The following is a 72,089-nucleotide window of genomic DNA, read 5'->3' as shown; positions in this document are numbered from 1 at the left end:
ACAGACAGACAGACTGAGTAATAGATAAATAAATATGTATTTATGTTTAAATTGGCCACACAATTTTCTAATGGCCCACATTTCCCAAAGCTGGGTCAGTGTCATGTCCTTTATGTAACAAAGCTGTGATAGCAGACAGAAATCTCTCTCTCTCAGGACTACAGCAGGTCTGCTTTAGGCTCAGCATTCGGTTACCAACACAGCAGGTGATTGCTATGAACCCCATTAGCAGGGAACCATTACATTCATCAGTCAAGTGCATTAAATGTTCATTTGAGCCACACTGCTCCTGCTCCCAGAGACACATATCTAATTTGCCCAAGAGAAGGGCTTGGATCATGTGTTTGAGTGATTATCCAGGCAATAAATTACAAGATTACTTTTGCACATCTAGGGTGATACATGACTAAAATATAACATAGTGACAGCTACATTTATGAATTATGATTTGAATTGACAAAATTAATTTACATTTATATCACCCCACACACACACACACACACACACACACACACACTCTTATCCAGAGTCACTTCACATTACAATTCCTGTCTGAGCTGGGAATCAAACCCAGGTAATCCAACATCTGCTATTAAAACTGGCTAAATCATAGGAGGACTAGTCAAAAAACTGATCATAAATTAATAAAATTGCTATTCAATCATCTGCTTGTTGCTAAGCAGTTTCACTGCAGTGAAAGTTTTTGTTAAGGTCTCCGAATATAATAAATCTCTTTTGTGGTCAATGGTGTTGTCCTGTGCTCTAGAAATACCAGCCATACCTGAGATATGCTCATAAAAGTGTATCGAGATGTAATATTTCACAATAGTAATACTGTCTTATTGTCCGCCCCTACAGTCCAAACATGATGAAAGAACTGTAGAACAAGAAGACACTGTCACCACGTTCAACGCGCTGAGCTACATTGTTTTTGTTTTTTAATGAGGAACTAACTATCCCAAACTGTAGTGGCCACTAGGCCTTTGTCGGTATTTCAGACCCCTGTGGAGACTTCCTGTCCCTTCTACTTGAACCGGTGTCATTCCCCAGCCCCCAGTCTACCTCCATTATTCTGAATGTGCAAATCCATTTCCCTCCATTTTCATTCCTCCTCCTCTTCCTCCTCCACTCCTCCTCCTCCTCATCAGCCAGCTCAACTGACCAGACCTTACATGACCCTTCTGCACTGTAGGACACAACAGAGGAAATTCTCTTAAATTAAAAATATGCCTTAAAGGGAAATTCCACACATGTTTCAGAATTTCTGCATGAGTAAACCACTGAAATGTAAAGATATTCAGAGCAGTTTGAGGTGAAGCATTAAACACTTTGGATGTTTTATTCTGAACAAATATTATGTACAAAACTTGTCAATATATTGTTATGATCAAAAATAATAAAGAGTTGATCCCTCATTTGCTGCAGTAGCAGATTGTACACCTGAGGATTTTCACTAGATGTTGGAACATTGTTGTGAGGATCTGACAGCATTCTGATATGAAAGCATTACTGAGTTTGAGAGATGGTGCTCAATCACTCCAAATAATAGAAATCCACTGTACCACATCCCAAAGCTGGGTGTCTTTATACCAACAGCTGGTATTGGGCACTGTGGCTGCTGCAGAGCATTCCATTCCATTAGTAATGCTACCTGTGTAGACTGTACAAGCCTACAACATCAGTGTTAGAACTTGGTGCACCATTATGTAACTCACACTCGCACAGTGGTACAAGAAAATGTGAACACAAAAACATGTTTGGGGCAGTGAACATACACACGCCCCAAGCCGCAGGGGGTTAGGTGTCTTGCTGAAGGGCACATGAGCTGTGGATTTTGAGGGAGTGCTGTTCCACTCCCTCCACTCTCTGTTTTTCCTGTCTGTCCACTGGATCAGTCCAGCAACCATTCAGTTCCAAACCCACTTCTTAAACCTTTAGGGCATTGTTGCCCCCAGTAAGAAGCAGGACTGTCTGGATACATCCAGCTGTATGAATATATCTGGAGTAATGTAAAAGAGGTAAATAGGTAAAGGAGTTGAACTGAAATTGGTGTGTGAGAGATGGAGCAATACACGTCTCAATAAAACAGAGCATTAAAATCTGTGATTAATTTTCACTGTTTTTATGGCGCACCACTAATCTTTTCCTTTTTAACAAGAATTATTTGGCCACGGCAGAGCTTCATCATTTTTATTATGAGGAGCTATCATGAACAATGTTGGTACTGTAAGATGGGTTTATTTGTTCATTAATGCTCCTATAGGGCCTCTCCAGTCTGTCATAGCAAAGAAGCTAACAGTCAGTGACTAGCAGAGACTGCACTCGGACACAAACACTGGATCTGTTCCATGTGGTTCAGATCAAATGCACCATTGTGGCTGTAGATATGACCTCGAGTTGATTAACAAACCAAGGCAAGTTTACTCAGTGTCCTCCTTTAAGAAGCTGGGGGCTGTGTTTTGCCCCTAATGCTAAATGCTAAACATTAGCATTCAGATATTTTGGCATTTCTCAAGCTGTAATTTAAACGTCCCCTCGCACTGACCATGCGGAAAGATTGTCAGATGAAAGGTTTCTGTTGAACTCCGTATCTCCCCACTGCAGGTCACTACATTTGAATAGTGAATGTCAAAACGTTCTGCAAACATTGGATGCATAATGCATGGGATAAAGCAGAGTCGGAAAATGATACAGAGCGAGACACATAAACACACTTGCTTACTCTCTTTAATTCTCTTTCTCCCATTCTCACGTGCTCTGTTTTCTCACTACTGTTGTTACACATTGTCAGGACTACAGAGCTGCTGTGTTCAAATGATGTATTAAACTAAATATGGACAAAAATGGAGATACATGTTTGTTCTGGCACAGCGATGATATACAAGCACACACACAAACCAGTGACCAATTTTCATTTTAATTGTAACCATTTACTGGTTCTGATGGGATTGGTTCCATTTTTGAAAAACTGTCTCTCTTTCTGTTAAATAGATAGACATAGACACACACGTCTACCCAGACAGACCCAGGTCACAACACAAGACCAAATGTCTTTCTCACTAGCTCATGACGAGAGTCTTTCCTATCTGTTTAAATATTAATTAGATCTTTACTTAGTTAGGAGCAAGGCACAAGCCTCTCAAAAAACAACAGTTCACCACCCGGACAAGCACTCTCACTCTTATCACACAACTCACACTTTCTGTTCAAATGAAGCCCATGTGAATATCATACCAGGTCATCAATCCGGGTCTATATTTCTACCTCAGATGTCAGCTCTCACTGGTAATCAGCAGTTAACAAAAAGAAGACCATGGCTGCAACACATGGGACATCTTTAAAACAAGTCAACAAAACAAGCTTGTTCTACAAGACTTTAAAAGACCAAGTCAATGACTGACTTTGATGAATAAATAATGAGAGACCATCAAACGTGTGTCAGGAACAGGAACAGTTCATTAAAGAGGAAAAATACAAACTTTCGTTTCTTGTCACTTTTGCTCTAGTGGTGTTTCACCAGGTCAGGCAGATTTTGGAAGGCATTCAAAAGAGCTGTTCGGACTTTGAGCTCAGTTGTTTATTCATAGACTCATTAGAGTCACAGGTAACTTACCGCTTTTGGTTCTAGTTGAGAATCTAGGCCTTCTGAAATCCTGAGATATATTCATATATACGAAATGAAAAAAACAAAAAAAAAAACAAAAACAAAAAACAAAAACGAAACAAAAAAAATCTATGAATAAATCCTTGTAAATATTTATATATTTTCATGTCCACCGATGTTTAAAAATATTCTGCATAAATCAGTCCCCAAGACCAGGAGTCACTATATACACAACACAAATGCCACCAGTTTATTTACTATCCACCCCATAGTAAACCTGAACATTTCTTATGAGCTTTTAATGACATAGTGGCTGTTTCTTTTCTTTTTTTTTAATATCTTAAGCTAATATATTTAATTCAAAACATCACAAACCAAGATTGTTGTTATTTTCCACAGCACTCTCAAATCTTTGGTTACATTTTCACCATTTAGTAATGCAGAAGTTTTGAAATCAGTAGAATTCCCCTTAAAACCATATTTAGTAACGGCTATAAAACTAATGTAAAGTTATGGATCACACAAATGAATCCTGTTCTTGGTCACAGCATATCTTTCTGTTGATGTTTCACTGTCATCTGAGATTTCCAAACAGTTTCTGAAACAATCGTATTGAATTGTGAAGTTTACATAAAGTTATATAAGGCACCTATTTAAGTGTCAATGTAAAGAGACATGAGAGCGAAACCATTCATTCTCTGCACTCTAGCACCCTCCTGTGGTAAGACAAGGTAAGGAATATTTAGTATGATTTGGCTTTCACTATTTTCTTAATTGTCTGGAGGGGGGGGGGGGACAAAAGCTACACATTAAAATAAAACAGATCAGATCCTATGTCTAAAGTAATATTCATATTATCACAGTAAGGTTAAAAAAATTCACCACAATAAATGTGACATTTCATAACAGGTGTTCATAAATTCATAGTTTTCAAGGCTGTTTTCATTAACTCCTTTAACACTTTTAATCTATGGAGTTATATGATTTCTGTAACACATGTCAAGAGCAATTAAATATTTACTTTACTTTATTCTTTCATTATTAAAACATTATGCAGCTTGGATAAAAGCTTAACCATTAGATGCACAAAACTTCCCTTCATCTGAGTGCATTAGTTTGCCCTAATGTATCATCTAATATACTGTATTCTAATTCAGTGCAGGGTGGAGGAAGGAGAACTCCAACAAATTCCACCAAAATACAAGCTTAATCAAACTGGTGGGATCTGAGTGAATCGTTACGAAATCGTTCTAGAATAAAAGTCTCCTGACAGTTACTACCTTCTTGAAACTATATAAACATAATTTTAACATAAAATCAGATTTGGTCTAAATTCCCTGTAGTTTTGTGTTGTGAATAGTAAATTAACTGCAAAATGTGTTGTAGATATTGTGAGTTGTCTCCTGTAACCACCAAGTTTTTCTATAATTAAATGTTACACATCAGTGAGGTTAAATATGAATGACTGAATTATGCAGACGTTCCCTTTACCGCACTTTATTTTTAAGATTCTAAAATACTAGACTCACAGTTTCTATTAATGTAAAGAATTAGGAAAATGTATGTAAAACACTGTTCCTGTGCACTTTTCCATTTTTTTTTTATTTTAGTTGCTGTCTTATGTTTGTGTAAAAATAACAACAGTTAAATCTTTTTAACCTCCCGCCTGCCATAAGCATTCAGTGTTAGGAAAAGCTATTTATTTACTACCATCTAGCGTCGTTTTAATGATATTACATGTAGTAACTGACAGAAACTGACTTGTTAGAATTCTCAGCACTGTGGCCATAATAGATAATTGTGCTGTGTAAACAACCTTACACTGGGTTATATCGCTTTAATCAAACTGTATGTTCCTTAAAGTAGAAACTCACTGTTCAGGTCATGCTAATGTAGGCTTTTCTCCAAAAGTTTGTAAACCCCATTTTTAGTGAATCAGTCCACTTCAAAGTGGTATCAATTGGTGACCATAACATTCAATTGTTCATACGACGTTTGTATAAACTCCAGAGAAGCTCTGTGTGGCTGCTGCAAATTAGGCTAAGATTATTGTGGAGTGGGGTCCTCACATCTAGTTTAAAGTCTTATCAGAAGAGCAAAGGTTGTTTTTACAGCAAGAAGGGACCAACACTTAATTCCAGAAACAAAAATATTGTTGGATGAGGTATATAGTGTAGTAGCTTTCATTTCCAACAACAGTCTCTATCTCTGAATTTGCAACATGGCCAAGTGGTGTGTGTAGGGAGTAGATGGGCACAAACAACTACAAGCCCATTGTGCTCTCTTGAATATTCAATCTATGCTAGCTTAACAAAGCTAAGATCACTACAGCAATTAGCCTGGCATGTGGTCCCAGAGTGGCTGTTTCCATTTAAATGCACTTTTGTGAAAAGCCAGAGAAGCAAAAGAAGGTTCTCTTCCCTGCTATTGTAATGTATGATGTGAGGCAAATCAGAAACAAAGAAGACAGCTATGTGACTGGCCCCTATGAGGCTACATTGATCAAAAGGTTTGTTTGACAATGTTTGGCTTACTTAAGCCCAGGCTATATTCAGCTGTACATGATACTTATTGCTTCATTTAAGTAAGCTGACTATGTTAGTGAGCTAATATTAACAGTCATGTGTCTCATTTCACTAAGCACACCCAAGTGCCTGACCAAGGACAAGTCCAAGGCCAGCTAAAGGCCAGGCACTGCACTGCTGAGGCTACATACAGAGCAAATATAATACTCTTGTTCCTTGTTAGTTTTTAAAGCTTTGGTGTATGAAGCAGTCCATACAGCCAAACGTACCAGACCCAATTTGTCATTATGAAGAGAAATAAATATTTAGTGATATTCTATATTTAAAACAGTAAAATATAAAACATAATAATTGCAAGATTTCCCTGGTGCTCATTTAACTAAAAACAATAATCATGCTATAACACATTTGCATATTGACACCATCCTATCAAAAATCTGTATCTCAATTTCTGTGGATTTTTAGTTTACTACTACTTTTGAACACAGCAGCTGTCATTCAGGTTGCATGCAAATTTCATGATGAATAGAGCATTTCTATTGGTCCATTCATCATGAATTTAGCACACAACCTAAAGGACAGCTGCTTCAACTTGTAATAGAAGTCAATGGAAAAAGGACTCCCACTGCAAGTTTTTCCTACTCCTGTAAAGTTATTATTTTGGGAGATAAATATGTTCACTTGGACAGCAGCAAAATAAATACAGGAAATCAAGACCAAGAAGCTTAAATGGCCATTGTGTTCACTGTAGATATATATGACAAAACTAACTTCTTGACAAAGACCAAACTGGTTTCAGAATTAATGTATATTTTATTATTACCACTTTGGTGTTTATGAGTAAACACAGCCTCTAAGTTGCCAGGCTTTGTTCACTCACATGTAGTCATCTTTTTGTGGGAACTAAACATCCAAAATAACAAAAAACAAACCTCATGGGGGAGTGGGGACACTTGGTTGCTGAGGTTGCAGTTTAAGATTAAAGTTTGGTGGAGCATAGCATCCTTACAGTGAAAGAACTGGAGGGAACATTCAATTTTCCACAAAGGCCTGCTTGAAATCAACTTTCTGAGAAACCAATTAGATTATCTTTCTTTGATAAAAAAAATACTGTCACACAGATAGTTCATTTTTGTCTTACTTATCTCTCCAGTCTTATCAGAATAATGAAGTTTTATTTGGGGGAGTGGAGTTTTTTTCTGGACAACGCAAAATGAAACAAAGTTCCAACATGTATCATAGAAAACAAGGACAAAGATGAATTTTTGATTCCTTTAGTCAACAGTCATTCAAACGAACACAAACAAGAAGACACGTTTATTGCAGCCATAATATAGTTCATCATCAAATATGAAATATATTAAAGAAGCCCATTATTGGTACCTGATGTTAAGGTTAGTATATAAACAAAACAAGCTTTTCTGCCCATACATATATAAACATTTAAAACCGGGACTATAAACCCTCCAGAATGACGGCATGTTGACATTGTTAAGACTTTAGCTTACAGAACCAGTGGTTAATATTCAAGTAAAAGGACAGTTATTAGCTTATTTAAGATTAATGTAGAAATGGCCAACTGCAGTGGCAGACTGAGAACAATGTATTATGTATTTGTGGGGAAATAAAGGAGTTTAGACTTACAGATAGCATAACAATTTGACTTTGTGGGATCGTTTAGTTCTGGTGGAGCTCTCCATGAATAAAACATTTAGCTAAAGTAGAACTCGCCAGACTGTTATCTTTTGGTTGCTGATTTAAAAACTGTTAAATGTAGTAAATGCAGCAGCTTTTAAACACCGAAGCGCATAAATATCCCCATAAAAAACACAAGGGAATTGGCTATGAACATCTTGCGTGGTGGGGATGAGTAGTTATCTACAATCCATAAGGACAATGTCACCGAACTGCAGTATATTTTAAAGTCAAATAGTCCAGTAATTAGAAATTGGTCCCTGTTGTTCAGCTTAGTGATAAATGTAGCAAACTGTAGCCATATTTGGCTATAATCACACAGAAAGGACGTTAGCGTCCCTACAAAACCAGGAATACCTACTCGAATGTATGTGTGTGTGTGTCTCTGTGTGTTATTGTTCTGCCATGACGCGACTTGTCTGTGTCGCGAAATGGCGGCCGGCCTCACGGATCCGGGAGAGAAGAGAAAAACCCGGAGCGGATCATCATCTGGATCCGGATTATGGACTTTATCAAACCAGTAGCCTACGTGACTCAGGACACATATTGGCGGGAAAATGTTACAAAACATTTCACAACACATAAGAATTTGCCAAATGCAAAGTTATTTAGTAGCCTGTTAAAATATAAACTACATTATCAGGCATATTGTCCAGGTTATCTTCTAAAACAGCAGTATGCTTAAAAGCCTTACTACACTGCAGATGTGCTATGTTTCTCTCCTTAGCTTGAAATGTGAGACCATGACAAAATAATTTTTTAAGCTAATAAATAAATAAATTGGTGTCAGATTTGTATAATCTCTGTATGAGTAACCATCTTCCAATGTATTTATATACAAAAGTAGAATATTTTATGTTTAATGATGTCTGTGATGGACTCGCTGTAGTCCTGGGTTTGTTCCTGTGCTGTACCCAATGATTCCAGACAGGCTCTTGACCAGTTACAGATTATGTTTAGATGCATATAGAGGACTTGAATTAAAATGGTGTGTATCAATTTGTAACAGTTTATGATTTGATTGAGTTAAATGCATATTTAGAGAGGAAAAAGTATTTAAATGTGTATTGCACAAACTTTTTCCTTGCATAAGGATGTATACCTGAGTAAAATCTGCATTAAATACTGAAGGAAGTCACAAATCATTAAAAGTTTTAGCTGCTTTAGAAACGTATTTGGCATTTCCAAGTATCCTAAATGGTTCAACAGATGAAACAATATATAACTGTAATTCTTTTGGAAAAGGATGTAAAAGTATCCTTCAAGAAACTAGTAATGTTTAATGGTAAACATTAAACTAACTCATACTAGCCAGGAAAACCAGTTTATAAACCTAATTGAATGGTCTTTTTTTCAGTTACAATGAACAGTACTTGTTACTCATGTGGTTAATGTAAAAATGAAAAATAAGTAAGCAGAGAAACAAGTAGTTCACCTGTCTGAATAAGAGAAGGAATGCTACAGGTGCAGCCATTCACGTCTCTGCATGCTCAGCTATGTGAGAACCATGTGACTGTATGTCCTCCTACTACCTGAATGTATGTTTGTAAGTGGATTTTGAGATATGTTACACAGAAGACTTAAACCTTCAATGGATTTTGACAGATATAGACAAGAAAAACACATAAAAATGAAACTGTTTCCACAACTCTCTTAAATGTTCAACATTGTAACAAACTACAATAATTGCAGTTCTAAAAAAAGGCTGTATATGTTTTTCTATTCAGTACTATTTAACAAATCAAATAATATTTATGTGCAGAATATTTGGTAGAATCTGTTTATACTTAGAGGGAGTGATTTTATAGGGACAATTATATTCCAAAAATATGTGGCAGAAATTTGTCTCTACAGTGCTAACCTACAACACATTACTGCATTTATGTTTTTTCTATAGGTGAACTTTAGATAAAAATAGCTGCATTCAAGACTCAGGACAATAGGACAAAGTGTGTGTTACCTTTTGTAGCGTCATCTATCAACTACAAAGCCTCAGCTCGTAACCTGACATTCGTAACCTGATCAGTAAATTAGCTTTATTCTATAATGAGTGTGGTAATCGTCTCCTCTCTCCCATCCCCCAAGTGTGTATACATCCTAGACTCACCATAAACGACTGCTACAGGAGGAGGGACGACCAAAGCATAAGCATGAAGATAATGGGAGAGAGTTGGTCTTCCATGGCTGTGGGAGGGCCAAGACTCTAGAAGTTTGCCAGCTGAAGTGCTTTTTTTTTTACATATACATTTATATACATTATATTAAGTTGAATGCATAACTTGGATATATATATATATATATATATATATATATATATATATATATATATATATATATATATATATATATATATACATACAAAGATGATTCCTGGATTCCAGGGTGTAACTGCAGTGACAGTAGTTGTTAATGATGAGGCAGTGAAATTGTAGAGCATTACACAACCTTCCCAAGAAACAATATGTTTCAGATAGATAATGAAGGACCATTCTCTAAAATGTCCTGTATCTTTAGAAACTTTTTTTTTTTTTACTATTCTACAATTATAATTATAATAAAAACGTTAATCTATAAATGTAAGAAAACTCATTAGGGGGCCTACTAATAGTATTACATATATCTAATCATGTATAAGGTATAAAAACACCTTAGTCAAGTGATTCGTAAATTTTACTTTTACTTGTTTTCTCTGGCTTATTCTTATATCATGTGAATTTTTAGAAAGATAATTTTTGTACAAAAGACAGGACATTAAATGTAGCTCAGAAATACTGCAATAAAGAATATCTTACAAAGAACTCAGAGTTTCACTGCAGAAAGGGCTAAAATTACTTGTGGACATTATAATTCACGTTAATTACTCATGTCATCTGTTCAACTCAAGCCTTTAGCTCTCTAGCGTTTATGTAATATACTGTATGTAAGTTTAAGGTGCAGTTAGTTTATTACCATTTTCAGTTTTAAAAAGGGAGGGAAAAGACCTGGCTTGCATTGGGCTACCTAAACAACAGCCCTTCCCCCTCACAGTGGTAACTCAAAGCCCCTGGGAGGGCACAGCCTGAGAGTAGGAGGACCCTGCTGATCTGCTCATTAAATATTCATCATAATTAAGGGGCATGGAGACAGCGTAAAGGCCCCGGAGTTCATTACCACAGCGTGATTAAAATAATGCCATTGTGCAGAGGCTGAGATGGGTGTCTTGCTTATGTTTACGACCCATAACAATGATTATTAAAGTTCGTGATTAAACAGAGCTGGTGGTTAAGAGTGCTTATCCTCCAACGTGAACATTAACGCAGAGGAAACTGAGCCATTTATGAGCCCCCAGGGTTGATCCAGGGTCCCATGGCAGAAATTAGCATATTTGCAGACGAATTTAATACGATAGGCTGGAGCTGCTGAGTCAAACATCCACGGAGGCACAAGGAAGTGTTTACAGAGTTGACTGACTGACCAGAAAACAAGCCACTGCAAGGAAACTCCTCCATTCCGGCACTGGGGAAGAGGGATTGGCTAATCAGGTCTGAATGTGTCAGGGGCCTGGAGACCATCTGTGCCAGATGCAGTCATTAAACGTGATCAACACTCAGCAGACCAGGGACGCAAAGCAGGAGTATATAAGACACTAGAGGCTTTACATATATAGCCAGTACCACAGCAGTAATAGAAAATTCAGCAACACACAACAGTGATCTCTAGTTTTATGTCATAGTGTTGATAAGAAATTAGTGTAAATGTTTGTGTTAAACAATGACAAAACACAGTTTCTGTTACATTTAATTGGAAAAATAAGTTATAATAAACTCCCAGAGTAGCGAAGGCGTATATGACAAAATAAGACTTGAAGGTATATTAACAATGCACAACATGAATCACTAAGGTTTCATTAGTTGGAACAGGCAAATATGCATCACTATACTACATTAAATAAACTAAAATAAACCATTCAGTGTATACTGTGCAACACCAAAACCAGTTAGTCAGGACCTATGGACAATTATGCTATAATTGTCATATGTTCCATTCTCATATGACATTTTGTTTTGAGAAGAAACATATTTCTTTCTAATGTTGAGCTTTCTGAGCACAATGCTTGGTCTCTTGGGACCTCTATAGTGACTGGTTCCCTGAGGGCTTGGCCCTTTGCCCTCTTTTGGGCAAACCTGAGAGTAAGCTATCCCCAACAGTGGCCTATGCAGTCTTATTGTATCATCTCCTTCCAAATATATGATTTTCTCCCTTTATTAGGCCAATTGAAGTGTAATAAATATGCTTAGCTGTTGTGTTTGTATTAGCATTTAGCTACTGTCTTTATGTCTTAATAGTCCATCAGCATAAGCTTCCATTTCACCAAGATAAGCTATGTACATGACATCAGGAGTAATATTTATGAAATTCATACCAGAAAAAATTGTTCTTAGCAAATATTTGTAACATGAAATCCAAACTGCCAACAAAACATTTGCCCCAAAACACTTTGAACAGAGGCTTTTCGTAAGTACTCTTGCATCTGCTTCACAATAGCTGGGCTACTCTATTCCGCAAACCCTGGGAAGACATAATTGGAGCCCACCCTGAGAGACAAACACTAGCAGATGCTAGCAGACTGGTACTAGCAAAGGTGTTCAAGCGTAATCGTTGTTATTGGAAGCGACTACAGGCTTCCATTGGCCACGTGCCCATGGGGGCGAGAGAGAGTGAGCGAGAGAGAGAGGAGGACGACAAACCTGGGGCCTGCTTCCTGACATACAATAAAACAGGAAACGTGCTGCTTCTCTGCATAAACATGATAAAAAACCCACAGCTACATACAGTAATCAGGCTTTTGAAATCCAAACTAAAGGTGACTGCTTTGAGAGGGTTTTTTTTTTAGGGCAGAAATAGTCCTCAATAGAGTCAGTACACGGAAATACTCTTCAATAGTCTGGAGCACAAATAATCTATTATTTAAGAATGACTCCTAAATAGGTTTGTTCTTGTTCTACCTTGAGCTTTCTTCAGTTCACAATTCTTGATGAGGTCATATCTGGAGCAAACGAGAAAAGATTAAAGAAGAATTGTTGAAGGCTACACTAACAAACCTCCGGATCCAAAGCTCACCCACTGCTTCTGAAACGGTAAACATTTGGATTCGCCCATTTCTCATCTCATGAAGTCAATCCAAAAAAAGCAGGTTTCAGATTTCGTACCTACAAGTGAAGCCACTGGCTAAAGTTTACCCACTGCCAGCATTCCGGTTAACATTCCTGTTCTTCCAGCTGGACACAAAGGCACAAGTGTGCCTGAGGTAGCAGGAAGCAGTAAGAGAAAGCACAAGGCCTAAAGAGGAAAGTAAAACAAAAAAACTTCCCCTTCCCATGAACTTATGCCTTAGTATTTTACTTTATTTAATTATACCAGATTTCCAGAAAGCTAACTATGGCACAGCATGAACCATTCTTGTTTATCAAGACGTATGGACTTTGTACAACGAAATACAAACACTGAAATAGTTTGTTTAAAAAAAAAAAACAGATACTTTGTGATATATTTAACTCAAAACTGGAAAAGAATATTGCTTCTTCAAACAAGTTTTGAGTTCTTAAAGACCTTAAAGAATTTCAGCAATTTTTAAAACTTCCTGCATGTTTTTCAATGCAAAATCAGTTCTGATTTATTTACAGTAGATTTCATAGGAACCAGGGAACATGAGGATTACATCATAAGATATACTTTATCTCTCTAAATCCACCAGTGAATTTAACATGAAGTAAAAATACGTCTAAATTAATAAATTGTAGTAAGGGACTACATTTGCTTTACAACACCCCACCTGTGCCCCAGGGCCATAAATAACTTTTAGGTAAAATGTCTTGGGTCTTATAACAATGCCTCATGCATAAGGCAACGTTTTAAAAAAAATTTGTGGAAAATACTCAGGATGTCTGGTTCCTATCCCCATCACTGTGAACATTTCTGCTTCACTATTTTTCTCTTTAATGAGACATTTGAAGAGTACTGTTCTGGACGACCCACTGTTTTCATCATAATGTCTGAAATGTAAAATTGTGTACTTTAAACATATAAATAAATAAATAAAAGCCAAATATGAGCCCAGTATCTGACTTTGTGTTTGTAATTATTTAGCCCCCCCCCCAAAAAAAACATTCATTCATTTATTCATTGTCTGTAACCACTCATCCAGGTCATGGTGGGTCCGGAGCCTACCCAGAATCATTGAGCGCAAGGCAGGAAGGGGCACTAGTCAGTCACAGGGCGACACACACTCACACCTATGGGCACTTTCGAGTAGCCAATCAACGTGTTTTTTTGGACCGTGGGAGGAAACCCACGCAGACACAGGGAGAACACACCAAACTCCTCATAGACATTCACCCGAAGCAGGATTGGAACCCAAAACCCCAGGATCCTGGAGCCATGTGACTGTGACACTACCTGCTGCGCAATAAAACAGACTTAATAATATTTAATGAACACTTAATTATTTTTATTATGAATATTTAAAATGTCATTCTCAAGTATTGGAAGTAACTACTGCTTCCGTTTAGATCGACTCATCCCTCCTCTGGGCCCACTCTGCCTGTAGTATACAAAATGAGACAGTTTTGAGTAAAAAAGGGGAGGAAATAAAGGGAGCGACACTAACCAAACTAGGGCAGGCGATTCAAATCCCCTTTGAGTATGTAATGAGAGTGCCATAAAAAAGAAACAGGTTAATTAAATCCTTTCTGACTGCGGGTCATTCCGATTTATCAGTTTATCTCCGGGGAAGAACCTCAACCTGGAAAAAAGCAAGGAAGGTACCTAGTTTTCGCTGCAAACAAAGTCATGGCAAGCTATCACTAAACAACAAACAATGCTAACTTAAGTGATTTTCAAAGACTGATCATTTGTGTGCTTCACAGACACTGTTTTTGAGCAAAAGGTTGTCTACTTAGGAAAAGGAGCTGATTAAACAAGCAGCAAAAAACAGCAGTAGGCACTATCACAGAATGTGCTGAAGGGTCAGAGGCAGTAATGAACTGGTGTTGACTGAAGGAATACAGGATAATGTCCTGGCCAGCCTCTGCACTAACCCAAATGGCATTTTGGTCTAAAACCTGAGATCACTATGTTAGTTTTTAGGTTATGTAATGTTCTGTATTATGAAATCACACCCTCATCCATTTTGAATTATTATAAATCTATTGTGAATCTCAGTGGTGTCAAGCCATTGAAATAAGAGCATTTGCCTATAATGTCATGTTTGTGTAGTGCCGTATAATAGACCACATCATAAGAAACATGCATGTTTCAAGCATAAGGCCTCATGACTAAGCTAATGTCCCCAGAAGTGAACTTTCTGTACATCACACAGCATTTCAGAGAGGAATACTGCAGTCATGCATGAGCTGCAGAGCATCCTGACTTTGAAGTGGGATGTAGGTCACGCTTTCAGTGCACTGTTAACACATATTTATTCTCCTCTCTCTCTCTCACACACACACACACACACACACACACTACAGGCATGACACAGGCATATATAAATGTAAGAAAAAAAATCCAGACAGGTCTCTGCAAGACTGAACAGAGCAATGGGACAGAACTGGTCCCACACGGCCTGGTCACTAGTGTCCAGATAGAACCACAGCTCAGACCTCAGTGCTTCTAGAGCCAGAGATACAGGCTCAGTCTCATATGGCTCCCTATTCCCTACATAGTGCACAGTCAAGGTCAAGAAACTCTGGCTTCTACCCCAAAATACTGGTAGTAAAATGCTGGTGACTGGGTTTCACAGCTTACAGCTGAACATAAAAGCTTTCTATTCAGTACAGCTATTGCAGTATTTTGGTTAAGAAGCCATTAATTAATGGCCTAGATAGTGCACTATACAGGGAGTAGGGAGCCATTTGAGACTCTGCCCCAGTCTTAATGCCCCCTGGCCCATCGCCATGGCGACTGGCCCAGATCCCCGTCCCACTGTGAGGTCAGCGTTACCATGGAGACGGACCAGCTGAGTGGTAATCTGCTCTTGTTTATGCACAGCCGGGAAGATGGAGGGAGGGAGAGAGAAAGAGAGAGGGAGGGAGGTAAGGTCGGGAGAAGAAAATATAGAAGGGAGAGGAATAGAGGGAGAGCGGTAGAGAACAAGGTAGAGAGAGAGAGAGAGAAGCATATATAGAAAATACAAGGAAAATTGGAAAAGATAACAAGACAGCAGGAAGAAAGAAATGAGAAAATATAAGGTAAAGAGTGGAAAAAGCCATGGTGGAGAACGTGGGGAATGATGGCGGGAAGAGAAGAAAAAGAGGAAATGAAAAGAGGGGAAAATGGAAAAGGAGGGAGTGAAATAGTAAAGGATAGAATAGACAATATGGGGTGAGAAAAAGGAATGAGGACAGCCAAGGAAGTGAAAGAAGGATAAGAGAGAGAGAGAGAGAGAGAGAGAGAGAGAGAGGGAGTGAAGTGAAAAAAGGGGAGATGACAAATTAGAAATGAGGTAAGAAAAAGAGAGGAGGAAAGAAGTGAGAGAAATGATAAAAGGCAGAGGAAAAGAGAAGAGGACAAGGGTGGGGAAACAAGAGGAAGTGATAAAGAAAAAGAAGAAAATCAAGAAAGAGAAGGATAGTTGAAGGTGTGGCTTATCGGCATGTAAGTGTGTGTTAGCTGGTTTAGGATTAACCCTGGTTTGGGAGTGAAAAGAGGTCAGAATGGCGCCTTCCATGTTCAACAGCCACACGGCCCACTGCTGCCATAAAAGGCCTGGCTCACATTCAAAAGATACAGCTCAATCCTATAGGCTGTGGCATATGGAAGGGGCGGGCCCTGTCTGCCAGTCATTGGTCCCACCCCCTTCATGAATAATAACGCATGGCACAACAATCCTTCCCCTTCCATAGCTCAGTGTAGTGCAGAGATTTTTCTTAAAGCCACAAGAGGCTGTTTCTGTGAAACAAGCACTGGCGCTTTAAAACAGAGTAGATTAACACCCTGCGCGTATCACAAAAACACATCTAGTCAAACAGCTCGTCTCACTCCCTTCCTCTCTACCGCACTGCTCTTTCATCTCACTGCTACAAAGTGCCGCTCTGGAGGACGTTAGAGAAGCACAACTACAAGAACCTGTTTGGCGCCATCTATTGATCACAGAGAGTGGTTAGATGCAAAATGTTCCAAACCAGACGTCTGAAGGGGGTTTAACGTTTGTAAAAGCTCGTCATTCTGTTACAGCTGGTAGTTATATAAACCCAGAACACGTGCCTATTTACTGGTGGGTATGGTTTTTAAATAAAAACCACGGAGACGCCTGGTTCCTTGTTACCACTGCAGAGAAAGGAGGAGGAGTTAGTCGGTTCCTCAGTGAGGCCTCTTGGTTACAATGCTATAAGCTAATAAAGTAGAAAAGATCATATCAATTAAATACAAATGGCCTTTTAGCCCCAGCTTCCCTTCTCCGTACTCAGTCAAGGTACAGATACATCCAATGAGTTCAAGACGAAGGCAGGGCTTGTGTTATTTTTAGGATTGGTTCTGGCTGCGTAATGTTAAATGACACAAAGAAAAGAAACAAGAAAATTAAAAATGCAAATTGAACTAACACAAAATAAAGAAGATCAACCCATCTGCTACTTATTAGTATTCGAAAGGCAACACGCTCTCTCGTGGTTATTGCCATTTAGTCATTATATGTTACGTGATGCAAAAGAAGGAAATAAGAGCCATGTCTAGTCTCAAAAATCGAACACATTTAATGAAACCTCCTCACAGTGCTTAAATCTCATCAGTATTCACATCGCAAAGAGACACCTGGTGGGAACAAACACAAACTAAAAATAAAGCAGGCACTGTAAACACTAGCTAACAGTCGAGTGGCCTACGTATGCATCTTTAGATTCGTTCATAGCTGTGGATTCATGATGTAATTCCTTGAACTAGGCTTACTGACGTTTTGAGCTCACTCAGTATCCTGATGCCTTCATTTGTAAAACAGATGCTGTATGGATTCTCCTAAAATTAATATGAAACCATGATTGATCTCAAATTGCTTATGCAAGCTCCAGTGGTGGCATGCCCTTTGTGAGCTGATTGCCAAAATGTTGCTATCGATCATGACTTACGAAAGGCTATTTTCAGTCTGAACTCTGTGTAATAAATCTCTGTGTGTGTGCATATGTATTAGTGTATTTTAAGGCCACACAACCATGTTGTGGACTGTGCCCCAAATCACTGAGAGACAGGCACTGCTTATGGAGGTACACTCAGACACAGGACGTTAAATACAGATGAAATGCACATGATCCGCAGAGACCACTCATTTCCCCAACCACAGCCTGAAACAGACAATAAATATTACTTGCAAAACATATAAACAAAAATAATACTTTCACATAATAGACACCAGGTTCATTTGACTTAAATATATTAGTGTATCATTACGAATGAGTACTGTAAATGTTACAAAATAGAGTTATCTGTCTGAGTAGTAAGCATTTCAGAAAATAAGAGTAAATACAAACAACATTACTAAAAGTAATATTAGAACTACACTCCTCTGAGGCATGTAAAGATCACCGTACAGGTCCACATCCCTTAATAAATCTGAATTATTTCACTGCATCATGATTTTCTACATCCATTCCTGTCAGTGTTCCATCATTATCAGTTATTCCTTCCTCACCGAAGTACAGAACACATGGCAGCCTCCAGATCCTTTTCAGGATAGCGAAAATAACTATATATGTGCAGGGTTTTAGGTGTAAATTAACTGCCGTGCTGCAGAGTCTGTTCATGATTATGAAGCGAAGCTGTGAATGGCAGTTTGGATAAGTGGGTATTGAATGGAGGAGGCTCAAGAGTGTCAAATTTAGCTGATCAGGTCAAGCTGATCCACTGAAACAACTAGAGCATGACGCACACATCAATGATGCAGTTACCTTCCTGCTTACATAATCAGCAGATCCAAGAGCCTCTTAGACATTACAACCTTCCTCACAAGGATAGTGCTGTAGACACCTCCCTTACTCCAGATGCCACTTAGCTAAGGCATGCTAATGCCTTAGGTTTGCTTCTTTCAATTTGCAAGTAACAGAAGCCTAACAGGACCCCACCAATTATGACAACAATAAGACCATTGGGAAAAGCTTGACATGACAAAGCTCTTTTTGAAGTAAATAATGTTGTTGCTACACTGCAGCTGTGTTATTCCAAGTGGTTGCCAAGGTTTCCATTGCTAAGTTGTTACAAGGCTGTTGCCATGGTATCCCAGGTGATTGTTAAGGTCCATTTTACATTACATAGCACAGCTATACTGCATAGAACGGGCTTCTGTGATAGCACTGAACTATATCAAGCTCGAGGTTGTTTTTCACCTCTAACTGAACAGATTTTACAGACCCCATCATATTTTTTAAAGAGGGATTTGAATTTATATGAGGTCTTACTTGTTAAAGTTGCTGTCCTGTAGATTCAACACCAGGCTGTCTGCATTGAGATACACCTTGTTCTGAGAGCTCGCCACCTACAGGACATAGGACCAACATTGAAGTGTGTTTACAGAATCCCTCGAGAGTCTAACAGACAATTACTGCCACGGAGCACTACAAAAGCATTTCACATTTATACATAACATTTCTAGAGGAGTATTATACAACGTGCACTTATGGGTTTATTATGGGTTCTAAGTGTGTTACTGAAATCTTTTATTTTTATACTGAGCTAGATGTCTTATAAGGTATAAAATAAATGTATATGAATTTGGTGTGGCTAGTCTGAAGCTTTCTTCTCACCGTCTTGGCGATGTTTTGGGCGGCTCTGATGCGTCGGAGTTTAAGATAGCCAGGATTCTTTGTAACAGCCTCACCCAGCTGGGTTATTCAACATACAAAAAAGAAACAATTACTGCTCACCCTTAAGCCAGGATTAATATAACAGGTATTTCAACATGCAAGATAAGGCATTGGCCACCAGGGGGCTCCACTTTATTGAGAGATGTATGCCAACATCAAACTGCCTTGTATATGTCCCCTGAAATTGAGCATTTCTCCTTACGGATAAAAGTAAACAGCATGTTATCTGTTTCTTTAGTTGATTAGCGTAGAAACAGTTTTCAAATAAGTTTTCTATTCTTTAACAAAGGCACAGGAAAATGATCAGTGCTAACTGACCATATGTTACAGATGATGTTTGAAAAACTTTTCATTCCTTTAATATAGCCCTGCGTATCCTTGGTTTCACCTTCTGTGTAAAGTCAGCAGACATCCACTGTGCCCTGCTTTGCCTCATACACAGCATTGCATCATATCAGAGGAAAAAAAAGGCTAACACTTCAGCTTTTACTCAGGACACAGTCAAAAACCAGCAATGGGAAATGACCACTTAGTTCATCCAAAGCAAAGCCCTTGAAAACCAAGGAACAAACAGCATCATAATTAAGCTTATTAAATATAAGGGTTAGGGTTCTTGATTCTAATATTGCTTTGAAACCCTACAACCTATACATTATTAGAATAATTTTACATATGTATATGCAATTATATATTAGCATATTATTGAGAACACTGATCCCAATCTCCTGAGAATGTAAAAGAAAATGAAAGTGGATTGGGTTTGGGATGAATGATAATAGGGGCACGTGCCATTTTAGCCGCCTCGGCCTCTCCTTCAGCCTGGATGATCTTCTGCTTCTGGTCCTGCTTAGCCTTTTCCACATAGAACTGGGCTCTCTGAGCCTCCTGGTGGGCTGGACAATAGACAAAAGAGAATGTTAACTCAGTGTGTTTGTACACACCTGCTCACTCAACATTTCTTCTGAAATGAAAGGTATTAATAGAGAGAAGGCTTTTCTTTGATGCAGTGTGTGTTTACACTACTTTAGAAAGGCTTTATGCACTATGCTGGGACACTTCTATCATTTTGTCGATAATCATTCTGTAGAAATGCTATGTCCACAATGGGGGGACTTTCGCAACATACAATGTACTTGGTATGACACACTAAGTTCTACTACTTAGTAACAGTGAAGGCTGCTGAATGACAACAAATGGAATCAGTGCCCCCTAGTGGAAGCTATGATTAATTTAATGTGTACTGCTCTTGTAACAGCTGATATTATCAAAGTTTACCCACTGTAAATCACTGAAATCCACCTTCAAGCTGTACTTCATGCTATGGCAGAGAGCATTATGGGTATTGTAGTCCTTACCGACTTGCTTAGCCTCTACTGCAGCAGTGTATTCCCTGCTGAAGCTCAGCTCTGTAATGGCCACGTCATCCAGAATTATGTTGAAGTCCTTAGCTCTTTCAATCAGGTCCCTCCTGATGAGCAGGGACACCTACACAAGTGAAAAAAAAAAACAAAAAAAACAAAAACAAAAAAAAAAAAAACAACAACAAAAAAAAAGGAATGAATATATAAATACACTGCCAATGAAAATTTGCATGGTGCTGCCAACTACAGGTTGATTTATCTATAGAGCACCTTTCAATTCAAAGCAATTCAAAGTGCTTTACAGAAACACTTAAATTAAAAGCAAGAATACAAATCATAAAGTCCAACAAAACCATTAAAATATTGCAATAAAAGGATATACATAAAGAGTAAAAGAAAATATAATAAAAATGACCATTTCAAATATCTATATATATAGCGCATATTCAAGAACAAATTTTGCTAATGTGCATTAAATGATCAAATCAAAACTGTAGTGTTATTCTGGACACCGTTATTAAAAAACAGAGCACTGCTGTAGCCTGCTGTCCTCTGGTCTGTAACACAGTGGGGTTTTGCTTTACCTGAGCTCTCTGTGTGATGAGCTGGGAAGCATTAAATTTGGCCACGACACTCTTCAGCACTTCATTGACGATGGAGGGCAGCACCCGCTCGTCATAGTCCAAACCCAGGTGCTGATACATGAATGGCAGGTTAGAGGCCACTGGCCGAGACAGCACTCGCAGAGTAAGGTTCACCATCTGAAGATCTGTCGGGGGTTACAGAGACTTTAATGGAAAAGACTCAGTCACCAATGGAACAGGGAAATATGTAGTACCCCTGAGATCTTAACAATAATGTCTGCCTGAATGTCCAGGTCAAGTGAAATTCACATAAAATGACATTCATTGTCATTTTATCAGCTTTACCGACCATACAGTGGGGTCCTGTGGGCGTCCTGACTACAGTCTGCAATTGTAGAACTAAAAAGTGCTCCTGTATGGTCAGGCGAGCTAACGAAAAGGACAATGAGTGTAGGCACAAGGTAGATGTTCCTAATCCAGTGATCATTCAGTGTATTATGATTACTGGAACAAGAATTCTAGTAATACTTTTCCCATAAAGATGAATTCCCTTAAAGGAACATATTGTGTATTGCTTTTAAAATTAAATATCCGATAAGGACAGTGTATCCTGGTTTCTTTACTGTATATTTTACCACTTTCCTAAAATTGCTCAGAAAGCTCAATAGCATGGGGCTAATGACTACTCCAAAATACTTCTGTCCTGGTAACAATGAAGCACCATCACTGCTATAATATTTGATTTTGATGTAATAAATATGCAACAAATGTAAACCTTTGCTTCCAGTGAGGGATGAAATCTTCCTGGGTCTGGCTCGGATGTCATAGATGATTGGGTACTGAAACCATGGTATCCTTTGAAAGGTGAGATAGCAATAATGTCCATGAGCAAACTACTAAAATAATATCACAATAATTATATTGTTGGCAATATGACGAATTAATATTAATATCAAGAACACACACACACACACGTTGGGCAATGAAACTGAAACACCTGTCATTTTAGACCACAAAAATGTATTAGTGTGGCGTAGGACCTCCTTTTGCGGCCAATACAGCATCAATTCCTCTTGGGAATGACATATACAAGTCCTGCACAGTGGTCAGAGGGCTTTTAAGCCATTCTTCTTGCAGGATAGTGGCAGGAAAACGTTTCCTGACTTGCTCCTCCAAAAACACCCCAAAGTGGCCCAATAATATTTAGATCTGGTGACTGTGCAGGCCATGGGAGATGTTCAACTTCACTTTCATGTTCATCAAACCAATCTTTCACCAGTCTTGCTGTGTGTATTGGTGCGTTGTCGTCCTGATACACGGCACCGCCTTCAGGACACAATGTTTAAACCATTGGATGCACATGGTCCTCCAGAATGGTTCGGTAGTCCTTGGCAGTGAAGCGCCCATCTAGCACAAGTATTGGGCCAAGGGAATGCCATGATATGGCAGCCCAAACCATCACTGATCCACCCCCATGCTTCACTCTGGGCATGCAACAGTCTGGGTGGTACGCTTCTTTGGGGCTTCTCCACAGCGTAACTCTCCCGGATGTGGGGAAAACAGTAAAGATGGACTCATCAGAGAACAATACATGTTTCACATTGTCCACAGCCCAAGATTTGTGCTCCTTACACCATTGAAACCAACGTTTGGCATTGGCATGAGTGACCAAAGGTTTGGCTATAGCAGCCAGGCCATGTATTTGGACCCTGTGGAGCTCCCGATGGACAGTTCTTAGGGAAACAGGAGAGTTGAGGTGCACATTTAATTCTGCCATGATTTGGGCAGCCATGGTTTTATGATTTTTGGATACAATCCGGGTCAGCACCCGAACATCCCTTTCAGACAGCTTCCTCTCGCGTCCACAGTTAATCCTGTTGGATGTGTTTCGTTCTTCTTGGTGGTGTGCTGACATTACCCTGGATACCGTGCCTCTTGATACATCACAAAGACTTGCTGTCTTGGTCACAGATGCGCCAGCAAGACGTGCACCAACTATTTGTCCTCTTTTGAACTCTGGTATGTCACCAATAATGTTGTGTGCATTGCAATATTTTGAGCAAAACTGTGCTCTAACCCTCTGCTAACTGAACCTCTGCTCTTACTGGTGCATTATTAATGAAGATTGGCCACCAGACTGCTCCAATTTAGCCATGAAACCTCCCACACTAAAATGACAGGTGTTTTAGTTTCATTGTCCAACCACTATCGATATCTATCTATCGATAGATAGATAGATAGACAGAAACTGAAGTAAACATCTGCTTTCTTTGTAAACAGTAACTTACCAATATTCTGATTTTGTATAATATAATGTAGCATAAAAATCTACTCAACCAAAATGCTGTTTATATGCAGACACTAAAGTTTATGCAAACATAAACAATTATACAAAAAATACCATTAAAGCAGCACAATAAATAACACACAAATACAGAATAGTTGCTGTGCTGAGTCAGTGTAGGACATCTGTTGGGGTTAGAACTCATTGGCTGTTAAACTCATCTCATGGCATTTTTGATTTTCCTCATCTTTAACCAAGTGTTTCAACTCAATCCATTCCACAGTACTGAGGTCACTCCGTTTGTTGCAAATTCCTCCACCTCAGAGCCACTTTCCACCTACTTCACTGTGCGTAAATGACTCATGTAAAGAACAAACGCCATATTACGGGTAACTGCATGACGTTATTATGTAAACAAGTCAGGATATCACAGTGATCACAATATTAATTTTTATTATTTTAAAAATGATGACGATATTATCGTGAAAGATACAATATGGCACACACCTATCATTAATGGTGATCTTCCACTTCACTTTTTTGTCAGTCCTAAGGCCCTTATTGGTTTACAGGTATAAGCACATCTGCCCGATTGGTTTGTGCAAATTTAAAAAATCATGAACACTTCAAACCTGAAATGCAGCCCTTCTGTGAGCACCGTGTCCATCTCCATTCCTCCAATTCTGTTAAAGATGATGGCCCTCTGTCCACCCTCCACTGTGACAAGAATTCATTTATATATGTTAATATAACTGCAGGCAAAATAAGAAAGAGTTTTTTAAGAAATTTTTTTAAGAACTCAATGTTCTTAAGTGTTACCTGTGTACATTGCTTCTTTGAGCCCGTAAGCCATGGCTCCCGCTCCAATGAGCAGTTTGACACCAAGTCCTGTTCCTCTAGGACCACCAGAGGACATGCGTCCAACAATCTGCCGCAGCTGTTGCAGAAAACCCTGGACATAAAAAACAAAAACAGGAGGCAGAGTTAAGCCAAGTGTCTCTTTCTTGCACATAAACAAGGCTAGTGCTTGAGCACAGGTGTTGTTTTTGTGTGTGTGTGTATGTATGTGTGTGTGTGAGTGAGTGAGTGAGTGAATGAGAGAGTCAGACTCCCTTTAATGGAAAAAAAGCAAACAAAGAGCAAGCATTTAAGATTGTTAAGTTAAAAATGTTTGATCATGTCCATGTTTACATCAGTATTAACATAATAGAATCTAATCTTACAAAAAAGATTCAGCTGCACTGAAACCTTCAGTCTGAGGCATTATCACTCACTTTTGACTCACTTAGGGACCAATAAAGACCAATTAATTACACCTATTAGACAAGTCCAAATAATTTGGAGCCTGAACTTTGTGAGGTTCACTCAGACAAATTCACCTACAACAGGATAAGAATACGATTTAACGTTGAGCCAGATTAGGCACAATCAATCAGATAATCTTCGTGAGGGGAGCTGGCTGTGTACATTCTGAAGGATTAGCAGCCGAACTAATGAACTTACTTCTTTTTTACTGTTAAGGACCCTCTAAAACAATGAAGTACTTATTGAATCTGCCAAAAACATCAGACTCTGCCCTTGCTATATGCTGAAAATTGGTTTGTTCCAAGGCAAGGTTACAGGGGCTGGTTTTAGTTTGAAGGCCAAGCTCATACAGGGTTTTATACACTGACCCAGCCCAACAAAATATATCGTAAAATACATTCTAGTGCTGCTTGGTAGCAATATAACATCACTGTCCCCAAATAAATAAATAAATAAAATAAAACATCTCCAAAGTGTTCAATCAGTTCAGATTTGCAGTGGAGCCACATTTATTGTGAAATTTTCACCCACTTAAATGAGCAGCTTTTTAAATGGACGGCAAAGATATGATCTGTACCTACTACATACATCATGATATTAAAGAAACCTTCCAAGGAGATGTGTTCAACCTTGCAAGCATGTGTTGGTGTTTACATCTACCATGGCTTTACATCAATAACTGAGGGAGCATTAACAGAGTTATACTATATTATTTTTCACTAAAATATCTTTCATAATTAATCAATAATTTATCATAGACTCACAAATAACTCCTTTAGCTAATAAATTGTAAAGCATGTCATTTTCAGTGAATGTCTTTGAGATTTGTCTGTCAACTCTGCCATAAAATGATGGGGAAATTTCATAAATGGATAATAATTCCCTTTAAGAGACCAGCAGTTCACTTGAAACAATGGAAACAAATAGATTTTACATCACACCTGTTGTCTATATTGTGTTCTACAGTATTATACAGTTAATTTACATATCTTGTCTGTAGTATATGAATCAAAATATCTTCAGAGGTTTAAGGCCCGGGTGTCAGAGGATTAAAAACTCTACAGTCTGTGGAATGAGGTTTAAAGTGCATTATGTTCATTTTTTCCTCAAGGTGTCCATCAGCAGAATTATAAATATTACAAAGACCTCCCACTACAGAAATACTAACGTTAGAAAATTGAGCTAAGCTAGCCGTCACTTTCCAAGTGAATCCAGGAAAAAGGGCATGCAACACAACACAGACGTCCTGACACTAGCGCAAAACACACGGGCACATAATTACCGCTATAAACAGCAGTGTTTAGGGGTTATATTTGTAGTTAATAGAGACTTACTCCAGGTTCTTGGCTCGCCATGCCGCTGGTGTAACTTCACTGATCAAGGTCGAGGACAATTACTTCCCGTCCTCCTCTTGTGCATCATGGGTAATGTAGTTCCTCCAAGCCCAAAGTTCGCAGGGGATTCTGGGAATCGTAGTCCAGCACACTATGGTGATGTCTATGCTCAGACTCCTGTTTCAAACGTGGTCATTTGACTAGGGAGTTGAATAAGGTGTATTTCAGCAGTGAAATTACCAGTCTGTGCGATATAGCGTGTTGCATCAGTGAGAAGTGATCTTGCTTTTTCTCTCTCCCCTATGCCCTGTTCTCTATAATCTATGCACTGAATCATATACCACATGTCCTATCAGACTAATACCCTATAACTCTATTCTTCCGTACTGACCTATTCACTATGCTCCTATTTCCTATATGCTCTGCTCTATTCCTATTTCTATTCCCTATACCCCTTTCAGTGAGCCATTTTCATGTGTCCTAGACGTTAGACTTAGTGTCCTATGCCCTTTTCTTTGTGCCCAGTAACATATAAACTAGTCCTAGTTTTTTTTTATTTTTGACCAAAGTAAAGGTTTCTGTGAGTTCAAAAACATGACATTGCCTGTAATTTCCAACAGAGGGCAGTATAATATAAACGTTGAGGTAATCCTATTTGTTTCTATGCTTTAATTTATCTTTTTACAAATGCCATCATCAGTACTATTATATTATGAAATGTTTAAATCTTGTTTAGTTTAATTTTTTTTAATTATTAATAGGCTATTACTACTATTACTACTACTACTACCCCTCTACTTCCTGTAGTATCAGGGTTTTCCTTTTTACACTTGGTCTCTGAGAGGACAGATGGGTTTTTGGGACTGTTGTGGTCAGATGGATTATATATAGATTTTCTCAATGCCTGACACCGTGTGTGACACACTGACCACTGCATCTGTCCAACACACCCACTCTTCACTCCCTGGACCTGGCAACCTGCCACAGACTCGCTTTCTGGACCACAGACGAGGTCACCAAGATTCTCAGCCATAAACACACCCACACAGATACAAACACACACACACACACACACACAGAGATTCGCACACACTGTGGAATGCCAGCTCACTGATTAAAGTGTTATGTGACTGAGGGAAAATCCAGCAGTGTATTGAGATTAAGCTTTTTGCCTTTAATTAAAGGAGTTAACAGTGGACCATGGGGTTGCTATAAAATGCATCTTAGAAACGATGCATCTTAGAGTCTGCCCCCCCCCCTCTCTCTCTCTCTCACACACACACACACACACACACACACACACACACACACACACACACACACACACACACACACACACACACACACACATACACACACATTTAAGATCTTAAGATGCTTAAGGATGGAAACTGGGCCATATATATTATGTATATATGTGTGTGTGTGTGTGTGTGTGTGTATGTATGCAATGGTGGGGAGTGTACTTTATTTCCCCCATAGAGATAGCAGCATGTACACCCTTGGGACACAGCTGGGACACAAATACCACATCAACACATTCAAGCATGGGGGTGTTAAATCAAGCCATCAGAGAGAGAGAGAGAGAGAGAGAGAGAGAGAGAGAGAGAGAGAGAGAGAGAGAGAGAGAGAGAGAGAGAGAGAGAGAGAGAGAGAACAAACCCTAAATCCACACATTCAGAGTTGAAGGTGTTAAGTGACTCCATCTGATGGAGAGAGTGAGAGTCTAAATAAGAATAAATATAGGTCTTTCACAGAATGCTGAATGACTTAGTTTGTGTTGAAATACTTCAGACTGATTTAGTGCTAAGGTCTTTTGTAAATGTATAAACCGACCAGCCATCCTGCTGACTACGCCAAAGTTGTTCTAAATTCATAAGGTCAAAGGTCTCAGGCTGGTAGAACGTAGAATTAGAGGCATCGAATACTTTAGACGTCTAGATCCATACACTCTCTTGTAACTTAATCTATTTGTGGAAACAGAGCAGAAGTAAAATAACAACTTCCTACAGACATTTTGGGTATTTCACACACAGAAAAAGTAAAAACTAATTTTCACACAGTGACATCCAGCAGAGATGTCACTGAGCCCTAGGCACTGAATGTAGCACCCAGCCAGTCTGGCTTACACACAGTTTCCACTCTCACAGGCTCACGGCAGATGTGAGAATTTCGCGCTAGGCCGAGGACAGTGTAAACACTGCTGTCATTGCGTGACCTCAGAGCAGTGTGACATCAGCCCATCTGGAGCCTGAGACTGAGCGGAGAAATTGGCATTCATCTCCATGCCCCACAGCCTCCGCTAGTTGGCCAGGGCCCATCCCACAGACCTGCAGTCAGCACAGGTCAGATCAAATAGGTCTGCTAATGATGACACCGGACCCATCAAACTACAGGGGTCCGACCCTCCTGAAAGCTAAGAACTTTGATTAGAAGTTACGTTTTTGCTGCTTCTGAAACTTTTCTAATGTTTTTAGCAAGCTGAGAAGTTTGGCAAAGAATCTTTCTTACATATGTAAATATATGGCATTTGACAGATACAGATTTAGGTAAATGTAGCTATAGGAGTCTAGCCCAACATAAACATAACACTGAGAAGTCAAAGAATTAGCATTGTTCAAACTTGTGCCTAAATCATCCCACTTTCCTCAAATCATTCATCAGTAGAAGGAGTCCAGGTGCTCTTTATTATGCCCTAATGGGTGTAGTGAAAGGGAGTAGTGAACAAGGGCATGAGAGCAGTTTTAGCTCAGTCTATAGTGAGTCCTAGGGGCAGCACATTCCAGCACACACAGCTCTTGACAGCGAACCCCCAATAACAACAATACAACCCTTAACCTTCCCCAAACCCACACACAGATATACAATAACACATTACACAGCACATAACATTCAAAAAGCGCACATATAACGTGTTTAAAACCCCGTAAACAGCCCCAAACAAATCACAACAGTAAAAGGGGCAGACCAATACAAGTACAGTGGGTTCAATGATTCCTTATAAGTCCTCAAGGCCCCCCAAAATCCATGGGGCTGATGCTACAATAGTTACATTGCTAAAAGCTAACAGTGCTAGCAGCTGTTTAGAAGAGTTAAAAGACTGTTATAGATAGATATGTGTGCTATACCGCATCATAAACCACAAAACACATGTTTTAAAGCAAGAGGCTGTGTGTACAAGGATTTTATGGAGCTTCATTAAATAGCTTTCAGAGATTTGGGGGGGTGATTATGACCCAGAACCCAGAGGCTGTTGTACTGTAGCAGTAAAGGGTGTCTATCAATTGATGGAAATGCCGTGGTGTTGTTATTCCCATATTGTATACAACTAAAGTGGCTTTACTGGAAACAAATCTGCTTATTTATCTGCACCAGATTAAAGGAGCTGCACTGGTACCACTTTCATTTGACGCCCAATTCCAACAGGAGCTGCTTCAAATGTGCAATTACCCTGCTCTTAGCCGATTGCCTAAATTTCAGAGTTGTTCTGAAAGAGGTTCTGATTAGTTCTGTGGTAAAGCGCCAGGGCGGAAGCTCTATAAACTAATCCTTTCATTTCCAGTCTTGACTCGGTTCTTGCACAAAGGGATAAACACCACAGCGTCTGTGCAGAGAGCACGGGGACGTTTGATTTGATGCCCATGAAAACGTCCCCATTGGTGGGGTCTCGGCTTTCTGAGCTCTTCAGAGGAGCTTGAGAAGTGAAACGTTTTAAATTTGTCTGATGAATGCAGACGTGCGTGTACTTATGTGTGTGGGTGCAGATGAATGGGAAAGGGCATCCAAGCAGAGACTGAATGTGGAATGGGTATGTATATGAAGCAACGACAACTAAAAAAAGTTCTGCCGAAGCTTTTAAGGTGTTCAGGAAAGAAGTTCAAAGTAAATTAATCTTTTATTCATTCATTCATTTTCTGTCACTGATTTAGTCTGGTAAGGGCCATGGTGGGTCCGGAGCATACCTGGAATCATTGGACATAGGAACACACCTTCATCTCACTAAGGTTTACAAGGGTGAATACCATCGAATACTTACAGCAATGTTCCCATAGTCTTAAACCCTTCTCTGAAAGGCAGAGGCTGGATAGAAGTAGAAAGGTATGGAATGATTTTGTGACAGGGAAAATATGAATGTCTCACAAATGAAATCAAATAAAAAAAATCCAATAAAAATGTAAGCCAATGGCCCTTTAAAAAGCTTGATTGTCTCCATGTGTTTGTAATGAGAACCCCAACAGCACTAGGATACTGCAGTGCACAACATTTACTCTAGTGCTTGAAATTCAGGAAAAGCTTTGGCAAGCAGAAAACACAGCTGGAGGAAAAGGAGGCAGTGGAGAAAAGGTGCAGAGAAAGAGAGAGGGAGAGAACAGCTGGTCAGAGGTGAGAGAGGTGCTGAGAAAGAGTGAGCGTGTCAGTGTTAAAGCTGAAGAAGAAGAGGCTGGAGATCAGCAGTGTGCATCAGTCACGATTCTGAATGTACTCTCATCGTCATATAGTCAAAATTGGAGATTAGAATACACTCAGATTAAAAAAATATCATTAGGAAATACCTCTTGTTTCTACACACATCATCTGTTTTATCAGCTCCACTGACCGTACAGGTGCACTTTGTATTTCTACAGTTATTATCAGTAGTCATCTGTTTTTCTGCATTCCCTGTCAGCCCTGATTTATCCTGTTGTTCAGTGCTCAGGACCCCATCATGACCCCAACAGGTCCACCACAGAGCAGGTATGATTTGGGTGGTGGGTCTTTCTCAGAGCTGCAGTGACACTGACATAGTTGTGGTGTGTTAGTGTGTGTTGCAACAGTAAAAATGGATCAGGTACAGCAGCACTGCTAGAGTTTTTAAACACTTTGCCCAGAGTTTTGTGTTGTGCTTCCTCTGCTGGCTGGATATTGTAAGTTGTTGGACTATTCTCGGTTTAGCAAGCAACACTAACATACCATCACCGCACCAGTGTCACCACACAAATCATGTGACCGTCCTGTGGGAGGTCCTGAGCATTCAAGAACAGGGTGAAAGGGGGTTAACCATGTATGCCGAGCAACAGATGGACTACAATCTGTAATTGCAGAACTGCTGTATGGTCAGTGCTAGGTCTGTCAGCTGAAAGAGGTCAATGTTGATATCTCGGACTCCTGACTATTGAAAGCTGTGGCAAAACAGGATCAATCTCATTTCCTGACAATAAGGATGTGGCTTAGATGTTGCTGACTCAGCACGATACCTAAGCTGTGGTGTAGAAACCAGACCAAGGTAGAAATATTAAACTACATTTCACTTTAGCAGCAGGGGCTTTACGGCATACTGTTTGTCTGAAGGGGTATCCCTTACAGAATTAATAGTCTTTTTTTAGAGATTAGCTTCTCTTTGATGTTTCTGTTCCTTATTCAGGGTCATGTCCAAAGCGATGTTGAAAAGAAAGAGTTGAAAGTGTACACTCTTTAGAGCAGCAAGTGCTTAATTTCTCATAAATCTGTTTGCAACCACTTATATGTGCTGTGCCTAATTCTCAAATGAGTTTACATTATCCTTGGAGTGTACCAAGTTATTATTCTACACATAATGATGAAAATGAGCTGAATGGAGACGAGAAACTGTATTTTGCCACTGTAGGGATTTTAGTCTTGACCTCATTTCTGAATTATGGATGTAGAGGAGCCAAATATTAGATTACATGTGAAGAGTTTGGCTCATTAATTTGAAGCTGACAAAAGCTATAGAATGGAGGAGTGGAAATGAAAAGGCCAGGAATTGAGGGGTCTTGCTGATTAAACCTGGAATGGCACACTGAGAAACACACAATCAATCATAATAAAAACCTCCCACCTGCCCCTGAGGCCAGCTGTGTTCAGCAGAGGGTTTCTCTTTATGATAAACACTTGGATATTGGCTCTTTTGAGCAAAATTGGATGATAATGCATAATATTTCTCAAGTTATTTAGATTATGCTGGGCTTCCAAAGATACAATTTAAAAGCAGAATCAAAAGGAAGGGAGATTAGCATGGGGTTACTTCTAGCACATCATAAAGTCGCCCATTAAGTATTAAAGATGGACATAAAAGCCTATTGGATGGCACGGTGTTGCAGTCACACAGCTCCAGGGACCTGGAGGTTGTGGGTTCGAATCCTGCTCTGGGTGACTGTCTGTGAGGAGTTTGGTGTGTTCTCTCCGTGTCTGTGTGGGTTTCCTCCCATGGGCCAAAAACACATGTTGGTAGGATTGGTGACTCAAGAGTGTCCATGCGTGTGTGTGTGTGTGTTGCCCTGTGAAAGAGTGGTGCCCCCTCCAGGGTGTGTTCCAGCCTTGCATCCATTGATTCCGGGAGGGCTCCGGAACCACCTCGACCCTGAACTGGATAAGACAACGATTGAATGAATAAAAGCCTATTTATTTCTGCTCATTAAGAGTAAAATGAGGACAGATTATCTTTGGCACAATGACAGCAATTAACTGAGTATAGAGCTAAAAAGCTGTCGTAATTATTTGAATCTGAAGTTCGTATATTTAAATTATATTGTTCCGATTTTTTATATTTGAATTATATTTTATATTTAAATGGCATTTGATAAACTTGAACTATATAAAGGTATCATCTATGATTGTAGGGAAACACAGCTCTAAGCTCTGCATCTTTTAAGGTGGAACAGTATGTTTGAGGGAAAATAATGACTGTTGTTTGTACATGGCTGAAGACGAACTGAATTTGAATTATAATTGAAACTTATTTGTAACTCTAGGTGTTAAAGTCTGCAGCACATTCAGTGCTTTTCACCTTGTGATGCAAAACAGCGAAAAATAATTCAGTATTACCAACCTATAGAGCAGGAATAGAACAATATCCTTATTTTGGTTTCAACATTTGGAGTTCTCTCCATTTTCTAAAAAAACTCCAGTTATGAGCAGAGAGAGAGAGAGAGAGTGAGAGAGTGAGAGAGAAAGTGTGTGTGTGTGTGTGTGTGAGAGAGAGAGAGAGAAAGAGAGAGAGAAAGCCTAGCATACCTGACTGAGACAGTTTGTTTTTTTATTATTTTACTGACACTGACTTCGTAAACTCTTCCAAAACATTAGACATGTTTTGAACACACAAGCAGACTTAAAAGTTAGTGATTGGAGAGGAAACAAATTCTTAATTTTATAAAAAGTGTCTTTTGATTACGGGAACATCACCTTTAATGGCATAATTAATTAATTTGAATTTTAACAAATATAAATAAATAAACAAACAAACAAACACATAAATAAATAAACAAATAAATTCTATATCTCAAAAACACAAATCTGGGCCTGAGCTGAACAGTCCTGTCTTCTCTTCTTCTGCATTTAGTAAAATTGAGCCCTGCCACACAAGCTGATGGGTTCCTTAGGTTATGATTAAATATCTAGGAGTGTTAATCTGTGTTTGGACAACTGCAGGAACACAGTACTGAGCACTTATTCACTCAAAGCGAAACACTTTTTGATTTAAACTTATGTATGAAATATGTATAAGGTTTGGAAGCTTAAATTGTTCTCCACATAATTATTTTTCGTATTTAGATTCTTCTAAGTGAACGTGAAGCCCCACCCTAACTTTTAATAAAGGTGAGAGGCGGGTTCAAATACATGTCCACGACTTCTTTCCACCTAAGTTGTGTCCTGAGGGGTAAAGTTCCCTCCCCCAATTCACATTAAATGTTTCTCAGAAGAACCCCACGAAATGAAATGGAACTAAAAATGATTGACATATGTAAGAGTGCACTTGCCGTTTTAGCCCCGCCCATGTTGCGCTCTTTAAGTGATTTAAGGCGCCTGGGTGGGTGTAGCCCCGCCTTGCCAACCACCTGAGAGTGAAAACGGGGCGGGACCACGCCCAGCACAACAACCCTCCCACATGAAATCTCCGCCCACTTCCAGCTCGGGTCGCGTGTCCTGAGCAGTAAAGCATCCCCCCAACCCCCCGCTGCTTGAGAGCGCGAGCATCTACTCTTCATCGTCCGGAACAGAGACTGCGAGGATGTGAGAGGGATGAGGATGATGATGATGATGATAGTGCTGATGAAGAAGATGGAAACAGCAGCACGCGCTGTTTGAACCGTGCCCCTGTGGCTCAGCTCCTCCCTTCCAGTTTACAGTAGGAGTGAAAGAGAGAGGGAGAGAGAGAGGGAGAGAGAGCGAGAGAGAGAGAGGGAAGAGGGCTCGAGCTTTTTTTCTCCATCAGCTGGAGTGAATATGTATCAGGGGCACGCGCAGGTAAGAACTAAATCATTCATGCCGTGCGTGCACGCGGATGTGTACAGTTTGTCTTGGGGTTTGCTGCGAGAAAGAACCATGCAGTTGATTTCAGGTGTTTGTTTGTAGAGGACTGCAATGAACTGAACCCAGTGTGTTTAGGACTTAGACCTGGATGGAGCTGATCAGTATCATCAACACTGTATTATAACTGAACGGCTGAACAGTTCATACACGAGGAACTGTTTTGAGATGCATTAATCTCAGCATTGTAAAGTCACATCCTCATAACCTTATTTTTCCTGGGCATTAATTGAATTAGGGGCAGTGCTGGCACATCAAGTCCAGGGAAAGTTGTTAGTTCTCCATGGGAGGCTGGAAGATGAAGCAAGTAAATCAGGTCCACCTTAAATTTAAGGTGGAACAGACTGTTTGAATTTGAAGCCTACACCTTTGTAGATGTGATTTAAATGATGGACATGTAAAAGTAAGTTCTCCTCAAAGTAGGCTGTAATATTATAGATGTAATATTATACATATATTTATGGTTGGCTGTGATATTGTTAAATGTAGGCGTTTGGAAGGGTCCTACTCTAAGTAATTGCATTGAATTTTCATATAGACTTAGTGCAGTGCTCCGAATTTAAACGCTTTGTAATAGTTGTTGGTTGTAAAAGCGTAATTACGTACACAAACAAGTATCTATATGTATAAATGTATACATGAATGCATATATAGGTTACAAGAGGCTGTAATATAGAGTTTGGCAAATGACAGGCTGAGCTTCTACTGCGATAAATCCAAAACAGCACAAGTGTGAAGTCATATGCATTCACATATTATAGTATGTACTGTGAAGTGAATGAAATATGTCGTTAAAGTCTATTCTCCTAAAGAAAGCAAGGCATTTCTTGTTAATTATTACACTATGGGACATCTATGGGTGTCTTTACGTGTGTTCACATGCATGTAAGTTTTTATGGTGTGGTTTTATAGAGAATTAATGTAGGATTTGCATGTAAGATCTGTTAAAAATAAGGCATTTCCTATTCATTAATACATCTGCATATATGCATATACTTACATTAATATACATATTCACATTAAGCTGTTAATAAATAGAGTGTAATCGTCTGCTTCTGAAGTGATTGGAATATGTAGTGTAGTGTGGTCCGCTCTTGTGAATGTAAAGCAATACATTTCATTCATATTTTCACTCATAACTATGCCTGTATTTACATATATTTTGCATGTATATGTGGGTCTTAAGCCTGGCAATGTGTGCGTGTGATTATTGTGGACACATTGGTCCAGTATATGTGTCAGCATGCCAGTTTGTAGCACTTTGAATTGCAAAATAGGGGAAGGGATTGCATTCCTCAGGCTCACGCTGTTTGAAACTCAAATATATTTTTACACTTTGAGAGAATTGTCCAGAAAATATTATACACATTTTCATATGGGGTAGTTGACCCTGTACTGCAGATATGGATTTTACCTGGACATAGGCACTATCCATGTGGTTTACATACACACACATACACACATACGCACACGCACATACACACATACGCACACACATACACACACACAGATAATGTGACCTTCATGGAGCCTGCCGAACTTAGCCGTGCTCACATGACTGATGAGGTTGAGCTTGCAGTTCTGGCGTCTTCCATCAAGTGTCAATTGCTGTTGTTTTTAAGACTAACATGCAAACCATTTCTCCACACTGTAAAGACAGAGTGGGCAGAGCCGCCTCATACCCTCCGCTGATTCTTACCTCTCACTAGCGATGAACACTTTGGGGAAATAATGTAAATGTGACTTTTTAGACTAATATTACGTGTGATTTAAAATGACTCAGATATCTAAAGTCCTAGAAAGCACAATTGGCATTGCTCTCTGGGTGGATGGGATGACCACTCTCCCTTCTTTCATCACACAGCAGAGTGCCAACCAGGGCAGGCATATGCCAGGTGATGTATGCCAGCTGATGCCAGACCTGGGTAGTTGGTGCTCTCATCCAGCACGTTGGGCTGTGTGGTGAAGTTGTGTTGGCAGCAGTGCAAAAAGAAGCTAGTGTTGAGATCATGCTTCACAGAGAAAGCAACTGCTTGTTCTTACCCTCCCAGCATCTATTATATTTTGTGTTATAAGGAGAATTGATCTAATAGATGCACAATATTTAGTCAGAGGAGTTCTGAAATGTGAGGATGTGAGAAATAGTGCCCCTTGTGGTGCAACTCTTAACCATGAGTGAGTGAGTGAGTGAGTGAGTGAGTGAGTGAGTTACAAGCCAGTCATTTGAGGAGTTTCATATTTAAAAATAAGAGTCCGATGTTGTATGTAAACATTGTTTATACATTCCATGTGTGAACACTTAGCTGCTCTGAATTGATTGTTTTTGTGATGTCACAAAAATAACCATTTACATTTTCACAATATAATCTTTCACAGTTTATACCATACCTTTCATGCTAAAGCTATGAGGAATATTTCATTCTGGATTGCTTTAATTATTAATCCAGGCAAAAAAACAGGGCTGCCAATCAGGGCAAAGACTATTTACATACTTCATTCTTAAAGGCACAGCAACAATTTTTAAAAGTATTCGACTATATATATATATATAATGGCACGTTTATTAAGTCTTTTTATTAAGTCATTTATATTTTATTAAAAGTATAAACATTTCTCAAAAGTATGAGATGCACTGTCACAAGAAGTATAATAATATAGCACAATAATGAATAAGATTCTAGATCACGTTTATGAGTTTTCATCTCCTAAATATGACTTGCTATCTCAAAAATATTAAGACATTACACAATAATTATCACATTAGCATCTCATAATATTCAAGTCCTTTCTCGTAAGTATATTTACGTATGGGATGCTAAGTTGCACTATGTCATATTTATGCTGTTATAATTACCAGATACTAAATCACATTTATAAATGATTAATGACTTCATTTAATATGCAAAGTGTTGCATTTATATTAAAGATGGAGAAAATAATATAAGTAAGGACAGGCTGTGGGTCAGAACAGAGGAAATAACTATGATGAAATACAATATATGATAGCTTCTTATTTCTAGGCAGTTCCATGCAGTGGTTTATTTATAGTTATCGTCGTTTATATGCTTTTCATGACCGTGTATTTTACAGTTCATACAGTTGTTGTGTTGTGTGTTGGGAAGTGTCTAATTGTGACCTGATTTGTCACAATAATAATAACATATGACCAAATTGCTCAGGGCGTGTTCATTACTAATTCTGAGGAAATGCATGAATGCTGTTCCTTGGCAGGCTGCTAAGGGCATGTGTGCTCCACACATGTGTAAAGCTAAGCATCAGCAGTATTATATCTGAGCTTTAACACCTCGGGGGATGGATGATCTTCAGCGCTGGTCTTTTGGGAGTTGGGGGATATGCCATGTCCTGCTCAGTCCTTTCTCAGAATAATAGAGCAATCCAAGGTGAGAAATCCCTTTCATCTTCCAATTGTGTTTCCCTCCCAATGGGTAATATTGGCTCATTTTCCAAAAAATCTGCTGAGATTTGCTTAGAAATATGAGCTTACTGCAACAAAATATTGCTGCCCTGGCACATTGGTAAGAGAATATCTGAAATCTGTCATATCATACATTTAACAATATCACACACACACACACACACACACACACACACATATATATATATATATATATACAAGGATAATTTTTAAAAAGAAAGATATCGGTCAGTCTTTCTCAGATGATTATTTATATTCTAGGGATATAATGTAATGCATGAATGAAATATAATGTATGAATGTTTCAATGGGGATGAAATGTAGGTAAATGGTAGATACAATGTATTATTACAAAATATTACAAGTGTTATCAAATCTCGAGCTCTGTATTGTAAATCATATCAAGCCTGAGGATATCGTTATTGTTACATCCCTAGCATTTATTTTAATATGTTCATATTGCACTGACAAGTCTTTCTTTGTAGAAATGAGGCTTAGACAATTTCACTTGATAAGATCAGTTTAAAAATGAAAAGTAAAAAATATTAGATACATTTCCTACATATTGCTGTGTGCTCACTTTGCAGACACATCATTTTTCCTGTGTGAAACTTCTGCCTGGAGCTAAACATGTGGGATCTGCTGAGATGTTTTCTGTCTCATAAGCCAGGCTTACTGCTTTTGAACTGGACTGATAATGAAATCTTTTCCAGCCACTGAGCCGTACTAGAGCTGGATTTGTTCCTGAGCTCTGTAATTGTTTCAGTTCTCACCTGTGTCAGTGAGCAAATATGCACTCAGGCATTGATTGACATTTTCAAGACATTTATGGAGGGCCTGAACCCCCGTGGAAGCTCACATTCATCTGACTCAGTCTACCTCAGGTATTCTTCACACGCTTCACCTATTTGTCTGACACAGCTGGAATATGAAGAGAATATACATTCAGTGATATACAGGTGGAAATATATGCAATAAAATGCCTCAAATGTAGCAGAAACCAGCATGACGGAGCAGTAAAAGATTTTCTTCACATTATGAAGCCATTATACTGATGCCTAGTGGCCTGGACATATCACAAATTATTTACTTAATTTTTAGTCTGTTTTAAAAATGGCCACCTTAATGAAGTAGACGCGCACATAGTGGAGCATATACACATTGACCACAAAACACATTGATTATTCATCTAATGTGACTTTGAATTAATAAAAAAAATTCACACGAAAAACAATCACATTCTAAATTGTCCATTTTTGGAGTTAGAAATGCAATACTATTGAAACATCACAATACTTGAATTTCCGTTTATTTTTCATTTGCCTTGTCTGTGAAGTTACTATTTTGGAGTTATAGGTTCCATGTTTTCTACTCCTTCACAGCCATATGCTACTTTTTCTGCTCAATTAAACACACATTTTTCTGCTAACACTATCCATATGTGCCTAAGCAACCAAGGTTTCTCTTTATTTCCCAGTGGAGTTGTTATGTAAATCAAACCTGCTTTATCAACCCTTAAAAGGTTTGTGAGTTCTGAGAGTACAATGAGTAAATGTTTGGATTCAAATCAGAAGCACTGGTGATAGCCGGTTTTGCTAAAGTCAAAAGGCCACCCCTTCAGCTCTAAGTAAACTAGATGATTTTGTTGCTTTTTTATATTTTGTAACTGAGCTACAAGGCTAATGTTGCTAACGTTTAAGCGAAGCTACGGCCCCTTAACTTAGTGCTATGCTAGATAAAATCCTCTCAAATTTACCTTGAAATATGCTGTTTAGCATAACACATGTATTGCTAATACATGTGTTCAACTGCAAGCACACACTGGTATAATCTCTATAGACAGGCTTAAAAAAGCATAGGAATGCCTTAGGTCACCTGAAGCTAAGCACTAGAAGGGTACAAAACCTCTCAGTACTAAGCTGTCTCCAGTGGAACTGCTCCATCCAATACGTTTGGGAAGATTTACAGCGGAGTTTATGATTAAGAACTAGTCCTCCAACACCAGTACTTTATTTCATTAAAGTGTATGTGTCTGAATGCACTCAAATCCTCACAGCAATGTTACAACACCTAGCAAAATGATTTCCCATAAGAAAGAAATCAATTTAAAACATAATCAATGGCATAAATTCTTTATGTAATAGATATTATAAGTGCCTTGAAAAAGAACTGCAGAACCATGGATGCCGACAGCTAACAAGGGACACCTGGTTAATATCATGTTTGAGTAGCAGCTGAAGCAATTGCCTACTTGTGCTAAACCATTCTGGTGCTTTACCCAGAGTTTAGCTGACCCTTGGGTCAATAGAAGGAATGGGCAGACCAGCCAAAGCAATCACACAATCAATAACGAAGATAAATGACAGGAAATAAGCATCAATTTCTTCTCTGGCTGTAACTGAAGGACCTGCTGAAACCTAACGCTCGCAGATTGATTACTGGATGACTCTGAAAATGACAAAACAAAACATTACTGGACAAAGCTCAATAGAAAGACAGTGGGAGAACAAATCCATTTGCCCATATTAAGGAAAAACAATATTTCCTCCCATTTTCTGATTTTATATTATATATAAATTATATATTATATTTTGCTGCTTCTTTTATTTTGCAACTGAGCTACAAGGCTAATGTTGCTAATGTTTAAGGGAAGTTATTGCATGTAGCAGGTAATTTGCACATGGAGATTCATTCAGAAATTATATATACTTTGTTTAATATTTTAAATTCTGATTGACCAAAACACTTTATTGCCTGCTGCAACCTTGTAATAGGATGGAAGGCTGTGATTGGTTGGAGAGCTCATATTCTAGATTTTTTTACATTGTAGTCTTCTGAGATACGGGGATTACAAGGGCCACATAATTGATAATTAAACGAAGTTTGGTGGGCCTCCTATAACACGTTTCCGGTTTCACACAGCTGAAACACAAAAACGTTGTAATCCTAGAATTTATAAATGATATCATTTTTTCAAGATTCAATTTAAATCTGTAATGTCAGCATAATCCACATTAATTTACTGTGAGTCAGCACTGACCTCATTTAGAAGTGGTTCAATATCTCCTCCAATAAGTTTCTAGTTCTAAAGCTTGCTGGAAATAGGTGATTTAAATTGCCTTTGCTGTAGACATTCACGTATGTACATAAAACTATAATATAAATTAATTTCAAATAATAAGGGTTCCACCATTTGCGGGATATAAACAGTTTATTTGTTGCTGTGCCTTTAAGGCTAATATATGAAATTGCAAATTGTCTTTTTTTTATTGGCTGTCCTCTATGGTGCCTTGATTAAATGCCTCAAAGCAATTCAATGGATTACCAATCAAAATGTAACTAATCACAGATAATTCTGACCAATCAGAAATCCAAATGAGGTTCCATGGCTATTTTGATGAATCAAGGCAGTCATATTATCCGGTATAATTATTCATATGATATAAGTAATATAATTCGTGAGATGCATGCAGGCTAGTGTCACATTATACATTCACCAAATGCATTTCAATATAATTTTGCAATTTGTAGCAAAACATTGACAGTATTTGCTGATGGGGCTGGTATTTTGCTCCATATGCTGTAGCTTTATTCTTTGTGTCTTGACTGGAAGCTGAGGAGTACTCAGTGTTTCCTGTGGTTTGAGGTTAATTCTTATCAGGGAACTCATCTGGATTTACAGATACAGATGTTGTGCCACTTTCCCTGAACCAGATCACGCTCATGGATCTTTTCTCTGTTGGACGGAAACTCATTGGACACTCAGCTGATGTGTTCGGCTGAAATCTGAGTGTTGAACAGCAAGGATTATCAGGAAATGAGGCCAAAGCGCAGCACAGATCGCACTGGCAATTTCACTGCATTCTGTTAGGCACATGATGTCATCTGCGTGGATTTGTCTTTACTGTGTGGGTTTAATTCGGTTTGACGAGATTGGTCTACCTCAGGTAACCATGTTTAAAAAAATCTCAGAGTTGTTTCTACATTTTCTAAATGCACAGAAAACTGACCAAAGTGTTAATAGCTCACCCTGATGAGAATTAGCCAATAATGGCATTTAAATGCCCTTCGAAAAGCATGTTTATCATTATTATTATAATTAAGATAAATTTAATTGATGTAGTGATATTATCATGACAGCACTATTCAAAATATAACCTCATACACGCACATGTTTGGAAATATCTTGATCTGAATTAATAACAAATTCATTAGCATTAAGAGCAAAACATTTAATGCTCTAATGTTTCATTATGCATCTTTAAGGGTGTAAGCAAATCCTAGTGGTTTTCTATTGGATTTAGATCAAGACTACTCTAGCATTCATGGTGTGTAATCTGTTCCATCAAAGCTGTTTTGCCTCGCCTTGATATGCTCTCCTGGTTCACTTCAAATCTTTCTAAAGGCTTCCCTCTCCTGGTAAGTGCACCCAAGCAAAACTACAGGATGGTGCTCTTTGAATAATTTTTAATAAAGTGCTGCTCCTGAATGCATCATTAATGGTAATTAGTTGCTAATGTGGCTGTGAAGATGTGGAGCTGACCTCGAGTGTGAAAGATTGATGCAGCCTCTGTCTAGGTCTCTCTCTCCCAACTTTGGAACCAAGCTTGTTCAAGGCAAAGTCCATCTTTTATGGAGAAGATGATAATTACTCAGGATGCAGTTTGTTTTCAGTGTGTTACTGTTTTATGAGGATGCACATCTTTGGTAACAACACTTTCTTCAGAATGCTCTGAATATATAATCACTCAGATGGAACAGGCAAATTGAAAAGACTTGTAATAAGACAAGTGGAAACTTAAAGACATGAAAAACTTAAAGCATGCGACTTTATATTCAGACAAAATTCAGGGACATACTGGAATCTGAAAATTAAAGGGACCTTATCCTATATATTTCCTGCCTTTTATTTCCTTCCCTGGAGCTGCACTTATGATGCTTGTGTGGATTTATGCCACTTATAGATTTACTTCCATGTTTCAAGGAGCAATTTATGATTTTTGTAAAAAGTCTTGTACACATTATCAATCGACCATTATACAGACACCTAAAGGCCTGGCTTCTTTACTAAACATCCTTGTAACATGGCTGCCCTACATGGGGACCTCCTCTGTGGATCATAAACTTGTTCATTCAGGGACTAAACAGCAATTGTTTTAAACTTCCCATCTACAGTATAAAATATTACTATGTGAAAATACACTACATGGGCCAATGTTTGTGGACATCTGCTTATTCAGTATTTCTTGTAAAATTATTGTGTTTAAAAATAATCTTAAAAACCTCTGGAAAGGCTTTACACTGATGATACTGATTATTTCTTTGAAGAACTGGTGCCATTCAGCCATGAGAACATCGGTGTGACCAGATAATTTCATCTATTTTACATTACAACACTCATTTTCACAAGTTGACTTTTCTAACAATTAAAAAAACAATGGTGGATATCCCATGTATAATCATTATATTTTCAATTCCATTATACAGGTTGGTTTAAGAGAATACTGGGGTTCTCTCTGGTCCCTGAAGTAATATCTGTCCTACCATGCTCTCGTACAGATGCATTTGGACATAAAAGAATCAGTCCCTAGACGTATCCTCTATTCTTTCATCTAAAAATGATCTGGTGCTTCAAATGCTTTGAGGGAGACCTCCGTATGAGTTGCGTCCAGTGTTCGCATCACACTGGCTTTGCAATGTCAGAGATCAGAGCTCCATCATAAAGCCACACAGTCTTTCAGATCTCCAATCAAAGCACAAGAAGATGTCTTTATGGGTTTGAATAATGAGAACACAGTCATAAGCTGCCTTTTTTTAACAATATGAATTTTACATTCTTAAATATATCACAGACTATTAAATGAATTGTAATTCTTCCTTTTTTGTAAAATCAGGCACATCTCTGTGCTATATTTTATTTCCGACCTTGACTCCTCATGTTTTAATTGAGCCGAACTGATAAAAGCACTACCCTCCGAAAATTAATCTCATAAGCTACAAAAGTCTTAACTATTCTCCTGTCAGTCAAGGCACTTGCCACTTCCAGACTGGAGCTGAGCAAGTGCTCTATAGCTGTTGAAACGCTGTTGAAATACTGCTGTGTTGAAAAAAAGGCAGGAGAATTCAGTGCTGATGCTAGCATATTGTTTGCTGCTGCTGTTAGTAGGACTTCTATCCCTGGGATGGTCAATTTTCTCAAAGTAAACAAAGCCAGAGTCAACTGGACACAGGGGAGCGCCCGTTATCACACTCAGTGATAAAAGGAATAAAAGGAATTACATGTAGGTGTCACAGTATGTGGAGAATGCCAAGGCATTGTCTGGAGGAAGGGGCGGCACGGTAGCGCAGCAGGTAGTGTCTCAGTCACACATCTCCAGGGATCTGGAGGCTGTGGGTTCAAGTCCCACTCCACGTGAGAAGTTTGGTGTGTTCTCCTCTGGGTGCTCCGGTTTCCTCCCATGATCCAAAAACACACGTTGGTAGGTGGATTGGAGACTAGAAAAGTGTCCGAGTGTGTGAGTGAATGTGACTGTGTGTGTTGCCCTGTAACAGGTGACCCTGAACTGGATAAGGGTTACAGATAACAAATGAATGAATGAGCTAGGATGAGCTAGCATGCTAAAAATGTGGCTTGAAAAACTAGAGAGCCTGTTTTTTTCAAGGCCATCTATTTCCTTAGGTTTTATATAATGCACCACTCTGTTTTTTAAACGTTTGTACACAAATTTTAATTACAGTGAACTTAGCTACATTAAGGCACTCATTTTGAATGCACATGTTAAAGTTGTAAACACACAGCTTGTTCCCATAGAAAAGCATAAAAATGTGATGCTAGCAGGAGGGGTATAAATCCCATCAGAATTGTGCTGTGAAGCTGCAGTCCAGTGTTCTCTAGAATGATAAATTCCTTCCAGTATGCCACAAGGATCAAGCACCACAGCAGTGTTCTCCCCGTCTAAACAGCCCCATTCAGAACAGCTGGTTTCAGCAACTGTTCCTTTAAACGATAACAAGCCTCTTGCTTTTCACCCTGACCCAACAGCTAAGCAGTGAGTCGAGCGAGTCGCTGGACATCACATTATTGTTCACATTAATTAAAGAGAGTGCTCCCTGTATTAGAGTCAGTGAGCTGTTCACCTGTAGATCAGAGTATTTAATTTCAAAACTGACCTGGAAAGAGCATCTGAAAACAAATAAACCAGGCACATCCAATCATTGAGACTGTGTGGACAGCCTTTAACTCTTTTGGGCTTTGCTTAAAAATTAATGACAACTTCTTTGGAGTATTTCCATTAACCTTAGGCTTAAATGATGGTTATCTAACGCTTCATCTTTTCTGCCCCATTGATATCAGTTGATATCACTAAATTACCATCTCAAACTTGATCAGAGAAATGAGTTATCTCATTAGACTATCTAATCTAACAAATAGGCTAATTATACTTGATACTGTTGGGAAATTGTTTTGTGCTTCTGGTAATTCTGTGAGAATGTGGGTCTTATTTCCCCTGTACATTCTGTTCTTGTGGTTTATCTTCTGTAAATTTAGGCCTGATTGATTTTATGACAATGCAGTCTGCATCTCATTTAAGAAAAATGAGGAAATGTTAGACGCCGATACTGTGGGATGTTGCTGTCTTCTCCACATCCGTCTGATTTATTTTTAGTTTTCGATGCCATGGCATCTCCCTGACCGCAAAGATTCAGAGACAAAAGACGTTCAGGATGTAAACAAAAGGTCAAACATGAAGTGAGCTTGGCAGAGGCATCTCGAGGACTCGATAGAAGTCCCTCATGGCTGTGTTAGTGTGGAGTGCATTCAATTACACGGATGAATCGACCAAATATATGAGGCAAGACAAGCTCTGGGTCTAAACAAATAGTGTGGAACATGAGAAACCATCAATTTGTCCTTCTTACTTTATGTTTGGGAAGTTCACTTGGCCCATGTCTTGTCCTCTGACGTGTGGAACATTAGAAATCATCACTTTGTCCTTTTTATTTAAAGTTTAGCAGGTTTGCACTTGGCCTGTGGCTTGTCCTCTGGTGTGTGGTTCATTTTTAAACCAAACTGGACAGCTACAGAGCTCTCTTCTGCTGAAAACATCTGACCTCCCCAGTGTCCTGCTCATGCTGAAAATTAATTATTTACGTCAAGGATGATGTACCTTTAAAATTTGCTGTTAAACCCCTTTGCCCATTTGAGATTATGCCTCAGAGTGAAGCTCTGAATCTATGAAACTCACAAAGTCCCTGATGTAAAAGGAACAGATATAAGGATCATAAAGTGCAGCGGACAGCACGAAAACATCTGCAGACGTTCTTTGTTAAATATGGATGTGCTGGTGCTATAAATGGGATCTCGGAGCAAAAGACCATTGCTGAAAAGTCCTGCTCCTGACTCCACACTTCCCTAGCACCGTTACACAACGTGACCTCCCTAAAATCTCTTAGTGCTAAAAAGTGCAGCTGGGTTCTGTGCCATGTGAGTTCGATTTTACTGACAAAATGTCTTAGAAGAAAAATGAACTCAGGAGGCCGCACTGATAACACACATCTCATTGTGCACTTCTCAGAGGCAGCGATTTCCATAGCAGATGGAACTCTGCATGCTTATATTAGAGTTAATGTTTTGATTGATTATACAGGTTATTATAGGTATTTCGATTTAGATCTAAGTTATTACCAATGTTGAGTTTGAAAGAGTGTCATGTCATGTTTAGGGGGTTGTATTAATTCCCATGGCATTGGTAACATGCACGTGATCAAAGTTACAAATCCAGCATATCGTCACTGTCCAATAAAAAAACATGTTTCTCCAATGCTTTACATGAGAAGGAAAAAACCTTCTTAGCTTTCACTGGAAGAAAATATATCAATTTTCATTTTGGCACATTTCCATTTGTCAATTCATCATATAATTTTCCTAAACTGTGAAGGACAGCTACTGTGTTCAAATAAAAATCCAACAAAATTGGGGATACATGTTTTTTTAATGGACAGCGACCGTATTTATTCAATCTCTAACATATGGTCGCTGTCCAAGGAAAAGCATGAAAAATGACATGAGAAAAATCTTAACTCTAAATGGACATCAGTGTAGAAAGATTCTATTCCAAGTAAATTTGGACTATTTCTATTTGTCCATTCATCATGAACTTTTCAAACTCTGAAGGACAACTGGTGTGTTCAAATTGTAAAGCTAAGAAAAAACATTTGTTGACCTTTTACTGTTGAAACTTGTCTGAAGTATGATTGGCTGTAATTCATTCACAAGTGTTGAATTCGTTTACTCCTTTTCAGGCATTTCCATCAAAGCTGAGGGGATTATTTGGTGTTAGATAACAGCTGTGAGGTCACATCTCAGTGCTGTGGCTAGCGGCTTCGCTGGGGCTTAAATGGTCCTCAGCAGTGTCAAACATGGCTGCCAAGTGTCCCAGTGGTCTCTCCTAAGTGCTCAGCTGTATAAGAGTGAGCGCAGCTCTTAAAAGCATCAACTTTCAGAAGCACTGTCGTGATAGATGGTGTCTAGCCACTGTGACCCTGGATGGGAACGGTGCCATGCAGTATGAAGTCATTTAATGCTCGAATCGATGTTTCTACATCATACAGTAGACATGATATTCCATCAGCCAGGCTCTGGACCCGCTCAGAATTTTTGGTCAATGTCATAGCAACATTTTAGATGTGAAGCCCCTCATGGACCTGTCTTATAATGCGCTGTTTTCAGCATTCACATGCACACTCACACTCACTCTCTCAAACTTAACAGGCAGACGATTGTCCACTAGGGGGGGACCTCTATCACTAGTATATCTTTATGTATTTCACATCAGTGACACTGTGTGAGTATTTGTTCTTCTCACTCCTTGTACCGTTACCAGGTTTATCTTTTGAGACTTGGTTGAACTCAGTTATCCTTCCTCATGTTCTCAGAGTGTTGTCTTCATCATTCTGGACAAGCTACATTGTAGAAATGTCTCTTAGAATTCATTCTATCAAAAAAAAAAAAACATATTTGAATTGAATTGAATTGCATGTCAGCTCTTTGTTGTGTCAGTTGTGTCCATGTGGATATTTTATTCATATTTTTAAGTGCAAATTCTGGCCTAAACTTGCTCAACTGGAGCAGATCTATTAAAATATCACACGGTTAAAATCTATTGGTGGAAAAGTGTACCACAAACTGACACAATTCACTATTGATTTCATTGTTGTAGGGGAAAGACTCAAGGGTGGTTGCCATGGTGCTGAAGGAGCTACCAAGTAAAGCATCTTCAGATGGAAACCCCCTCTTCAGCATTACAACCAAGGTGGGCTGAACACTTACACCCACCAACGGGAAGCGCCTAGCACTTCCTTTATAGATTAGAAACCCCCATTCACAGGGGGTGCTACCTGCTTTAAATATGGATTAGTGTTTCCCTTCACACGTGATACATCTGTGAGTGATACACTAACATATTCATTGGCTGTAATTCATTAGACAGATTCAACTGCTGGATGGGGTTTGATCAAAATAAGCAAATTCCAGGATGTTTGACTGTGCAGTCCCGAAACTGTCAAACCCCATTCCTTATCATTACGACTGGAAGGAAGCTAATTTGAGCATCACTCCCCATAGCTATTTGATCTCATTTTTAAGCTCCAATCTGTTTCTTGTTTGCATGTCAGTGTTTTTTTTTTTGTCTGCTTGCCAAAACTGACTGTGGATGTTGCTTGCTTCTTTGTATGTGGCATTTGTCTTGGGTTTCTGCAAGAAAACCAGTGCTATTTTCTACAGCAAGTGTTGACTCAGTTGTGAAACTTTCTCAGAGAGGAAACTCCAGGGCCTTATAATCTTCCAGAGAGTACGACCCAATGAGAATTAAAAATACTGTGATTCTTAGTTTTTCATTTAATAAAATCATCAAAATATCATTTTTAATGATTTCATTCAGCTGGAAAACAAAGTGGTTACAATATTTGCAACAGAAAATTGTCTAATCTTGATTTTGTTCACCATGGTATTTTATAGAGCTCCGGATAGAGTTAGTTAGGAAGCAAGAGAGGAATCAACCATGTTTAAATTTACAATGTGTGCAAAGCAAACATCAACCATATTATGAATGGTCATTCTCCTATTAATATATTGTTTTTCATTTCAAAATTTAACAATCATATTAATCATTGAATTTACAAAAATAAAGGTACATTTTTGCATTCTTGATGTCTTTTAATGTTTGTGTTGCATATTCCATAAAATAAAACCTCTACAATGTAATTAGACATTTGCTGATTAAAGTTAAAGAAGATTGTTTTGTATATTTTCAGAAAGTGTGGAAATCATCTTCGAGCAAGTAGAAAGGACCTAGAAAACTGTTCTTAGTGGTAACCGAGAGACAGAATGAGCTTTGAGATTGGGACGTCTGGCTTTTGTCCTGTTTGCCTTGTGGCAGAGGGCCATGGCTTTCACTATATACATAATTATGGGCTCTGCAATGAAGCACTTGTGAGCTCTTTGTATGCACAGAACTGGAAAAAGATCATACAATGGAGAAAATGGGAAACATTCAGTGTCCTTTTGCAAAAGTGAAGGTGACAAATGGACATACATGGTCAGGTACCACTTCAGAAATATGTATTCCTCACATTTAGCTATAGATCTCTCAAAAAAAACATCTCAAACCTGCAGAAACATCTGTTCGGTCAGTGAGTCTGTGTTCATTGCCGATTTATGTTTTGAATTATATCGCGGGGCCAGTGTTGGACAGTGTGAAGGGCGTTTGTGTCTGGCCTTTTACACTTCAGAATGGTCAACATAAATTGTGGCAGGTATCCATTTGGCAAAATGGATGGTATGGTTTGACAAAATATGAAACTATGTTGGCTAATGATTTACAGCAATGTGCATGCAATGTGGCACATTGAAGCAAAAATAGTCTCCAGTTTGCAAAAATATATTGTATAAAACCAAACAAAAATAAGCTAAGGTTAAATAAGCTAATGTTAGCAAATGTTGCTAACAGTAGTACAATATATATTAATATTTTTATAGAAAACCCCTTAAAATTAGTGTACACCAGAGGCGATTGCTCTAAGACTGCAAGGGAAGCTTAGCTTCCCCTAAAATGTCAGAAAATAAGTGATCAAATATATACGGTCATGTGTAAATGTCATTGAATAAATATGCACTACAATGCGCTCAACTTTAGTTCAGAATCAGCTTCTTATCACTGGTAAAAACACGGCTTTCCTCTCAATCATTCCCGCAGATTCACAGTGATTTAAACAGCGTCCACAGAGTTCAACAGCGAAGCAGTGAAGTGCAGCGAAACGAGATGAGTCATTGGATAAATGCTGGGCTTTGTCCCGCCCATCGGACGCTCAGAGTCTCCCGGGGGTCTATGGGGCAGTGGGCTGGCCTCGGCTGGCCCGGACGCTCAGCTTCTGCATGATGATTGGATGATCTGTCTGAGGCTGAATCCCTTTTTGATTGACAGCGAAATGAGCGAATCAGTGATCCTTTGGTGTAAAGATCCGTGAGAGCACAGGTGGACACACTTCACATGGGCCAAGGCCATTTAAGCAGCCTAGCTCTGCTGGCCGTTGAGAGGACACTAGTCAAGTCCCTGGAAAAGACGCCTTGTTGGTACGACAGGGTCACAGATCATTTTCTTGAAAAGGAACGGAGGGTAGAATTTACGTATAAATAAACCGACACATTTTATGATGTAGGCCGAAATTGAGCTTCCCTCCTTGAAAGACCAGCATCCGCCACTGGTGTACACTGATGTTCATTTTTACACAATACAGCTTGTATAATTTCCGTAACATGATGTGAATGAAAAGGAATGGGTTGCTGTGGAGTAATTGCAAATTAGCTTGACTTCACTTTTATTTTTACCAAATATCAGCTTCTGCAGTTTCAGGAGTTCAGTTGTCAGGAACCGAGGATAGATGATTAGTTCTGGACCTTAAACACCACTCCAACTCATCCCAAAACTGTTTCTTCAAGGATGGCATTTAACATAAATATATATAGTGTGCATTATCTTACCATGAGCTTCAGGCTCAATCACAATGACACTGACAGAGAGAGTCATGTGTTAAAGTTAATCTTAGATCAATATCTAAAAATAACTGTATATTATAAGCTCATATTGAACAGATTTTGTCCCTTGGGCTGTTAGTGCTGAAAGTCAATGTATATAATATCAGCAAAAGTGGACATGTAATTGAATTTTGTTTCTATGGCTTATTTTATACCACCTAAAATCACACAGTTTGATCCAATATTGGTAAAATAAATTTATTATGACATTATTTTACATATATCTAGATTTCTGGGCCTGTTTTAAGTAATTTCTTTTCTGAAATATTGTCAATTTATTTATTATTTATTTATTTATTTATAAATTATTACATAATTTAGCTTTGTCATAAAATACATTTTTAAGTAAGTAAAAAAGGATAAGACATTTTCTGTAGATAAAATCACTTAAAACTAAAAATGCATTTTAAAAAGGCTTTAAAATACCTCATAACATTCTTACAGCAGTCTCATAATGAGAAATATGAGATATATTTTTGTTTTCACAGTAAATATATGAAACATATGGAAAATAAAAGAATGAGATTAAAGGGAGTTTGCCCGTTTTGTTTTGTGTTTTTCTCGTGTGCTGCAGTTGGGAAGTGAGCACCAAGAGAGTCGTCCGTTACTGAGTCCATCCATTGATGACTTCCAGAGCGAGAGCAGAAGCGATGGAGCCACTCGCCCGGTCACCTCTAACACAGCAGGTTCCTTCTCTCTCATCTGTTTATCCTGCTATTCTCCATCATCTGTCTCTCCTCTCCTCTGCTCTCCTCTGCCCATGTGGGCTCTGCAGTATATCATTTGTTATGCCTTAGATGTATAGACTTAGTGTACTCATTTTGCTTCAAGCATTCATATGCATTAATGTAATTATATATTGGATTACATATTTAGCTCAAGAAATCATTAATATTTACATTCTGCACTGGCAGAATCAGATGATTTTCTCATCAGTCTGAAATCATAAGTAATATTTATGAGTAATCTAATTTTTTGCATAAAAGTCTGCCTTCATTTATTTAATACATTTATAAATAGACATTAAATACTAATTATCTGAAAAAAAAAATATATATATTCATTTCTTATTAATCATATATATATAAATGGAAAATGCAAATCTTTAAGTACTGCACAGCAGTGTAAGTCTAAAGGGAGTCTGTACCGTCTCAATGAAACGTCCTCAGTTAAAAAAAAGAAGCACAGCTGCAGCTCCCACAGAGACTCGCAAAGACTCTACATTCATCATCTCTGTCCTTTTCTTGTCGTATATGTGCACATTTGAACAGTGAGAAAAAGGCCACGGTCAACTTTAGAAACCTGTTCAAGTCTTTGATGACCTTTTACAGCACTATTTTAAATCCAGAGTTCCCTTTGCTCAACTAATAAAAGCTTCTTTAGAAAGCTCTTAGTGCTCAGCTTTTCATTAAAGTTCAATTGTAAAAGCATAATGTCCCCTTTAACCCCTTAAGCTGCAGGCATATTACTCCATTGTTAATCTTACAGGAATGTGGGGCAGAGGTGTGCATCCATAAAATTATTTGAAAGAGTCTGAACACTCCTGGTCAAATTCCATGGTTTATTGATTGTAAAAATAAGATAAAGCAACTTCTGCAGAGAATAGACAAAACATAGCCTCTTACTGACTATTGTAATGTACAGTTATAATTGCAAAATGTTTCATTGATTATGTGATCACGTCAATATATTACATAATTTTTCCTTGGGCCAGATTTCAAGTCAAACTTAGCAAATAAAAAAAATTAAATAACTGGTTCTGTTTTGTAAAATGCTCAGAGACCAGGCAATGTGATTCTTCACTTCTTATTATATGCACTTTAAAATAATATATATAATTTGCTCTGGTAAACAATGATTTATTGTTCCTGAATAAAATATAATGCTAACATTTATCATTATTTCAACCACCTAGTTATCTCCACGGCACTGGACCTTGTGGACCTGAGCGAGCCCAGTGAGAGGAGGTGGAGCTGGGACCGCCGGAGCCCCCGAAGAGCAGCGTCCCTCAAAAGCAGTTTCTGCAGAAAAAAAACAGAGGAGACTGAACTCATCCAGGTGGACACAGAGGAGTTCTCCACCAGCTTCTTCAACCCTGAGAGGGCCTCTCTAGACTCAGGTCTGCTTATAATTTGTATAAAACAAGGCAGCTCAGCCCTGCTAAATGTGTTGTTTGTAAAGAAATTATCTGGTGAAAAATCATATTCACACAGTTTTCCACTTAATAACTGGCCAAAACTAAATCGACACTACACCCAATACAAGAGAAAATAATGTATCAACCAGAACAGCATAATAAAGAAAATAATAAATTGCTCCTGGGTAACTGACTCTCAGTTCACTCTCCTGAGGTATCAGCGATGTCATTTTTGGACAAATCTCTCTCTCTCTCTCTCTCTCTCTCTCTCTCTCTCTCTCCTGTTTTGATTACTCAGTGTGATGCTGCTAGCCAACCTGAGTGTCTGATACAGGTCTAAGCATGTTTAGCTTGTTGTTGCCTTAGTAGCAGTTTTAAAAGATGCGTTTACATTTCAGGAGGACAAACCAAGATAGTGGAATTGTGAGAAATTGGCAAAAACAACCTAATAATATATATATTATAAATGTATATTGTGATAGTTTTAAAATAAAGAAACAAACAAGCAAAAAAAACTGGGCAAGAAAGTTAGAAATGCCATTGATCGAATTAAGGGATGCATAGAAGGGTTAATTTATTGGAATCGCTCTAAGTTATCTGGTTTTCCATCACCACTTTTTCTCAGCATATATGCAGAGACAGCTTACGTAAATGTGAAGAGTCAATAACCTACTATTAAGACCCAAGGGCTTCATTTGCAAAGGTGTTTCCTTTAATCTGTGTAAGCACCCCATTTCCTAAATTGATTTTTATACGTAAGCGTTTCTCTCCTCTTTAAATCATTTGTAGAGGTCCATTAGGGGCTGATTTTAATCCATGATTTTAATCCATTCGATATTTGTCCTTCACTCATATCCTCTGTGTGCAGCACCTCATCAGATAGCACTGAGGATGTAGTGGTAGTGTACATACAGTATATATTGAATATACATGAAATAGGCAAACATTTGTAGTAGTGAGTGGTGTTTAAATCCTGTACATTACTGTACATTGTGTTCCAGTTCCAGAGACCAAAATAGTAGTCCAGCATAATGTGTTTTGTTCCGGTTTAGGCATATTTTTCATAGATGCTCTGTGGGTAGTCTTAAATAAAATGCCACGTTTGATTTATCATAATCCTCTGGAAAGCATTAAGCAACGTGCATTGTTAAACCCATTTTCAGGAGATAGCCTTAAGCTACACTAAAGCTAAAATGCTGCTTTGCTTTCTCATCCCTTTTCTATTGAATTTAGCATTCAGTTAGCAGCCACTGTGTCCTTATCTTCTCAGAGCCTGGGGCTAAATACTGCATTGTAACAGTTATTTTATTCTCTTAGCAGGCTAGCCTTAAGCTAACGGCTCCCTCCTCATTTCCTTATCAGCTGGATGGCCTGAGGCTAACTGTGGTGCTGCCATGTCATTTTCAGTGAATGGCACAAGCTAATGGCCACACTGTGATTGTCTTATCACACTTGCTGTAAGCTAACACCTCTCCTCTGTTTCAGTGAGCAGCTCTCCTCTGGAGAAATGGGAGGACCTCAGCCTCCATCCAGATCGTGCCTTTAATGGAAGGAGGACGTGGAGGTATGAAAAGAAGAAGTGTACCTCACATCACTCCTCCAGTGAACTGCTCTGGTATGACAGCTTCTGTCCTTTTTTTTTCATATATACCCCTAATATCAATATGTTGTCATTTTATAAGATTCATGCCATTTTATCATAAACAAATACCTGTACAACTGGTAATGATCAAACCCCATTGTCTTATGGAAAGAGACCACATTTAACTAGATATAGGGCCCATAGTAAGGGCTGTAGAAAAGAAATCCATAACACTTTACTGTAGGTGTTTGTTCATAAGCCCGTATAGTACATATTAAATCTGTCATGACAACTGACATGAACCTATAAACATCTAGTGACACATAAGCAACACACACACACACAAACACTGCTATTTTGGTGTCAGTCCATCACGTAAACAATATTTTGCCAGTGGTCAGTCTATTTCCACTGATGGACAGCATAAAGTATGCCTTATCCGTCAGATACCAATTGGACACAAAAGTGTAGTTGAAGTGTTTCTGATAAAATGGCCAAGGCTTAGTACAAATTGTAGCTAATAAACACTGACAATTCAGCAGCAGTGCAGGGTTTCTTTAAAGTGTCTTGTGAAAGGTCATAGCATATTCATTTACATTAAGCCATGCTTAGCCTCAGGCTAAAGCCAGTGTTAGTCCACTATAACTAAGTCTGAAAGTAAAATAAAAATATAAAATGAACAGCTTCACTGGCAGCGGTCAGAACAAGGGCAGATGCTCTAGCTTTTCATTACTTTATGACGTTTATAGCATTTTTTTATGATGTTTATGGAATAATTTTATCCACAGCGAGTTACGGTTCTTGTCATGTTACAGTTTTATGCTAATTCAGTGTTAAGAGCACTGTAAAGATGCTTATTTATAGTGTGGTTTTCCTGCTCATGCTGGGGATAGAAATCTTAGTCTGCTGCATGGAGAGCGGTGGTCTTACCCACTTCTGTAACCATAATATATGGATTTTTACTTTAAGAAAATTGTCTAATATTCTATTTACTAGTGAACATTTATTACTATTTTGCCTCTCTCCAGGTCGGCAGATTTCAAAAGCAGCCTCTCGAATAAACACGCCCTGGAGCTGAGCATCAGCACAGAATCTGACCCCGGGCCTACAACTCAGGTGTCGACACTGAGCCTTTTCAATACTTTCAGTGAAAAAAAAATCTATAATATACAACTAAACAGTAAATGCTAACCGTATTGTGCTAACTACATGTCTAAATCATCATAAGCGTGCTCAACATCATATTAAATTTGAGTAATCATAAACATACATGTGGATAAATGATATGTGGTGTCAGGCACAGTATGGTAAACTGTTGTGTATAAAATTGGACAAATGTTGAGATTTATTAACAGCCAGCAGTTATATTGATGACTGAAATATGTCAATATTTTTGGCCAATAACAGAAATGTAAGGAAATCTATTTGAGTTTAATTAAAGTAGCAATAAGTCACATTTACCACCAGAATGTAGCAAATTATATTTATAAAACTGATTTATAAGACTGCTTTGCAGTCTTCACGTGAACCAGTTTATGCTCCATATAATGGGTACCCCACATGGGGATGTTCTCTCTGAGACATCCAGGCCACTAGGTGTCAGCACAATCGCTATTTCATTACTTGAAGTGAAAATGACTGATTGCCCCTTTAAATCTTCAGCTGCAGTTGTTTCCTCAGTGTTAGAAACTCCTTACTTGCCCTGAAACTTTTGTACTGGCCACTCAGCAGAAGTGTGCCGAGGACAAAGATAATGTTACAGGTCGAGACTGCTGACTGACCTTCTGTGTGTGTGTCTGACCATCTGTGTGTGGCAGCCGAGGCTGAGGCTGGGCAGCACTCTGTTAGGAAGACAGCACTCTCTGGAGGAGGAGTTCGTCCGAGCCAAGGCCGCCGTGGAGGTGAGAGACACACAGTCACTTTTTCAGATACAATAATAGTCATATGATCTATTTCATTTACCACCAAAGAAACATTAAGTAAAGCTTACACCATTTTCCAGGAGTTATTTCTGAGAATAGGAAATAAACACAAAAGAGTACAAACAGATGTTGCAAAAATGGACTGGCCTCTACATTGGTGAATGTGTGTGAAATTGTCCACAGATATGAGTGTGTGAGTGACTGGGTGAGTGTGTGAAATTGTCCACAGATATGAGTGTGTGAGTGACTGGGTGAGTGTGTAAAACTGCCCACAGGTGTAAGTCTGTGAGTGACAGGATGAATGTTTATGGATTGGCACCTTGTTCAGAGTGGGTTCATTGAACCCAATGATTCTGAGTAGCCTCCTGAGTTACAGTGACCCTGATCAGGATGAAGCAGTTAGAGAAGATGAATGAACGAACAACTATAACCCTGACCCTCACTTTTGATGATTTGGAAGTAGCCTGCTACTTTGAGTAGTAGTGAAACTCTTGAGTTCTTGGTTGTTATTTGCCTTTTAAATGACACGGTGTGTAAATTTCCCTTAAGGTCACTCACATAGTCACTGTCCAATACCTGCCTTCTGCATAATTACTGTATTTCTAGCCGCAGGGAGCCGCATCAACAAAAGCTGTGGGAAGCTGGAGGTGCTGTTTTGTGATTATGTCAGCTCCTATCAGTACACAGACCTATCAACAAAAGCAATGATTCAGTCCATGTCCCAGAGATACTCCCTAAAAGACGAATCATATGCAGCTACGAAAATGAAATGGTATCAGCTGCACATGAACTAATCCAAAATGGCAAATGACAAGTGCTGGGTTGAGGGGTGTTTGCCCCCACAGCATTGGGCTGTGGAGCAGGGGAACTGTGATTTCTGTAAAGATGGCTCCATTCTGTACCTTTGTGATGATTTACAGTAGCAGAGCTAATCATCCAACATCAGAATCTGACTTTACAAATGTTTTTGTGGCAGCCTGCCATCAAATCATTACAGCAATGTTTCAGTAACTAGTATAAGCATTCTGCTTTGTGTATAGACCTCTGAGCAAAAAGGAATTTGTTTCATTTCGTCCACATTTAAGCGATCCTTCCTATAAAGAAGAGCCATATGCAGCAGAGTGGGACTTATAGAGATGCTATATTTATAACATAGATGCTGAGATGTGGTCGATATCCTGAACACAAACACACACACACACACACACACACACACACACACACACACTCTGATTTAGCTTTCTCGCCCTCAAGCTTTCTCTTCCAAACCGAATCATTCAGACAGCAGCAGCTTTCTACCTCACCTTAAATGTAATAGAACAATATGCTGAAGGTGCATAGGGAGTTCCTCCCTAAAGTTTCAGGCTTGATTTCCTGCTTTGCCACATCCCACCTTTGATAGGAGAACATTAAACCAGATTTCAGAGGGGAAAAGAAATCTAATTTATTTTAATTTAGTTAAATTAAATTCAAGTTTATTGTCGTTATACCAATACAGGGTTGTACAGTTTAACAAAACACTGCCAGACTACATCTCTGGTGCAGTGATAGTTATATAGATAAACAATAGTGCAAAACAATAGACATAAACATGAGACAACAAGTACATAGCATGCATTAGCATGCATGAACAGTAATGTAGGTCACACAGCACAGGTAGAATTAAAGGAATACTAGGTAATATTATGTTCACATGGAACTGGTGGCACTGAGCATGCATTAACGGTGCCAGTGGGGCTAGGTACAGTCTTAGCCACCAGGGAGGCCAGTGTGGATTTACGGTTGTTGATGATAAAAGGTAAAGTAAGACTATAAAGCTGGCTTCGAGGGGGATGGGTCTGGGATGCTAGACTTCACTAGTGATACTGTGGCTGGATTGGGTACTCAGGGGCTGGGCTCAATGAGTAACCATAGTTGTTAAGGATAGCTGTTTGCTGATGGGATCATAAAGGGCCACAGCAACCTTAGACAACTGTAGGGAGAGCCCAAGAGCAAAGATACCAAGATCTTTGATCTTTAAAAATGACAATAAACACAGATTTTAGTCATTTTTCAGTGCTTTCAGTTAAAAAAAAATCTGTGCATCTGTGCATTAATTCAGGGAGCCCACCAACCCACACACTGTGAAACAAGAGCACCCAGGCCATTTTTATTGTTTGCCTAAACCAGGGATCAAACAATGTTCTGCTGCTCCTTACATAGAGCTTTGGCCAGCTGTCAGCCAGAAGGTTTTAAATAAATCCCACTTACACTGGGCTGTGGAGCAGTGGGTCTGTATTCTCTGGAGAGATGGAGCTCTATCCAATTCCTATAGGATGAGATGGAATGGTTTTTATGACCCAGAACTTATCGTCCATCATCAGCACCTGACCTCGCTGATGTTCTCAGGGCCGAGTGGCATCACATCCCCCCAGTAACGTGCAGACATCTAGTGTAAAACCTTCCCTGAGGAGTAGAGGCGGTTACCCTCCATTTCAGGAGGAAAGTTGGATGAGAAGGTGTCCACACACTTTAGCGCGCTCAAAGTGTTTCATGGGAATGATTTAGAGTATCATTACGCTGTACATTCCCACTATCTCCCACCCTTTAGACGTGCTGACAAATGAAAGAACCCAGACTCTGCAGGAGAGCGTTTCGTTAAAGCGAAAGAAAATTGCACAGAAGAAGAGAGTGATCATCCATATTCTATCGGATGGATACCGGAGCCTTTTATTTAGATTTGATTTATTCCACTACATTACTTATTCTGAATGCAAATGCTGGGTGTGTGTGTGAGAGAGAGAGACCATAACGTCACAGAGAGAGATATAGAGACAGATTAAGACAGAGGGAAAGAGGAAAGATGTGAGAGAGGGACAGAAACAGAAACAAAATGGAGAGAGAGTAAGATTGGGAAATTGAAGAGGGAGAAAGAGAGAAGGGAATAGAGCACATGAAAATAGAGAGAAAGAGAAATGGGAAAATGAGAAAGAGGGACTGAGAGAGAAAACCTGCCTTAATGTAAATTCAATGCTGTTTGTAACTGAGTGTGTGTCTTTGCAATTTGAGCTTCAAAAATACACAGAATGTCTTTTAAATATTACGCTTCTTTTGTTTAATAGTGTTTAAAGAGCTCTGTTAATGTCCTCGGAGTAGATTAAGAATGACACACACAAAACACACACTGAAAGAAAAAGAGGGAATGGGTATCGTAGGGTTAGCTGCTGCACTGTCCAGATAGTGTCAGGAACAGGTGAAAGATGAGAGAGAGAGAGAGAGAGAGAGAGAGAGAGAGAGAGAGAGAGAGAGAGAGAGAGAGAGAGAGAGAGAGAGAGAGAGAGAGAGAGAGAGAGAGAGAGAGAGAGAGAGAGAGAGAGAGAGAGAGAGAGAGAGAGAGAGAGAGAGAGATGAGATGAGAGAGAAATGTTTATGGTAAAATCCTGAAGAAAATGCTGACTTCTGCGTCTGTTTAGAAAGGAGGATTATATATAGGATTATATAGTATATGACTAATGGTTTGTGGACATCTGCTTATTCTACATTTCCTCTGAAAAGAATGGTATTCATACAGATTTAGTCTCCCTTTGCTGCAGTAAAAGCTTCTACTCTTACTGAAAGGCTTTTTATTAGATGTTACAACATTGCTGTGAATATTTGATGGCAGCATCTGACCTGCATCTGACACTTTTCACTGAGCCTGGTGTACTTACGCTCATGTGCAGCTGCTCCGGAGCATACCACTTCATTTCCTGCTTTTGATGGATGATGAGGATTTGACCAAGAGAAGACGCCCCAATGTGACTTTTATTTTATTTTATTTTTTTGCAGATATCTGACCATAAAATATATATGTGTTATCTGAGTGTAAATAAGTAAGACTAATCCTAAACGTGATCCTAATCTTAAAGTCAGGAACTGAATCTATTTAATTTTAGATGATTTTAATTAAAACTTTTAATTTAAAAAATAAAACATGGTGCTTTTTTACCAATTATTTTACAAAGTCAGGAGAGTTGTGTTAGTGCTGCAGGACAGGTCAGGACATGTTTGTCTTGAAAGTGTACGGAAACAACACACACACTCTAACCCTGTTGTCCACTCGGATATAAAACAGACGCAGTGTGAAATCTGAGCATATTGCCTTTGTCATCGAATCAGAAATATGATTTTTTTTTTGCAGATGATATTCAATCTCATCCACTGTATAACAATAACACTTCTGTGACATTTTGACTTTGTGAGGATCAAATATATCTTACACAGGCATCTTATTTATCCAAGTTTTCAGTAAATTTGACATTTCTGTGTCTATCTCTCTCTAGGATATTATTTAGGTACGATAAGGATACAGATATGTATTTAAAATCCTAATATCTGATTCTCTTCTGTCCCTCCAGTCTGACACTGAATTCTGGGATAAGATGCAGGCGGAGTGGGAGGAGCTTGCACGGAGGAACTGGCTGGAGGATGGAGAGAGTGAATGCCTGCTCCCACTGAACATTTCGCCCAATGAGACGGTACAGCAGCGTCCAAATACAAATACAAAAAAAGACCTGCAGGCTTTTTATTAGCACATAATTATGCTGCATTCTGGTCAACTGGGAAGTCAGATTGCCTGTTAGATACATGTTAGCTGGACATTCAAATAGACATTTCCCATTTGGGAGTCATAAATCTTCCTTTTCTTCTTTGGTAGTGAATGCAGCATTAATCCTGTGTTAAATCGTCCAATAGGGGCGCAGTAGGGCCCCTCGTCATCCAGTCAGAACAAGCGTTTCATTTGCATATTTTCTAAATGCTTCAATTTAGGCCCTCAATTTGATAAAACCATAGATTATCACTTCAAAAGGTTATAGACTCCAGATGCCAGATAATGCCCCCTTTCATTTGAAATTCTCTCTCATCTCTCTACATTGTGTACAGAGGCAGAAATCATTTCAAGCATCTAAAACAAAGCAGCCGTAAAACAATGCAAGCCTCGGGGTATAGTTGGTGCAATTAAGCATAAAAACATGGTTCAGTGTGTTTTCATGGCATCATACACAACTGATGAATCAAAACATTAAGACCACGTGAAATGTTCTTAGCAGGAGTGTGACCCAGACAATGCCCTGAAATCTGGTAATTCATGTTTACTTCACTCAGACACACACTCCTCCACTCTCTGCATTGAGCATGGAAATATTAGGCTCATGTGCATCTGCTCCAGAGCGTCTCATTTCATTTCAGGCTTTTCTACTGAGATTAAACAAGCCGTGTTTGCACAACTGAACACCATAAAGAAACTGAATTCACTAGATCCAAGCAGTGTCTTAAAACTTTGTGTCAAATGGTGTCATTTTTCAGTCTCTCTCTCTATTGGTCTAAATGTCAGCCAGCAGTTATCAAGCAAGTGAAAAATGACAGATTTGCAGATCTCCTACTAACTTCACTTTCCAAATATATATTTATTAATGTTTTGTTTTGCTGATGTTTTAAAGCATAAGGCTTTCCTAGGAGGTGTTAGTTTCCATGCCCTTCTCCTCTCCACATGCTCCGTCTGAGTACTCCTCTTTCCCTGCAATATTAAAGAGCCCAGCATGATCCAATTATCAACATTCTGCCATCCACCACTCCAGATCTATTAAAAGATTAAAAACAGGCTCTATGCTTAAGCTTAAGAAAGAAAGAACAATATTAATCCGCAGCTGTGTCTCAGAGAGTGGACTTAAAGCCAAAGTAGAAAAAAAAAAAAAAAACTGGTCACATTTGATTGATGTATACTCTAATGTTTAGCTCAAAAAAACCCACAGAAGCCATCTTAAGGCCTGAAATCTGGCCATGTTTATCGGTATTATATGAATTATAATGTCAGGCAGTGGGTGGGGTTGTGTAGAGTTATTAGATGGGCATGTGTGCTGTCCTTGCGAGGATATGATGGTATTTAGCCATGAGAGCATTACTGAGGTCAGGAGGTCAAGTTGGATGACTTGTTTTGGATCACAAACTCCACACCTCCTGATGCTGTGGGGCTTATACCCCTTTAGCCAGTACTTGGCATTGGGCTGGGTTTTTATAGCATCACATTCTGTTGTTCCATGCCCTTCTATGGTGTGAAAGGTTTGGATAATGTGAAAACTGTGTACATTTTGTTGTTGTGTTTGTCTTGTTACAGGGCTACTACTTCCACATAGACAACCCTTATAAAGACTGTCCCAATTCGTATGAGGAAGGGGTGCAGAAAGTCCGGGAAGGAGACCTGAACAGCGCTGTTTTGCTGCTGGAGGCGGCCATCCTCCAGGACCCGCAGGACTCTGAGGTGTGTTTTTTTTTTTCCTGGAGCCTGTGTCATTTCAGGGTGTAATAATATGGCAGTAGTCCAAAAACCCAGGAACCCTATCAATCAGTTTTATCTTTCTGACTCAGTTTCTCTGCCAGCGCCGTAAATCAGTACATCTGCTGCTGCTTTAATCGTTAAGCTGCACTCCCCCCACCCCTCCCCTCTCCTCCATGTACCCACATCTCCCTGCTATTCCATATTTTATCCCCTGTAATGTGCTGGCATGCTTGTGTATGGTAATAGATTTGAGCCTGTGTGTCTGAAGGCTTGGCAGGTGCTGGGGACCACACAGGCCGAGAATGAGAACGAGCAGGCCGCCATCGTCTGCTTGCAGAGGTAAAAAGAGAATGTGTTTCAGCTCCGTTCTGCTCCACTTTATTTGTATTTCCACAGACATGAAACATGGGCCCAGCCACTTGATGAGTAAGCAGATCATCAACCTGGACCCATGTAAACGTTTTTCATTTGTATTGCACAAATGGCTTAAAATGTGTAACGTGCATAGGAACTAGATGTCTGAAAAGCTTAATACCTGTAAAAGAGGAAGAGGAACCCCAAAATAAAACACAGTTGCCGACACGGGATTGGAAATCGCTTAGAACCACTAACAGAAATTAGGTTTTTAAATTGTTTTTGGACAATTTGGATATTCATGGCCATCACAACAGTGTATTATTAAACATGAATCTATAACTGTTTTTGTTGGGTTTCTATTTTTAAAAACATTGTCTCCAGACCTCTGAAAGGCAGTGTATTTGGCTGAGGGCTGCAGAGCAGCAGGGATGTGTTACTGATGCAGGAGATTCCACATGTTCACAACGCGGATTCAGCAATTTAATTTCCCATAATCCGAGGGGATTACGTCCCTTTCTGTTATTCGACAAAAAAAAAAGAAAAAAGAAAAAAAACAAGCTGTACCTTATCATGGTTTCCCTGCTAGACTTTATCTTTCTTAAATCCCATAAGCCTCAAATCAGAAGTAGTAAAAGCAGCTTGGAGATTGAGTGTATTCAGTGTAAAATACAAACTGGTTTTGAAAAAGTTGGGACAGTTGCAGTTTTAAAAATGCTAATCAAAAACAGAAGGCAGCGATTAGTAAATTCTGATGTAAATTGAAAAGTGTACAAATTGATATATAATGTTTTAGCTTTTTAGTTATGTAACATATGTGTGGTAATAAGCATGGGTGTCATTGTTAATATTTCCTTCACAGATGGTTCATTCATTCATTCATTATCTGTAACCCTTATCCAGTTCAGGGTGGCGGTGGGTCCAGAGCCTACCTGGAAACATTGGGCACAAGGTGGGAATACACCCTGGAGGGGGCGCCAGTCTTTCACAGGGCAACACACACACACTCACACATTCACTCACACACACACTCACATCTACGGACACTTTTGAGTCACCAATCCACCTACCAATGTGTGTTTTTGGACTGTGGGTGGAAACAGGAGCACCCGAAGGAAACCCACGCGGACACAGAGAGAACACACCAAACTCCTCGCAGACAGTCACCCGGAGCGGGAATCAAACCCACAACCTCCAGGTCCCTGGAGCTGTGTGTCTGCGACACTAACCTGCTGCACCCCCTTCACAGATGGTGAAAGATACATATGCAGTCGGCACTCATACACCTCCAGAGTTTGACACTGGCCTCTCAACTTTAGTAACAAGACCAATCTTTACTAGCCAAGATCTCCAAGATAATAAAAAACTCATCTGAACACAAATTGTTTCCACAGTGTATCAGCTCATTTCGCGCGGCATGGTGGCACACAGCTCCAGGGTCCTGGGTGCCTGTCTGTGAGGAGGGGTGTGTTCACCCCTTGTCCGCATGGGTTTCCTCCAGGTGCTCCGTTTTTCCCACGGTCCAAAAATATACGTTGGTTTCTCAAAAGCGTGCATAGGTGTGACTGTGTGAGTGAATGTGTGAGTGCGTCGCCCTGTGAAGGACTGATGCCCTCTCCAGGGTGTTGCACCTAGTGATTCTGGGTTGGTCCTGGATAAGCGGTTACAGACGATGAATATTTTCAGAAGAGCACCAGCCTAAAGAAGTTGATGTTATTGACATATGGATCCTGCAGTGCATTCTCCAGTCTTAAATTTCTGCTGTTTCCTTGCATTTGTCCAGGTGTCTGGAGCTGCACCCTAATAACCTGAGCGCTCTGATGGCTCTGGCAGTCAGTTTGACGAACACTGGCCAGCAGCAGGAAGCCTGTGAAGCTCTTCATCGCTGGATCAGACACAACTCTGCCTACAGACACCTCCTGCAGGACCGCAGCCCCCTGGACGGCTCTCCGCTGCCCAAACGCAGGGGTTCCTCCGTCTCCCCAATCTCCACACTCGGCTGGTACGCTCAACACTTTCATTTTCAGAATTTTAAGGAGTGTGCACAAAAGTCTATTTAGTGATATATTGAGTATGTTTAGTGCGTTAGCAGCATGGGTTCATGGAGGGTGCACTCTTCTCAGCAGCTGAATGGACAGACAGAAGTGTGTATTGTGTTATATCTCTGTGCTATTTCTTTATTTCACCACTGAGCCGTATTCTCTGCAGACAGCTGTCAGGCTTCAGCCTGAAATAACTGACAGAATCATGTGGTAAACACACTGTCACTGCTGAGGATGAACAAACCCGAGCTTCTGTAACATCTCCCTGCATCCAAACCCTGTCAGTTTATCCACATCCAGCAGAGACAGGGAATACTGATAGGAGCGTTTGTTTTTGTACATTCTCAGCACAAAATGTTCTGACTTTGGAAAGTGTTTCATGTTTTAAATACAGAAACAAGGTGGTGGCTTTGATGTTATGGCTGATCGCTACACTGATAGGCTGTGATATTAAAGCCTTCACCTTGTTTCTATATTCACTGTCCATTTGATCTTGTAGGTCTACAATTACAGAGTGTAGTGTATCTGTCGCTGTGCATACGTTCTTAGCACCCTTTCACTCTGTTCTTCTTCAATGCTCAATGCAGTGTGTTAGTGTGTGTTGCTCTGGTGTGAGTGGATCAGACACAGCGGTGCTGCTGGAGTTTTTAAACATTGTATCCAGGCACTGTGCACACTATTAGAAACATCTGTCTTGTTGGTCCACCTTGTAGATACAAAGTCAGATACAGAGGCTCATCTATTGCTTCACAATTTGTGTTTGTCGTCCTCTAGTCCTTAATCAGTGGATACAGGACGCTATCGGCTGGATATTTTTTGGTTGGTGGACTATTCTCAGTCCAGCAGTGACACTGAAGTGTTTAATATCTCCAGTAGTGCCATTGTAACATGATGAAACAGACACTTAGCTGGCGCAGCTGATAAAGGACATCTGTCCAGAACCTCCTGCTCCTTTGGACATTTTGTGCACTTCTCTACAGTTTTAATACCTTTCTCTCTCTCTCTCTCTCTCTCTCTCTCTCAGTTCTCAGCTGGTTGAAGTGTTGGAGTTGTATCAGGAGGCTGTCCAGCAGAACCCAGGCATTGTTGACCCTGACCTCCAGACTGGACTGGGCGTTCTCTTTAACCTCAGCTCAGAGTTTGATAAAGCTGTGGATGCTTTTAACGCTGCTCTGTCTGTGAGGCCCGAGGTGAGAGCTTTAGGGCAGTAGACATTGACTATTAGAAGTTTGGGTTTGATTTTAGCTGTTACTGGAAAAGTGACCTGTTGCTTGTCAGATAGTGAGCCCACATTCATCTCCACCCATAGAGCTCAGATGTATAATTACATCTGTAAGCCAGAATTCCACTGATTTTCCCCCTTTTCTCCATAAGAATATGACACCATTTTCTTTACGAAAGAATATTTTATGATCCATGATGAAGTTATTTTTCCCCTGGCCTGTCATAACCCAGCTGTTTGTGTGTGTCAGGATTATCTTCTGTGGAACCGGCTGGGCGCAACTCTGGCTAATGGGGACCGCAGTGAGGAGGCTGTGGAGGCCTACACCAGAGCTCTGGAGCTCCAGCCTGGCTTCATCCGCTCCAGATACAACCTCGGCATCAGCTGTATAAACCTAGGAGCACACAGGTAACTCAGTGACTACTGTAGTGGGCTGGAGGGACAGTGGACAGTAAGAAACAATACAGATTTGCATCTGTAGACAGATCATCCTACCATTGTTTTCCAAATGTTAGCTGACACTCCTGATCCAAGAAGAATAGGAAAATTATAAATAATATTATGTGGGCTCTGGAGTGGCACAGCTGTGAACTTGCCACAGTCCTCCACAGTCCTCTCTCTCTCTCTCTCTCTCTCTCTCTCTCTCTCTCTCTCTCTCTCTCTCTCTCTCTCTCTCACCAAATTTTAAAGTGTGGTTATATCAACATCATTGGAGCTTACACAATGCTGATTGATGTTGGAGAGTGAGAGCCTTCCTCCACTAACTCCTGTATGACTTTGCATTTTATTTGGCCCAACACTTGGCTTAATTCATGAACTTTAGAGCATGCTAACAAAGTGTTTTCATACTGATACACTAGCCCTAAATCATAGCCTATAAAAATAATCACAAAACATTCTCTCTATTGTTTTCTTGCTCTTGTCTCTCTGCAGGGAGGCGGTCAGCAACTTTTTAACAGCTCTGAACCAGCAGAGGAAGAACAGGAGCCACCAAGTAATGTCCAGCAGCATTTGGGCAGCGCTACGTATTGCTCTGTCGTTAATGGAGTTGCCCGATCTAATCCATGCCGCCAGCATCGGGGACCTGGACCTGCTCCTGAGAGCCTTCGATATGGACATGTGAAAAAAAAGAGTTCACCAAATGAAAACAATGCAGTTTTAGTGAAGGCCATGCAACACATCAGGTGCTTTGGTGTGATTTAGAGCAGATAGCGTTATTTCTACTGTATTTAAGGTATTAAGGGGCATTGATATTTGCTATGGATTTGCAGTTTGCACACAGGAGCATGTATTCTATATATGGAGGGAGAGAGAGAGAGAGAGAGAGAGAGAGAGAGAGAGAGAGAGAGAGAGAGAGAGAGAGAGAGAATGAACAGAAGCACATTTCCGACCAGATTATTTTCTATAATCCTGATTCTAGTCTTTTCTTATTGCTTTATGGTTTGTAATATTGATTGCTCTTTGTATACTTGAATACAAACCAAACTGATGTAGCACGGAGGTAAGTACTTAGCGTTTAACGACCTCACATATGTCCATACACAGATTTTAGTGAAATGACCACTACTTTTCTAACAGCATAGTTCAAGTCTTCATCCACTGCGCTCTCAAAACAGAGGTGTAATATTGCTTTAACAAGAAAATAGGCAACAAGTTCTGTTAGCCTCTATGTATCATAACAAGCTCCAAAATATAGACAAATTCAGTATATTCAGTAATTAACTACTACTACTACTACTACTCCTGTGACTACTACCACTACTACTAATTATAATACATAACATACATTTATATTAATAAGTATAATTTTACATTATAAATTAAATATTTATAACAATGTCAGTACAATTGATTACTTCATCTTCTCTTCAAACTCACTTTACAAATGTCAACCTTCGTGTTTGATGTGAAAATGTGCTAAAACAATAACCTCCCAATATCAGAATTTCTGAATATCTGTGTAGTTTAACGGTTAAGATGTAAACAAAGTCCTTCGTAATCTGATCTAAAAAAGGCAGAATTGTTCACAGTGGTTTTCATAGGAACCAGACGTCTCCCTCTAAAATCTCCTTCACATGATTTACTGCGAAAAATATTTATGAATGTGCTGACACAAACTTGTTTTTGATAATTTCGTGAATATTTGTTTTTAGATTGTTAACCAATTAATCAACATTATCGAATAAATATAAGAAGATTAGCATGAATTCGCTGGAAACTGAAGTAGCGCTATTTGTGTGCTAACCCTCCTGTGACACCAATTTCCTATCACCTCAGCTGTAAAAACACTGAAGTCCAAATATTTATGAATATCTAAAAACTCCACGTCACATCAGAATGAAAGACTAGGTTTACATCTCAAACACTGAATTATGAGAACCAAATGGCGTTCCCCTTTAACTGTTTTTTGAGAGTGTAGCGGTTCTCGTGTTGTCCACTGGATGGCACTGTTGCTGCATCAAACACCCATGCAGCATAGCAGCCGTGAATGGATCTGAGCTCTAGCTCAGTGACACAGTGGAGTGATGAATGACATTAAGTGTGTTTGGCTGGGGAGGCGTCCAGGGCCCAGGTGTGCCAGCAGGATTTGTTCCCCAGGCCAGCTGTGTTCCAGCACGCACCTTTAACTGAAGCCTGCTCCGGGGCCACTCTGGATCAGGCCCTAGTGGGGGGCCACTTCAAAGGACCCTCGCATGAAAGGTCACAGCAAAAAAAATAGAAAACATCTCATGTTGAAGAGTGCTGGCACAAAAATGACAGAGGCAGATACCACAGAAGTGTGCAGACGTTTGTTCACCTCTGGTCAATTGGTCCTGGTTCCGTTGGTTCTCCTCCACGAGGAGCCCCCAGTTGAATTACACGTTTCGGTTGATTTTCTATGTGAAAATAGTTCCTACTCATACCAGAATATGTGCTTTTCCCTGTCATTTCCTCTCTTTATTTGTTGAGTTTCAATATATTGGATTAAATATTAAAGCTGACATTAAACTTGCAATTTTTAATTTAGTGAATAAACAGTTAAAATCCGAAGAGGATGTGTTCACTTCATTTAATTTAAAAAATCAACAAATATACGTTGGTTAAGCAGGTGTGTCAAGCTTTATGCAAACACCCTAACAGGTTGGATGTTGAAAGGCCAAAGGTCAATATTCTGACCTTTGACCATCGGCGGCTGTTTTAAGGCGGTTGTCTTTGAAGTTTGCTACTTGAATTCAAGTCATATTTTCTACGTGAAAATATGGGAACACATCCTCTCACAGAGAACTGCATTATGTAAATGATTAATTACTGTTTATTAGCTGAATTTATCATTTATTGTAAAATGTGGCCTGCGCCAATTCACTTATGTTAAGCAAATGAATAGAGGTCATCAAACTGGGGGCATTTTTACATTTTCTTTCTGTAAATGATTTGTGTAAACTTATTTTTCAAATAGAAAATCGACAAAATCAACATCTTTTGACCAGGTGTGCCAAAACTTTGCCCAAAGCTCTATTAAAATATGAATATGTTAAGACAATAAAAGTGATTTGACGCAGTAACAAAGGCACAAGCAGCTCCAAGGCCTTTACCAGCACGTACTAGACTAGATAGCACCTAAGATAAGACTATGCAAGCCATAATAGTTGTTTATTTTTTAATATTCTGTGTACATAACAGCTTTCCTTCTGTATGCTTTGTACGATCACGTTGTCATATCACATACACACTGGATGCTAAAGGCATTGAGGCTGATTGAGGATCAGTGTTATTATTTTATAAATAGCCTTTTTACATCTGTTGATTTTTCAGACTTAAACGAATGTGAGGTATTGAGAGGGACGGTTTGATATGATAACTTGACCCTGCATGCACTATTTCCCTTTATTTCCATATGCATGTGACATATGTAAATGCTGAAACTGCACTTTTGTCTATTTAATCCAAAACCATAGTCATAGAGATAAATACATAAATGCACAGTATGTTTTCACTGAATATAAGAGGATAATAAACCATATTCCATGCTAGATTTTCGCACCACATGGGCATTAATGACACGTTGTGATACTGTAACATCTATAAACCATGTAACGACAACATTTACTGAATAATGACGCATGGTTTGGAATATGGTAAGATCCCATTCAACTGAAGCATCACTAGGCGACATGGTCCATGTACTGTACGCATGTTTATTCCACTGAATGTCTCAAATAACCTCTGGGACTCTTTGTAAATATGTTATCCAATTTTACTGATGTAAAGCAGTATCATAATGCATTTATTACCAATATTAAAATGTTATTTTAGAAGGAGTTGTTAAATAATTGGCTCCTCTGTGTGTTTTGTTTCTTTATACACTACATTTTCCTTTTTCACAGCTTGGATAATCTTAGCATTAGCTCTGGGGCAGCCGCACATGAGTCTAAGCTCACCGTTCCCGATGGCAGCTGCCAGCTATAGGTGAATGAAGCCCCCTCAGCCTCGGTCTGTGCAGCAGTAGAGCTGCATTTTTGGGATTGATGGAGTTCCATCCAGTACTTTAAGGTACTTTGAGTTGGAGTGGTGTTTAGGATCCATATTTAATTTTCCAACATCAGCACCTGAGCTGACTACTGCTGTCATTGCTGCCATCAAATCCTCACAGTAATATTCTAACATCCTGAGTCTTCCCAGAAAAATAGAGGCTGTTACTAAAGCAGGGGGGTGGGAAGTTCTTGGATCATACTTCAATTCAGAGGAAATGTTGGATCAGTTGGTGTCAATAAACTGGTTCATGTGTCCTATAACATTTTTTTAGGTTTCTAATACATCTCACATCACCATGCCTTAACATGCTTGGAGGAGAACACAAACGACCAGTTTGTTTACATAAGCTCAGATGTAAGATGACAATGAAAGGAAATCAGGGCTTGACTGAGGAGACGGTATCAAATCCCAATATTTAAATTACATTAGTTTTTTCCTGGACGTTATCTCTGACTTATTCAAATGCGTGCACTTTTGGGTCTGTTTGACCTCAGGTGAAACTGTAGATGTCTCACCTCTGAAACGAAAGCCATATGACTGGAGAGGAGAAAGGCTTAAATTAGCATATGGATTTTTGGAAGGGTTTAGGAAACAGGGAGGATGTGAGGTCTCTCAGCTTCCTCGGATTTCATGGTTTATCATTTCCACTCTCGGATACTCAGGAACTCAG

At 39.2% G+C, this 72,089-nt stretch overlaps 2 protein-coding genes across 2 annotated transcripts; one reads left to right on the top strand and one right to left on the bottom strand.

Annotated features, from left to right (window-relative positions):
* Positions 1-17,540: 17,540 nt before the first annotated feature.
* On the bottom strand, positions 17,541-26,671 carry LOC136675662 (prohibitin-2-like). The gene is made up of 10 exons (XM_066652352.1): positions 26,521-26,671; positions 24,701-24,833; positions 24,514-24,598; positions 22,373-22,452; positions 21,598-21,782; positions 21,008-21,137; positions 20,442-20,545; positions 19,593-19,670; positions 19,248-19,324; positions 17,541-18,137 (listed from the first exon to the last, which is right to left on the bottom strand). Exons 1-10 carry the CDS (start codon positions 26,539-26,541, stop codon positions 18,119-18,121), a joined length of 912 nt encoding a protein of 303 aa, XP_066508449.1. The 5' UTR covers positions 26,542-26,671; the 3' UTR covers positions 17,541-18,118.
* A 7,973-nt stretch (positions 26,672-34,644) lies between these two features.
* On the top strand, positions 34,645-68,134 carry LOC136675598 (PEX5-related protein-like). The gene is made up of 13 exons (XM_066652232.1): positions 34,645-34,761; positions 51,928-52,039; positions 53,269-53,472; positions 54,976-55,105; positions 56,101-56,188; positions 56,890-56,973; positions 61,371-61,490; positions 63,128-63,271; positions 63,558-63,628; positions 65,427-65,645; positions 66,710-66,875; positions 67,158-67,315; positions 67,841-68,134. Exons 1-13 carry the CDS (start codon positions 34,741-34,743, stop codon positions 68,028-68,030), a joined length of 1,707 nt encoding a protein of 568 aa, XP_066508329.1. The 5' UTR covers positions 34,645-34,740; the 3' UTR covers positions 68,031-68,134.
* The last annotated feature ends 3,955 nt before the right edge of the window (positions 68,135-72,089 follow it).

The sequence above is a fragment of the Hoplias malabaricus genome, chromosome X1, assembly GCF_029633855.1.
Source record: "Hoplias malabaricus isolate fHopMal1 chromosome X1, fHopMal1.hap1, whole genome shotgun sequence".
In the NCBI taxonomy this organism is placed as follows: Eukaryota; Metazoa; Chordata; class Actinopteri; order Characiformes; family Erythrinidae; genus Hoplias; species Hoplias malabaricus.
This window is presented reverse-complemented; position numbering and strand designations above follow the sequence as displayed.

Excerpts from the sequence above, each read along its gene's own strand:
- LOC136675598 (XM_066652232.1), top strand. The coding sequence starts at position 34,741 with ATGTATCAGGGGCACGCGCAG. Across the intron at positions 34,762-51,927 it reads TGTATCAGGGGCACGCGCAG|TTGGGAAGTGAGCACCAAGA; the intron begins GTAAGAACTAAA and ends CGTGTGCTGCAG. Across the intron at positions 65,646-66,709 it reads CCAATCTCCACACTCGGCTG|TTCTCAGCTGGTTGAAGTGT; the intron begins GTACGCTCAACA and ends TCTCTCTCTCAG.
- LOC136675662 (XM_066652352.1), bottom strand. The coding sequence starts at position 26,541 with ATGGCGAGCCAAGAACCTGGA. Across the intron at positions 21,138-21,597 it reads TCATCACACAGAGAGCTCAG|GTGTCCCTGCTCATCAGGAG; the intron begins GTAAAGCAAAAC and ends TCACTTGTGTAG. Across the intron at positions 19,325-19,592 it reads CCCAAAACATCGCCAAGACG|GTGGCGAGCTCTCAGAACAA; the intron begins GTGAGAAGAAAG and ends TATGTCCTGTAG.